The sequence below is a fragment of the Thermobia domestica genome, chromosome 2, assembly GCF_964235325.1.
Source record: "Thermobia domestica chromosome 2, izTheDome1.hap1.1, whole genome shotgun sequence".
NCBI lineage: Eukaryota > Metazoa > Arthropoda > Insecta > Zygentoma > Lepismatidae > Thermobia > Thermobia domestica.
In genome coordinates this window covers 79314946-79375444 of record NC_137455.1, presented here as the reverse complement: position 1 = coordinate 79375444, position 60499 = coordinate 79314946, and the positions used below count along the sequence as shown (strand labels likewise).

Sequence of the window (60499 nt, the reverse complement as noted above, 5' to 3'; positions counted from 1 at the left end):
CATCAGGAACTTCATTAGTTAACTCACCTAAATAGGAACCCAAAGAAAGTGGAGGCTTTTCATTACGTTGCTGTACAAACATAATACTATCAGTGTCGCAGTACAATACACGCTCAGGATCTATAACTGTTAGTAACTCATAAAGTTTTAGACGTGCCCAAGAGGTGATGAAGGCTGCAAGGACAACATTGGAAAATTTCCATGGCTTGTTTTTGTTTTCAATGTTTTTATATGATACAATGAGATGCCGCTCTCCAATAGGCAATACAGTTTGTACCTCATATTGTGGTGCCCATAGATAACTTAAAAATTTTTCTGGAGTATCTACAATTACAGATTGAGATAAATCTGTTCTTTGTCCCCATTTCCCATACAAGGAATTGAGAAATATTTTGGAAATATATCTTAGACCAGGATTTGATTCAATGTTATTTTCCGTTAACTGAATGCATTCATGTTCATAATAGTCTGCAATATATTTTTCTTGATCTTGTTTAGTTTTGCACCAGCTAGGAAATCCTGAAGACTCCTGCTTCATTTTTAAGAAGGAATTGACATAATCTTTAAACAGATTATTTTCTGATCCGGATAATTTGAATTCCCAAATTTCGATAATTTGTAGAATTTTGTATCCGAGATCTAAAGCCACATGAAGTTCAGGAGTACAGTATGTACCAGTAAGGACACGCTCGGCATCATTATGGATGCAATTGTTGTCACTTTGTTCCATACACGTACGGCATAACCCAAACAAAAGGCGATCATTACATGTATATGGTAAAATTGGAAAATATAAGTCTTTGGGAGGCAAGATACTACATTTTACTAATCCATGAATACTTTGCACTTGTGGAAAGTCCGGCCCCTTGTATATTATAGGTTTTCCTATAGGCAATGGCTTACGTGCCATTACCCAGGGGTAAAGACTGGTAACATCATAATATGACACAAACTCTTCGCTGGTACATTCGTACAAGGCATTAAAACATTCTGTACGCCCACCATGAAAACTATCTTTAGGTACCAGATGATCAACAAGATCATGACACTGTGTTTGAATAAACTGTTGTAATTTCTTATCATTTTTTACCATGTGGTCCCATTCACATTCCCACATTTGAATGACATTAAGATTTAATTTTTTAAGAAATGCTATTTTTGTGGTGGTGTTTTCATACCGATCTTGTAGCGATGTACCTTGTTTAGAGGATGAATCTAGGGACACGTGTCGTAGTGTAGGATAGCAGTTTAAACACCCGTGATAGTAACATCCATGAAATTCGTAAACTGTATTTGTTTTACTTTCAAATCCATCAACCTTATACCTTCCAAATCGTTTTTCTAAACCATTTCCAGAATGAAGAATTTTATTACCAGTAGTACGTTCTAAGTATCGTAGCCAGTACATTGCCTTCAGACTTTGACGATCACGATGGTCAAACCCATAAGGTGGAATAATTGGAATAATTTCTTTGGGTAAATATAAGGTACGATATGTTAGTATTGCCAAACTAGCAATAGTTGACGCGACGATAAAACATTGAATACCATTTGTTTTGTCTTCAATTAAGTTTGAAAATTTAATGACAGCCTCTGCTAAAATTTTAACATCATTCCGACAATATTCAATCATTTCCTTTTGGAGATTATACTCCTCATTACTTGCAACACGTTCTTTGTGCCATATGATAAGTTGCTCTCGATCTTCACTGTTTCTTGAATCAGGATCAAAATATTTTAGATCAGGAATTTTGCCTATATAATTTTGGTTTTCTAATGTATTAAACAAGTACGGGAAATCTCCCTTTCGTAAATTTGCAGAAAGACCTAACGTCTTAGGTAATTTAGATAATTTAACTCCCATATACAGATATGTGTCACGGAAGTAAATCTTTTGTCCTAAACGCATTTCAATAATTTTTTGCCCTGACATTATTACTTCAGGTGTAAAATGATGGTTTATGATCAAAGTTTTAGCACAGAATTGCATATCATAATTACTGCCATTATGGGAAAGCACAATGATTTTTTTAAACATTGGTCGAGTTATTAATACATGATTAACAAATTCTTCAATGTTGTTGAAATCAAACGAACGGAACCCATTTTTATCACCGCATACAAAACATGTATCATCAAGGTTCATGTCCTTACACTTGTAACAAGCATGAATACAATTTACAAAATTTACATGATGTTCTTGTTCTCCCTGTTCATTTTTAGGAAGTAACATTGTTTCTACATCAAAGATAATGTACAAAAAGGTATCTACATGTTGCATCATAGCCGTTTGAACAAAACAAATATGGTCATCGCTTACATATGTGTAACATGTTTTACAATAACGTTCACCACATTCATGTTCAGACTTGCGTGAACGCATGTCAATTATAGTACCACAAAGGACACAAATTTTCTTTGTTTCGCATAAACTTTTTCCGCAAACATTTATCGCTTTATGATTAGCAAAACATTCTTCTGAAGAAAACAGTCTATGACAATCAAAGCATTCAACTTTAATATTATTATTATTATTAGAAACATTATGATACTTTTCGCACATTGGACATTTGAAGTTACACTTATGATTTTGTGTATGATGATAACCTTTCAAACAATACTGACAATATTTCCGTTTGTTTAATAGTGTTGTAATGTTGGTAATTAATTCGTAGTGTCCTTCACTGTACAAAATTAAAATTTTCTTTGATGCATGTATTCCAGGATAAATTACATTATAGTTTCGAGTTAATCCGTTCTTTTCGTAAACAACAATTTGATAATGAGGCGCTAGCTTATTTTGAAACTTTTTTACATCATTAATAGTACATCCATCATGGATTTCAATGTCAACTTTAGCACTGACACACAAATCCTTTGCTTGTTTCATCAATCGTTCAGAATGATTTTTCAATTCATATACGTAGTTATAACGATGATCAGCCCTACCCATTCCAAGAATAATACTCTTGGGAAGACAATACACATCCTTTTCTACAGGAATAGTACATTGTTCCAGGTGTGTTACAAGATCAACAAATTTTGATGAACCCCTTGTTCGTCCCCTACCTTTACGTGAATCAACAATATGAATTTTGAAATTTACTTTATCACCTAATAAATAATTTTCATTACTATTTAAAACATTTTCAATTTTACGAAATAGAATGTCAGAGCTTAAATCCGACTTTTGACGCCACGAAATGTATATTGGTTTATTAATGGTAGAAGCAGAACTTTCTATTGTTATACCAACATACATATCATCATCGGCATCATTTAAAACGTGATCCTTTACAAATTTAAATAACAACTGAATATATTTTTCAGGATCATCTATTCCGCTAGTTTGCATACGTTCAATTGTAACTTCCTTTCCTGTAAGTCCAAAATAACTATATTGTTTGATTCTACTATTAACAATACGAAAATATTCATTTGTTTTACCACTCCCATACATGGTAGGCTGTGATACAGTATTAGTATTAGAACTTGGAAAGTTTATAAAATTTTCCATGAAAACGCTAAAATCATTTGTAGTTAAACTATTAGCTTTTCCTTCAGACACAAGTTCCATAAACTTTTCACGTGCTAAATTCTTTATATTATCTTGACGAAAGAAGCCTACATGATATAAATCAATAATATCTTTTGCAGACTTACATTTTTTCAAAACAACATGAGGATCACAACCAAAATGCATAAACAACGCCTGCAATAACTTGGAATAAGCTTCATTGCTTACCCTTGCACCCGTAGCATGACATTGTGTTATCACTTCCCATGTAAATAAAACTTCGTTTAGATTTTCATATCCACGTGCTTGTTGTGCTGACAACATGGTACAGATGACAGACTGTCCTTCCATTGTATGATTAACACACTAAATATGTAATTGCAATTTGAATTATTTTGTCTTATACAGTAAATATTTTATACAATGATGTACACAGAACTTTGATATTTGTTTTCACAGTTTTAAATGTCAAGGTTCGTAAGTAGCCTTTTATGATATGATTTACAATATGTTGACCAAAGATACACTTTTTAAGAATTTTTACACTTACCAGTAAATATAATAATAAAACTTTCCCGAACTTGTTTCAGTTCACAACAAATTTAGTTGTAAGTTTACCGACACTACACTTGAAAGCTTGTCGGGAATTGCACTAACACTTGCCGTTAACTACAATCATAAAACTTCCCGTAACTTTTTTCAGTTTAGTATCGATGCACTACCACTTGTCACTCACTAACTATATTTTTAGTTCACCGAAGATATATTTTTAAGTTTATCGGTTAATCCTTTAGCACTTTCCGATAATTGTAATTTACAAAGCGCCGTAATAAAATTGATTTAGACTAATTACAGCACTCAAAGTACAAACAGGAAGTGTGTTTACTTTTTATTGATTGCTTATTATCAACACTAATAAATGGAAATTCCAAGAACTCCACACGAAGATTTCCGAAGATTGCCGAAGGTTCCCGAAGGTTCCCGAAGTTTTCCGAATATTGCCGAACCTAACCGAAGATGAACATAAGAGTTTATCCACAATTTCTGTACATGTTGGTTAATGTACCACACGAATAGTTCCGAAAATTGCCGAACTTAACCGAAGATGTACACGTTTAGTAAATGTAAATTGCAAAAGACTTGTAACTTTAAGATATATTTCAAAGTTTATTATTATTAGATGTAACTTTATAACAAAATTGGTATTTAAAATAAATGATTTAACAACAAAGAGTATACCAATGATTGGCTTTACTTTAACAGTAGTAATTCTATAGTGCGCGGCGCGGCTTGCTGCGCTGGATTTATACTTTCAAAATTTAATCTCGTACCCAAACGCATTTCGTTTGTAATCTCGTACCCAAAAGCATTTGGTTTGTAATCTCGTACACAGGTGCTTTAACATATTTTAAATTAGTAATACAGATATTACACAATATGATGTAATTTGTAAATGCACTATTAAAGTTTGCAACACTTGAAATAATTATAACTACTTGTTTGTATGCTTTTCCATTGTGTTATCGGTCTAAAAATTCCTTTGTTAGTAATGCTAGGAATTTCTTTTGTTTGCTTTGCTACAGGTGTTTAAACTGGTTTAAACTGGTTTAAACTAGTTTATTGTTTTTTGTTATACAATTATTGAGTTCTGCAGGAACTTTGTTGTTAATTTTTTTTATTTGTTTGCTTCATTAGAAGCTCAGAGGAATTACATTTCGAAAATATTAAAATTATCAAAACATAAACTTGAACATAAGAAAGTTATTTTTAACACATCACAAGACGATTAAACTTAAAATTTATTACATGAAACTTTTTGATTGTTAAATGGACAAGTAAAATTTAAGTCAGTGTTGCAATTGAATACACAAACTAAAAGTAAAAGAACAAGTTCTTTCTTTTCTTTCAAGAACAATTTTCTTTTGCAATTTAGATTGCAACATTGTGTTTTAAGTTATGTTTCTACACTTTACTTTTGGTAACTTGTTCTTTTACTTTTAGTTTGTGTATTCAATTGCAACACTGACTTAAATTTTACTTGTCCATTTAACAATCAAAAAGTTTCATGTAATAAATTTTAAGTTTAATCGTCTTGTGATGTGTTAAAAATAACTTTCTTATGTTCAAGTTTATGTTTTGATAATTTTAATATTTTCGAAATGTAATTCCTCTGAGCTTCTAATGAAGCAAACAAATAAAAAAAATTAACAACAAAGTTCCTGCAGAACTCAATAATTGTATAACAAAAAACAATAAACTAGTTTAAACCAGTTTAAACCAGTTTAAACACCTGTAGCAAAGCAAACAAAAGAAATTCCTAGCATTACTAACAAAGGAATTTTTAGACCGATAACACAATGGAAAAGCATACAAACAAGTAGTTATAATTATTTCAAGTGTTGCAAACTTTAATAGTGCATTTACAAATTACATCATATTGTGTAATATCTGTATTACTAATTTAAAATATGTTAAAGCACCTGTGTACGAGATTACAAACCAAATGCTTTTGGGTACGAGATTACAAACGAAATGCGTTTGGGTACGAGATTAAATTTTGAAAGTATAAATCCAGCGCAGCAAGCCGCGCCGCGCACTATAGAATTACTACTGTTAAAGTAAAGCCAATCATTGGTATACTCTTTGTTGTTAAATCATTTATTTTAAATACCAATTTTGTTATAAAGTTACATCTAATAATAATAAACTTTGAAATATATCTTAAAGTTACAAGTCTTTTGCAATTTACATTTACTAAACGTGTACATCTTCGGTTAAGTTCGGCAATTTTCGGAACTATTCGTGTGGTACATTAACCAACATGTACAGAAATTGTGGATAAACTCTTATGTTCATCTTCGGTTAGGTTCGGCAATATTCGGAAAACTTCGGGAACCTTCGGGAACCTTCGGCAATCTTCGGAAATCTTCGTGTGGAGTTCTTGGAATTTCCATTTATTAGTGTTGATAATAAGCAATCAATAAAAAGTAAACACACTTCCTGTTTGTACTTTGAGTGCTGTAATTAGTCTAAATCAATTTTATTACGGCGCTTTGTAAATTACAATTATCGGAAAGTGCTAAAGGATTAACCGATAAACTTAAAAATATATCTTCGGTGAACTAAAAATATAGTTAGTGAGTGACAAGTGGTAGTGCATCGATACTAAACTGAAAAAAGTTACGGGAAGTTTTATGATTGTAGTTAACGGCAAGTGTTAGTGCAATTCCCGACAAGCTTTCAAGTGTAGTGTCGGTAAACTTACAACTAAATTTGTTGTGAACTGAAACAAGTTCGGGAAAGTTTTATTATTATATTTACTGGTAAGTGTAAAAATTCTTAAAAAGTGTATCTTTGGTCAACATATTGTAAATCATATCATAAAAGGCTACTTACGAACCTTGACATTTAAAACTGTGAAAACAAATATCAAAGTTCTGTGTACATCATTGTATAAAATATTTACTGTATAAGACAAAATAATTCAAATTGCAATTACATATTTAGTGTGTTAATCATACAATGGAAGGACAGTCTGTCATCTGTACCATGTTGTCAGCACAACAAGCACGTGGATATGAAAATCTAAACGAAGTTTTATTTACATGGGAAGTGATAACACAATGTCATGCTACGGGTGCAAGGGTAAGCAATGAAGCTTATTCCAAGTTATTGCAGGCGTTGTTTATGCATTTTGGTTGTGATCCTCATGTTGTTTTGAAAAAATGTAAGTCTGCAAAAGATATTATTGATTTATATCATGTAGGCTTCTTTCGTCAAGATAATATAAAGAATTTAGCACGTGAAAAGTTTATGGAACTTGTGTCTGAAGGAAAAGCTAATAGTTTAACTACAAATGATTTTAGCGTTTTCATGGAAAATTTTATAAACTTTCCAAGTTCTAATACTAATACTGTATCACAGCCTACCATGTATGGGAGTGGTAAAACAAATGAATATTTTCGTATTGTTAATAGTAGAATCAAACAATATAGTTATTTTGGACTTACAGGAAAGGAAGTTACAATTGAACGTATGCAAACTAGCGGAATAGATGATCCTGAAAAATATATTCAGTTGTTATTTAAATTTGTAAAGGATCACGTTTTAAATGATGCCGATGATGATATGTATGTTGGTATAACAATAGAAAGTTCTGCTTCTACCATTAATAAACCAATATACATTTCGTGGCGTCAAAAGTCGGATTTAAGCTCTGACATTCTATTTCGTAAAATTGAAAATGTTTTAAATAGTAATGAAAATTATTTATTAGGTGATAAAGTAAATTTCAAAATTCATATTGTTGATTCACGTAAAGGTAGGGGACGAACAAGGGGTTCATCAAAATTTGTTGATCTTGTAACACACCTGGAACAATGTACTATTCCTGTAGAAAAGGATGTGTATTGTCTTCCCAAGAGTATTATTCTTGGAATGGGTAGGGCTGATCATCGTTATAACTACGTATATGAATTGAAAAATCATTCTGAACGATTGATGAAACAAGCAAAGGATTTGTGTGTCAGTGCTAAAGTTGACATTGAAATCCATGATGGATGTACTATTAATGATGTAAAAAAGTTTCAAAATAAGCTAGCGCCTCATTATCAAATTGTTGTTTACGAAAAGAACGGATTAACTCGAAACTATAATGTAATTTATCCTGGAATACATGCATCAAAGAAAATTTTAATTTTGTACAGTGAAGGACACTACGAATTAATTACCAACATTACAACACTATTAAACAAACGGAAATATTGTCAGTATTGTTTGAAAGGTTATCATCATACACAAAATCATAAGTGTAACTTCAAATGTCCAATGTGCGAAAAGTATCATAATGTTTCTAATAATAATAATAATATTAAAGTTGAATGCTTTGATTGTCATAGACTGTTTTCTTCAGAAGAATGTTTTGCTAATCATAAAGCGATAAATGTTTGCGGAAAAAGTTTATGCGAAACAAAGAAAATTTGTGTCCTTTGTGGTACTATAATTGACATGCGTTCACGCAAGTCTGAACATGAATGTGGTGAACGTTATTGTAAAACATGTTACACATATGTAAGCGATGACCATATTTGTTTTGTTCAAACGGCTATGATGCAACATGTAGATACCTTTTTGTACATTATCTTTGATGTAGAAACAATGTTACTTCCTAAAAATGAACAGGGAGAACAAGAACATCATGTAAATTTTGTAAATTGTATTCATGCTTGTTACAAGTGTAAGGACATGAACCTTGATGATACATGTTTTGTATGCGGTGATAAAAATGGGTTCCGTTCGTTTGATTTCAACAACATTGAAGAATTTGTTAATCATGTATTAATAACTCGACCAATGTTTAAAAAAATCATTGTGCTTTCCCATAATGGCAGTAATTATGATATGCAATTCTGTGCTAAAACTTTGATCATAAACCATCATTTTACACCTGAAGTAATAATGTCAGGGCAAAAAATTATTGAAATGCGTTTAGGACAAAAGATTTACTTCCGTGACACATATCTGTATATGGGAGTTAAATTATCTAAATTACCTAAGACGTTAGGTCTTTCTGCAAATTTACGAAAGGGAGATTTCCCGTACTTGTTTAATACATTAGAAAACCAAAATTATATAGGCAAAATTCCTGATCTAAAATATTTTGATCCTGATTCAAGAAACAGTGAAGATCGAGAGCAACTTATCATATGGCACAAAGAACGTGTTGCAAGTAATGAGGAGTATAATCTCCAAAAGGAAATGATTGAATATTGTCGGAATGATGTTAAAATTTTAGCAGAGGCTGTCATTAAATTTTCAAACTTAATTGAAGACAAAACAAATGGTATTCAATGTTTTATCGTCGCGTCAACTATTGCTAGTTTGGCAATACTAACATATCGTACCTTATATTTACCCAAAGAAATTATTCCAATTATTCCACCTTATGGGTTTGACCATCGTGATCGTCAAAGTCTGAAGGCAATGTACTGGCTACGATACTTAGAACGTACTACTGGTAATAAAATTCTTCATTCTGGAAATGGTTTAGAAAAACGATTTGGAAGGTATAAGGTTGATGGATTTGAAAGTAAAACAAATACAGTTTACGAATTTCATGGATGTTACTATCACGGGTGTTTAAACTGCTATCCTACACTACGACACGTGTCCCTAGATTCATCCTCTAAACAAGGTACATCGCTACAAGATCGGTATGAAAACACCACCACAAAAATAGCATTTCTTAAAAAATTAAATCTTAATGTCATTCAAATGTGGGAATGTGAATGGGACCACATGGTAAAAAATGATAAGAAATTACAACAGTTTATTCAAACACAGTGTCATGATCTTGTTGATCATCTGGTACCTAAAGATAGTTTTCATGGTGGGCGTACAGAATGTTTTAATGCCTTGTACGAATGTACCAGCGAAGAGTTTGTGTCATATTATGATGTTACCAGTCTTTACCCCTGGGTAATGGCACGTAAGCCATTGCCTATAGGAAAACCTATAATATACAAGGGGCCGGACTTTCCACAAGTGCAAAGTATTCATGGATTAGTAAAATGTAGTATCTTGCCTCCCAAAGACTTATATTTTCCAATTTTACCATATACATGTAATGATCGCCTTTTGTTTGGGTTATGCCGTACGTGTATGGAACAAAGTGACAACAATTGCATCCATAATGATGCCGAGCGTGTCCTTACTGGTACATACTGTACTCCTGAACTTCATGTGGCTTTAGATCTCGGATACAAAATTCTACAAATTATCGAAATTTGGGAATTCAAATTATCCGGATCAGAAAATAATCTGTTTAAAGATTATGTCAATTCCTTCTTAAAAATGAAGCAGGAGTCTTCAGGATTTCCTAGCTGGTGCAAAACTAAACAAGATCAAGAAAAATATATTGCAGACTATTATGAACATGAATGCATTCAGTTAACGGAAAATAACATTGAATCAAATCCTGGTCTAAGATATATTTCCAAAATATTTCTCAATTCCTTGTATGGGAAATGGGGACAAAGAACAGATTTATCTCAATCTGTAATTGTAGATACTCCAGAAAAATTTTTAAGTTATCTATGGGCACCACAATATGAGGTACAAACTGTATTGCCTATTGGAGAGCGGCATCTCATTGTATCATATAAAAACATTGAAAACAAAAACAAGCCATGGAAATTTTCCAATGTTGTCCTTGCAGCCTTCATCACCTCTTGGGCACGTCTAAAACTTTATGAGTTACTAACAGTTATAGATCCTGAGCGTGTATTGTACTGCGACACTGATAGTATTATGTTTGTACAGCAACGTAATGAAAAGCCTCCACTTTCTTTGGGTTCCTATTTAGGTGAGTTAACTAATGAAGTTCCTGATGGGTGGGAAATTGATGCCTTTATAGGCTTAGGGCCAAAAAATTATGCCTATAGGATGAAAGAAGTTCAAACAGGGAAAGTAGATTATGTATTTAAAATTAGAGGAATTACTTTAAATCATCGTACACGACAAGAAATTAACTTTGATCATTTTTATCAACTAGTTCAAGATAAAGCTGACAAAAAACAGTTACACAATCCAGGAAGAATTGTTCGTAAGCCTGGGTTTGTCATTGTATCCAAGTCTGAAACTAAAACACATCAGAAAGTTCAAAATAAAAGACGACGATTAAATCATAACAGTATTACTGACTATAGAACATTACCATATGGTTATCAAAGTATTAAGTGCATAAAATGAATGGTATTCTGTATATATGTAAATAGTAGACTGTCTAAAGGTACTATAATGTCATAATATCATCAAATATGTCCATAAGTTTTCCTATCTGTTGGTACTTGTACGTATATATCATGTAAATATCTTATTTAAATATATCTTATTTAAATATATCTATATATGTATATCAATATGCCAATATTGCAAAATAGAATATTGTAGAGTATATAAATACAATAAAGCGTTACAATTTATAATAATATGTTTTATTTCTCCAAACAAATATTCATATAATACGAAGTATCTGTATTCTATATAAGATAAAGGAACAATACCTATGCTTCATATAAGGTTATTTATACGTATTTTATGTTCTTACAATAAATGATTCCAAGTTCGAAACCATATTGTTGCCATAATGTCTACTATACGATGAACAAGCATCTTAGAAGTAAGTAAAGGATTAGAATACTGTTGTAGTGAAAATATATCTATATGTACATGGGTTATACCACAGTAATATCCTTTATGTTTAAAATATTCGTAGAACATCTTTGGCAAGCATCTACGTATGTAAAAATCACAATATATACATTCTAACATGGTATTCAAGGTAATCTATATACATAAGGAATCAGTTCATGTGTTTGCATTCACATACCGTATCACCACAACAACATATACAGCTCTACAATACAATAAATAAGGCTACAATAGAAACACTTTAGGTGTTTGCATCCATCCTAGTATAGCCCCTAAAACTACGCAACCAACAACACATGCTTAAAACACTTACATGCAAACGAAAGATAATATGATACATATATTCCTGTCCGATATCAAACCAATATACCTACATACATACATACATCTACCCACTTACAAACTAATCATATATACATGCAATTTGTCATTTGTTTAAGCTTCGTACACCATTAGACCCTTACAGTATCCAAAACATAATATTCTATGCTAAAATCACATATCCCCTACACATAGATGTACCCTACTTACAAACTAATCACAAATACATGCAATTTGTCATTCGTCTAAGCTTCGTACTCCATTAGACCCTTACAGTATTCAAAAGATGATATTCTATGATAAAATCCCATATCACCTACACATACATGTACCCCGCTTACAAACTATTCATATATACATGCAATTTGTCATTCGTCTAAGCTTCGTACCCCATTACATCAATACAGTATCCAAAAAAATGATATTCTATGCTAAAATCACATATCAGCTACATACATGTACCCCCACTTACAAACTAATCATATATACATGCAATTTGTCATTCGTCTAAGCTTCGTACCCCATTAGACCCATGCAGTATCCAAAAAAATGATATTCTATGCTAAAATCACATATCAGCTACTGAAAATACAATATCATTACATAAAATATGTTTCTTAGAGTTGCGCGCATTTCCTTCCACATTATCTCATACATTTATGTACAATACGCAGTGCTGTATATTACATATATCCGCAAAATGCCTCTAAATATACGAAAAACAGTAAAATCCATTCTTTGTAATCCTTTTCTTTAGCATCTCATTAATATTCATTATCATTTCATTAATATTCATAAATAATTAATTCATTACTCTAGTTTTTAAAAGGATAAAATCATTTATGCGGAAATACCTACAGAAATCTTCCTTCAACACTTCTTCCAAAAGCACAAAAGGAAAAGTTGTCTTGCGTACACATTCATTCACTCTTTTTTTCCTCTTTGCAACTCAGGTAGGAACGCTCACTCTTTTTTTCCCCCTCTACGTATGTGGCAAGGTCTTAACAAAATGCGTAAGAAGTCAAACACCCGTTTAAAGTGATCCTTTGCTCACAAAACAAAAAAACACACTTCACCCCTCCATCTTATGTGTGGTCTTTCCGTATGGGGAAGCAATACATTAACTTTTAAAAAGTGTCACGTACCTATCTCATTCTTAAATTCTCTGTCGTTAGAATAATGATTCCTATTTCTTTCTTTTTTTCACATATTTTTCAGTTTCCATGCAGTAGAAGTCACACTCTCCCATTAAGCAATGTCCAGAACACAGTTCGTTCCCTCCACCTCCAAAAACCCTGGAACACACACATACAAGCAGGTGTCTATGTTACATTCGTTATTCCGTCAAAGGGCTCCCTCCCTCCTACACCATTCTTACCTAACATATAGCTATGCTTTATCCAGAGTTTCCCATGTTTTTCTAAAACTCATTTAACATGTCTTTCTCACCTCCTAGGGTTCAAGTATTGTGCAACATCCATATGTCACATTAAATTGACACTTTGTTACTTCCTTAATTGACACAATGATGAAAATACGTGACAACTTCAAAAGAAGCATCTGCTACGATTACAAAAGCTAATTGTCGGCAATCTATTGTTCTATTGCCACACACGTTGGATAGATCCAGCCATATCCCTACTCCATTTTCCCTCCTCCTGTGCCCTTTCCCCTGTGCTTACCTCACCTTACGACATACCATTCTTTCTTTAGAATTAGTTTCTTGAATACTAAGACCAACTGCGTTCAAGATTAACAAAAAAGACTTGTGTGTGCATGTTTTGAAGTTCCTTTAGGTATTTTCAGCATTTGAAGGAGGAATAACCAAGGAAGAAACAAGTTTCTTAAAGGCTTGGGGAAAAACAGTAAGTAATCAGCATAAATTGTATAAATTAATATAAAATTGTATTAAAATATATGATAAAACATTCAACAGGAAATTTGCATCCATTTTCGTGAGAAATTTGCACTGTTGACCAATTGTTATGAGAATGAAGGAAATTTGTACCAGTTTTCGTGAGAATTTTGCACTGTTGACCAATCGTTGTGAGAATGAATGAAATTTGTACCGGTTTTCGTGAGAAATTTGCACTTTTCTTCAATTCTCGTGAAAATAAGGGAAATTTGTATCAATTTTCGTAAGAAATAAGGCGAAATTATACCAATTCTCGTGAGAAATCTGCACTTTTCTCCAATGTTCGTGAGAAAAGGACACTATTCTACTTAGCACCTTCATATTAACACTTGTTCCGTTCAATGAGGCACTTCCTTTGTGGTAAAACATTCGTCAATGAGGATGATGTTCTGTGTGGAGTCCAAATGTTTTTCGACTCTAACTCCAAGCAGTGGTATACATAGGGCATTCGCAACTTGGTCGAAATATGGGTATCCACTATAGACCATAATGGTTTGTATTTTGCAGAGTAAAGTCTCTTTTCCATTGTTCATTTGCGTTTTCATTTCCTATATGGTGTCTGGCGGAAAACTTATGGGACACCCTGCTAAATCTATCAAAGACAAAAGATGTTCATGTGGTGTAGAAGTAAAGAAGAAATTAACAGACGTACCCCATGCTGTAAACGTCACCAACAGTTAGTGGCCCACTTGCCGGTAATTATCGATCGTCGATATAGCGATGCGTCGAAGGATTACCGCTAGTGTGCCACTGACAGCAGGGCCTAAGCCGTAAGCGTTGGTAGACCACCGATGGGCAACTAGCGACATCTCGCCAATAATATGGTGACCCCGCAGCGACGATGCACGTTTATCCCACTTCCGTTTTGAAAATTATACCACCAGCGGCGGAGACGTGACGGAAGGCCAATGAAACACAAAATCACGCCTCCAAATGTTAAATGTGATTTGTTTACATTAAGGTGTCAAAAAAAGTACAAAGAAAACAGTACTCTGGGGCGGGCGCGAACCACCAACCTGATTACTAGGTGCCTGTTCTTCCGACTTCGCCACGGAGGCGATGAAGAAAACCTCACTTGTAGAGGGATAAATCGTCGAGGTCCTTTTAATTTGGCCAATCAGAGTGCTCCTTTAATCGTGTATATTCGACGATAACGTTTGGGATCAGATAAAATGCGTTCGCCATGTAATTTTATAACAAAACCACGCACGTCTATTTACTTCATTTCATAGTTCTCCCATATTCACTTTCTAATGATCGACGACAGTTGCCCTCTAAATTCATACAATTATACGCATTCATCTCAAGATCACTTCATGATGTAGAAACTGGGTTTATTCTTGACCCCCGGAGCTTACTTTAGGAAAATTCATCAGGCAAGAATAATATATATAATAATAACAGCATGCACATGACTGGCGACAGTTCTTGTTGGTCCCTTCGCGATTCTCCGCGACAAATCGAAGAAGTGCGGACCAAAATGAAGTCCTCGCTGCCACGTGGTGGTAATGGTGGTAACTTCAACAGCCCGACTCTAGATATCTGTTTCGACTCGACGAAACTCTGCCGCCAGTTACACACTAGCGATAATCCTTCGACGTGTCGCTATATCGACGATCGACATTTACCAGCAAGTGGGCCACTAGATGTTGACGACGTTTACGACGTGGAGGCTAGGCTGGATGGCATTCGGGGGGAACAGCTTCTCTTGAAAATTAAACATCAGTGTATCTAAAGCGTAAAATTCTCAATGAATATATGCTGTTTGTTTCGGAATGTGGATTAGAGTGGGCAGTAACAAAATTAGGTATTCATCGTCTGCAAATTACCAAACGAATAATGGAAAGATGTATGTCAACCACAAAAACCGGATTAGAATCATATGAATCTGAAAATGATAGGTGTGACGGACATTATCATGAAAATAAACGCATTGAGGTTGCATTTGGCCGGACATATTCCAACAAGAAATTATGATCGATGGAGAAAAGCGGTTCTTCAATTGGATATCATGAGAGAAGGCGAAACTAGGAAACATCTTCTTATAAAATGATCTGAGAAACACAGGCACACAGCAAGCTAACGTGGAAAAGAATCACCCGAAATAGGTGGTTATGAAAAAAATAAAAAAAGAGTTGCAAGTTCTTCATTCAGCAGCGTATTGACAATATGTATCTAGGTATAGTGCTCGAAAAAAAAAAAACTTTTCTTCTGACCTCTGCGTTAGTTCTCAATGCTAGGCGCCATAATAACACAAATCCAATATAATATATAGGTTTTAAATATATACAGGCTCCTTTAAATTATATAGGGACCAGATTCGTATTTCGTCACCATGGTGACCTCGTGACAGACGTTTTGACGTTCATTATCTTGGTGATCCGCCTACCTCCAAACGAACCTTCTGGATTCACTAGTGATTTCGGTTTGATTTGATTTCACTTTTTGCGTCTTTCAGCAGCGAGGCTTATGAGACATGGTCTTACTGACTAACCTGGAATCTAAACCACATGAGCTCCCGCCGGATATCAAACCCGGTTTCTCACGACGAAGACGTGTACGCTAACCGCTTAGCCACGAGGAGCTCGAATAAATAAGAACAAAGAAGGAACTGATATATTTTTTAAGGTTTTATTTCGAAAAGCTGCTTAGATAGGAATTACATCCAATAACGTAGATGGTTTTCAATAAATGTAAAGATCATAATGCCATTTACAATAATTTGATAGCATAAACCATTCCGGAGAAATGATAAACTTTGGTTAAGTTTGAAACACTGTTAAATATTATGTAATTGGGAAAATTTGTAGTTACAACTATCAAAAGCGAATGAAAACATTCACAGGTCTGCGAAATGAAACGAGTTTCCGGATACCCTGCATATATTTGCTGATTCTTATTGATTTCGACGCGCTGAAACCGAAAATTACCTCCATTGCCCTGCATCACGCCAGGTTTTCAGTCAAATGAATAATTCCCTTTAAAATCCGTATTTTTTTTTTCGTGTTTTTGTGTAAGTTTTTACTGAGGGACGTATTATCCCTCCCCTATTTGGTTTAATCGTCCAAGACCACACCTTTAACAAATGTACCAATGTTTTTGGTCAGATGTACGTACCTTTGGGAAATTATGGACCGAAAACTGGGAAAATGCCCTTTTCTTAAAAAAAAAAAAAAAAGTGGGTTAGCAACCTTGCGTAGTAAAATTATAATTTATACTCAAAAATAACTTTTTAATACTGGTAACATAATTTGCAAATTTGGTCAGGGTCGGATAAAACTGAAGTGGGGAAAAAATTATATTACGTGAAATTAGGGACGTCGCCAGGGCTGCCAATGTGAAACTCTATTAATCTTTTGAAATCCCTATCCGGCGTCTCTAGGATAATAATAATGCTTTTTTTAAAAAAAAAAAGAAAGAAAAGAAAGGAAAACGTGATGGGCAAATTCTGACTATTTTCAGACCCAACGCCCCAAACACTATAAGAAACGACCAAATGTTCCGGGCATCATTTTGGTCGCAGAACTGTGTTTTTCCTTAGATTTTCCACAAATAAATCACTTTAAGCAGTATAACAATCTCTATCCATGTTTTTAACACTCGGAACGAAATAACTTAGATATTTAAAAAAAATAAATAAATTGTAAATAATAATAATAAACTTATTTTCAACGTTTCAACTTCAATTATAAATATGTTTCATAATAGATCAAGAATGCTAATCGGTCTGATGATTATTTCAACAACCGTCTGCTCAGCATGCAGCACTGTTAAATTGGACTGCTGGCCGGTCGCATCAAATTTGCTCCAGTCCAGTGATGCCAGTTGAAGGGAAATTTCCCTTGGCGCAGGGAAATTTTGAGTAAATTTTGGAGAAAAGGGAAAAAGGGAAATTGCTTGTAATCTCTCAATATTGCAGGGAAATTTGAACCTCTCTTCAATCATTTATAGATTGAACATATTTACGTATCTGATTAATCTCATTAAAATTAAGTATAAATTCAACATCTTATTTGTTCCAAACATAATCCGTTGAACATATTTCACATAAATTCTCACAAGTTATCTTGCTTTGCATTCGTTAATATTTATCAACATTACACGTCGATCAACATATTCAGTTAAATTCGAAACATTACAACAATGCTTATTTAAAATCTTTTATCAAAATTAATCTTCCGATTGTTGAATTAAATGCAATGCAATAAGATGAAATATTTCTCAATTAAATTATCACTCCAACTATTGTAAGTTTGGTTTTCCCAATCAGAAGATGTTTTTCCCAACCAGAAATTTGATTGTGAAGAGGATTAATCGATGTAAGAGAAGAAAATCTGTGTGTCGTGAATGTAAATATGTATATATGGGCGAATACTGGGTCATTAGTGTATATGGGTTTGTGTAACTTTACAAATTTTCTGGTGACTGTGCGCACAGAATTATTAATTCTTAAGAATTCCGCATTTCTAAACTTTGTATTGTGCTTACGAACATTCCTCGTGTACAGCCAAAGACAGTAGCAACTAGAGTTTTCTTTGTAACGGTTCGTATTCGTTTCAGTAAATATGGGAGTGCTGTTCTTAAGTAAGTACATACCAAATATATACTTAATATTTTCTTTGTACCTTAGGTTACATTAATATTAAAATCTATCATGGTGTCTAGGATAAAAATTAAATTTACATAATATTTATTTTACATTTTTTATGATTTCTTTAGGTTGTCCGTCCTGACAGAGGTATTTATAAGGTTTTTCCTCAGTCACACCAGGCAAATGCACAGATTGCACCTTTAACATAGGTCCTGGCCTACAACTTTTCCATATCCTTTCCCCTCCTCTATCGCGACGCCTTAGATACCTAAACAACAAATCAAGTTCAAATTCTGCGTAAGCTCAAAGGAAGGTTGTCAGGTATCTGCTTCTATGTGGTTATAAGATTGGGGTGAGGGGGTGGAAGCGAAAACGATTAAAAATACGTTTACTAAGTACTTGAACGGTTTGGATGAAGGGAAATTTTGTCCGGAAAAGGGAAATTCTGAAGCTTGTGAAGGGAAAACGGCTCTGAAGGAATTGGCATCACTGCTCCAGTCACTTGATAGACAAATGCGTTCGCGGGTCTGTTATCGTTCCTGTGATGGGCTGCTTTCTTCGGTAGCAAAAGAATTAATCCCGGAACTTTATTGCCGCGCTATGTATTTTTTTCAATTCAAATCTTTGTAGGTTACCCTACCCTTTCTCTCGCCAAACTTCGGGTGAAATCTTCGTGTGTGAAGAATCTCGTTAATCTAATCTCCAAACAGGAGTAAAAGTGAGGGGAAACGTGGGGGCAGGTTGTTCTCTCATTTGCAAAAAAAAATTAATAAATTACATACAATGGCAAAAATTAGCAAGGGGGACGGCGTAATGTCATGCGTCCCCGCCTTTTCATATCTACTTTTACCCCTGTCCCGAAACAAAGGGAACGCTACGCCGCGATTTCGATCCATTCGCGTGTGAACGCATGCTTCGGTTTACCAGTTTAAAGCTTAAAAATGCATCCGATTTGTAAGGGATACCAAATAAACAATGATAAGCCAGTCAATGTATTTTGCATTTACGTACGTTTTACCGATATTTATTTATTTAATATAAATAACTGTGAAGCGGGTGTATTCATTTACTATCTCTTAATAATACTTGTAAGGTGTTTCTTAATGATTTCCCTTTACATTTAATTCTTCTGACAGATCGTAGCCAAATATAATAAACCAAGAAAAGCATTTTGGCGCCAATTACTCCCGATCGTTTATTTCATGAGTCAGTGGCTCCTTGCGTGACTCATCGCAGTGGAGTGGTGGTCTCTCTAAACGAAGGTGGGTGGAGGGTGAACCAACTTGCGTTTGTTACATAGATACCGATTATGTAGTCCACACACTCAAAGAATCCTGATGACACTTTTAATCAAATATTAGTTTTGGTGTAACGACCATAGTGATATAAGAAAAAATATTATTGATAAGATGCTGATGATAGAGAAAAAATCATATAAAGTAAATTGATGAAAATGTATAAATAAAGAAGAAACGTGTAAATCTTAATATCAAAGATACCGTCAGTTGACTTGCACACTTCAAAAACATCCTATTGTGGTATTTCTTGATTCAGTGTGCATATTTAGATATCTATGATTTAGGCATTGTTAATGGTGTAAAGAGCTTTAATAAAGTGCTGTCGTATGTCAGCGCAAAAAATTGCTGGAAGGCGGGGGAGATTAAATATGAGTGATGCAGGTAAGCATTGGATAGAGCATGTTGGTGTTTGTAAAAGATATATTCAAACAAACAATACAAAGGACAAAGTATCTCAGGTTTCTTGGAAATAGAACGCGAGAAGTGTGTGTTTAAACTAGGTTTTGTTAGTGTATTTCTTAGAAATACGGCATTGAAAAAAATGTTGCATATGTAAAACACTGAAATGACACAGACATTTGAAAACAATTGTAATACGCAGAAGAGAGAATCTGTTACCATTGTTTCATTCACTCAAGGACATACGCAATACTACGTAGAACTCGGTCGTCAGTTTCACGAAGTAGATTACATAACCATACTAAGAATTCAACACATTGTTTTTCTTTCGCGAGACAGTATTTTCGAACATATTTACAAGATATATAATGATTATATCGCACAGATTGACGAGCTGTCAGCAGAAAATTGCTTGGAAGGGTGAACTTTACAAGGTAAGAGTGCACTTTATGCCGAACATTCATTGGAACCGATTCACCTGAACCGATTCCTCGGAACAGTTCAGAGATCAGTTCCCAAAAATAATCCCATGAATCGAAGTAATCAAAAAGTAAATTCCAGACAAGTTTTGCCGACCACTTAATAAGTAATCGTAACCTAACTTCACACCAGCACATCATGACAATGATAATAGATTACGATTGCTAACCAAATGATCTAGCACACTCACCAAGAATTTACTACGTACAAGGGCTAAACGCTAAACTATTCCCTGACGCTAAAATATTCCAAGAAATCAATGCAGGTGGAACGCTATCAATTTTGAGATCTAAATGGGGGGCTCAAAACCTCCAAACCTCCCGCTCAAGTATTATAATAGCATCAAAAACAACAATAATCAAACCACTACTATAAATCTAACGTAATAAGGAAAAAATTACTGTAAAAAAAAATAAATTAACACACTACTCATTATTAATCAATCCAGCATGCCAAAAAAATTAGATACATTTCACCAACCACCCAGCAGCAGCTGGAACAACCAGTAGCAGACTATCCACTTCTGACTACGGCGCATTCGACCCACATTAAATTTACGTCTATCGAACAAACTCTCGTCCACTCCAACTGCTATTCCAGGACCTCCGATAAGGTCACTAGAATTTCTAACGATTGTTCCAAGACACACATCTTTAGAGAAACACAACCAATTCGAAAGAGTGTGCCTACTACGTTTCGAGGAAATTCCAGAACATTCGCTGATAATGGAATCATGGGCCTAATTAGTAATATTACAAAAATAAATAAATAAATAAAAATAAAAATTCTCAATGTTAATCAATCCACACAATATTCCGAAACGATATGAATTAACTTGAATATCGCAAACATATTTCAACCAAAAAAAAAAAAAAAATCTGAAACTCATTTCAGAATATCAGAAACAAAAACGAATCCAAACTGACTTAACATCACACTTCACCAACGAAACACACGTTCAACCGTAGATTCGAACATCAGTTACGAATACATAACAACCAATCATCGACTTTAACACAACCAACCAACCACAGCACAGGAGGCAACATCAGTGGCATCAATCACAAAAAAACTGACTCCATACCTGTTACAAATAACAGTGATTCCGTTCCTCCAATGCCACTTTCAGTGACAAAATCACTTGTTCGGCATAAACTGCACTCTAGCCCTCTAACCCTACTCTATCCTATTCTGTTGTACCTATTTCCCATCGTGTAGCGACCTGTCATCGTCGGGAACGGGGTGGAGCTGAGAGGGCGGCTTCATTTATTGTGCATGTATCATTCTGTCTTCTGCATTTTCGTGCATGCCCTCTCAGCCACGAATTCTGCTACCGGACTCGTTGGTGATTGGTGAGAGACTTGACGGTTACGAACAGATGTGCACCATTCCATTCTAGCCTTTGAGTCCAGTGTTTTGCGTATATTTTGTATGGAATTTTTTATTTAAAAAAATATTACAATAAAATCCGCCACATATTACTTGTTTTAAATTTGCAAGAGTTATACTTAGTTGATTTATGTTCGGCTAATCTTTCGCAGATGGCGCACCGGATTAGACCTACATGAATCTACTTCTAACATTGTATCACTATCTATTTAGGCTAATCTGCAGAGCGCGGCCTCGATTAGACCCACATGAACATGTTTTCAACGTTGTATTACTATTTATTTGTTGTTATTTTAATATACCTCATGTAGAGTTACTCTTTATTTGCATTGTTCACAATTAAATGTTAATATCAAATATTTCTTATTTTCATTCTTTCTTTGCTCTGCACTAGATGCATGTTTACCTACATTGTATTACTGCTCAAAATTAGTTAACATTCCAAATGGTAAGTGTTGCAAATTATGACTATTCAGAAATAACGAAAACTATGAATCCTTACCTTCTCGTTTTCAACCAGCACTATAAACAACACCCTTTTATAATATTATAAAAGTAAACTTTAGAGGGGGTTTGGGAGCGAATCCTTTTATAAAATACATGTCCCTAGGGGATCATTCCACGTCACTTCAGAGGCTGACCCACCTGTCCCAGAATGGAATGAAAATACATGTGCTTATGTAGTTTGTGATGCTGAATCCAAAACTGCAAACCGGTTGAAAATCGGTCAATTGGTTCTAGACTTACGGACCTTTGAACTTGAAGCTTGTAACTTGAGAAATTCGAGGGGGTGCTGATCAAGATTGAACCTTACAAAAAAAAAAAAAAAAAAAAAAAAAAAAAAAAAAAAAAAACTAGGAAACTGAAACTCCCAACTATTCCACATATTCCCTTAGTTGGTCAATGCATTTGCGAAATCTGTCCTGCATCTTTTTAACTCTTTGTAAATAGAGAAGTCTCTTGTCTGCTGCTGTAACCATTCATGTGTAGTATCAGTTGCCGCTTGAACACTCTAAAAACAGTGATCTTTGAGATGTTTTTTTGAGATTTGGGAACATATGATAATTGGATGGAGCTAGGTCAGTCGAATAAGGGGGATGAGGAAACACGAAACCCTAGGGTGGCCAATATGTCCTCTATTTTCATATGGCATGTGTGAGGAGGCATTGTCGTGCAAAATCAGAACACGTTTGGAGATCTTACTACGACGTTTGTCCTTGATGTTTTTGCACAAGTTCCTCAAGATACCACACTAATGGTTGCACCCACTGGATGATAGTCCACAAGCAGAACTCCGTCCTTATCCCAAAAGATTGTTGCCATTAGTTTCTGTGGAGACCTATGCACACGGCACTTAGAAGAACTCTGCTTCCATTCCTTAGACTATTTTCTAGTCTCGGGATCATAACAATAGATCCACGTCTCATAAAAAAAAAAAAAAAGCAAAATGTTACAAAACTGTCCGCGAAGTTCTCTCTCTTTCCTGCTTTTGTTCCTTCGTCATAAGTTTGGGGATCCACTTTGCTGCAACCTACCTCATATCTAGATCATTATGAATAATGATACCAACTCTTTCACGTGAGATGCCCAAACATGTAGCAATCCTTTTGGCTGATATATGAAAAGATGGAAAAAGCAATTAAAATAGAACTATCTAATACACAAATGACAAGAACAGAAAAACAAATTAGAACTAACCTTCAAACGCCCATTGACGCAACTGTTACGGCTTTAAACCTTAATAGCTAATTCCCTGGTTAAACTAGGATGGTAATTTTGGTATCAATGTATTCCTGAAAGATGAAGCTTTTCCTTCGACATGCATTCCGCCGTGGGACCCCCTCATTTTATAACTAAAACACTTATGAATCACACGTATATTGAACCAACAATTCGAAAGGTAAAGACATACCGAAGATACCCGAGACAGGACGTTTGGGCGCGAGGTACATAGTAAAAATCACAATTTACGACATATAAAGTAAGCTAGGCACTGAAAACTAAGCGCGAATCAAGATATATATATACATTTCCTACACTTCTATCTTTATCTCGCCTCATTTACCTTTCTATTTTCTATCTCTATCTTATTGATTCATGTAAATTAAATAGCTTAATGCGTTTGTGGCATTTGTTGCCTAACCTCGACATGGTATGATTTTTCTCTTGCTCACGATTCTTGTACTTCAACATGTTGATCTAATTTTTGTATTATATAAGGAAGCTAGGAAATGAAGGAATCAGACGAACTGTTAATAATTTTGTTAATGTTAATTAAAACATATTGATTTAATTTTTGTATTTTTAAAAATAATTACATACTTATGAATATTAAAATTTGTTTTCTTTCCTATTACGTTTGCCAAACTCTTCTCTTCCTTAAGTCCAATAAAGAACTACCAATAAAAGATTTCCGCGCACTCGAGTTGACGAAAAGATGTTAACACAGGGTGTCTAAGACATTGAGTTTAGGAACTGCAGTATGCCGTATTTCTGGTATCACTTTTTTGTCTTAACATTCCAATATAAAATCAAAACTTAACACACTTTTTTTTTTTTCGTCTCATGGTAAGCATTTAATCTGCAATAAAGAAAGTGACGAAAGGAAAAAAAAAAATTCAAAGTGAAAAATAATAGTTAAGTGGCTATATTGATCATTTAGCCACTAAAAATGTGTTTAACATTCACACTGATTGCATAACTACCGTAGTAGACCTGCTCTAAGTTCTTTAATATAATAGGCGTACTATGTATGTAATGTAGTCAATCATATCTAGTCTGCTGTACTTACCTTTGGCTTGAAAAGTTATCAAATAAAAAGCACACTTAACTTGGGTGGAAACTTAAATTTACAAAATTTAATTGTTAAGTTTTTAGAATTTTGAAATTTTAGTATTTCTAGTATGTAAAACAATATCCAGTATAATTCAAGGACTTCCACTACAGTGGACACCTTGCGATATCTTGATTCGAACTTAGTATTCAGTGCCTGATATACCGGTAACGACTTTTTAATTTAATTCGCGCCCAAACGTCTGGCGCCCAAATGGCTTCACGCTCAAACGTCCAGTGCCCAAACAGCGGGGCCCAAACGTCACATACAGAAAGATACCTCGCGATCGAGGTCGAAGTTTTAAGTCGTGGTCGCTACCTTCATGTGTAGATCTAGATGGATGAAGGGCGTACGTAGCGAAGAAGTCGCATCCTCGCTGTAAGTTTTCAGTTTGAGGAGAAACATTACTCTGACGAGTGTGAAATTATTTCGGCAGTGCTTAAAAATCACTGAAATCACATTTTAAAATTGAAAGGACCAAATAGTTTATAATTAGGGATGGACGCGAGACGAGACAAGAGAAATATCCAAGTCTCGTCTCTTGTTTCGCAAAAATATTTGAGTTTCATCTCTTGTCCACCTGTATCAGTAAATCAAAGACTTGTACCTTTTTTAAAATTTTTGTGAAGAAATATCCTCTTTTTCGAGAAATTTTCCAGTAAAAAAAAAAAAAAAAAGTACGTGTTCAGGTTTTGAGGTGGAGGGGCTATTAACATCCACCAAATGAAGTTTCGTCATTGCATTTTCATTATTCGACGATACCCGGTTGTCTTTACAAGATTTATTTACTTTATAGCAGTAACGAATTTAGAAGAAATTCTTTTTTTATTAATCTCGGATGGGGGGGGGGGGGTTGACATTTTTAAGGATAGATATGATTTACACTGGCTTTTTTCTTTAGAAATTCCGGAATTTAGGAACTTCAGCCCGAAAGCCCCCTGCTTGTAACCACCACTGTCTTATATAATAATAAGCTACAGTATAATTCTCAAATAAATATGAATAAGTTATTTGGCATCCCCATTTGAGTTGTTGTTTTCTTCCATTCTCTATTTAAAACGTGCCTATTATGATGTTTGTGCCTCTTATCCCATATTGCTGGAACATTCCTCATCAGTTCTACTAATATGTTTCATAATCAAATTTAAAGTGGAGTAAAACCTCAAGCATAGGCGCACACAATCCTCTGCATACGAAATTCTGAAAAAATGATTCTATTCAGTGCAGCGCTTCAGGGAGAACCAATGAAAACATGAGCCAGAGCGATGCTTCCGCTGAACATGGCTGTAAAAACACACTCGGTTGTTTCTCAACGCGACCACTAGTTCAGCATCGCAATCGACCTCTAGGTCGCGATGTAGCGTACATCTTCGGCATGCGCTTATCCATTTGGATCCATGGGTTTGTGCCATTATCGAGGTAGCGACCGCGAGTTAAACCTCGACCTCGATCGCGAGATATCTTCGGTATGTCTTTAGCCGAAACTTTTTTTTTTTTTTTTTGTATCATATTGTAATGTCCCACGTGATGTCTATAAACAATTCCACACACCAGTGTTTACAAACACCACCACGTGGTTTAGCAAGAGGATTCCACACACCAAAGGGATCTACTATCTGCAGACGACGGGCTTCTGGCCCCTCCCACGGAACAGGCGATATCAACTGAGCAGCACCGCCACCCAAAAATCTCTATAAATTGGCTGGACATCAGCAATTGGTACCAGTTTTCTGGTGCCCCTCCTACTGTTTGCCACGGAACATTAGGAGTAACCTAACCCCAGGGCCTCTAGTCTGCTTCGAGACTACGCCTATCCTATCTCCTGGCTTGGCCTGCTTCGGGACTCTGTCTGGGAATCCTAACCTCAGCCGCTTAGCCTGCTTAGGGGCTCTGTTGGCCACAACTATCCCTCTGCTTGCCACGGGGCATAGGGTCCTTAACTCCACTCTGCTTAGCCTGCTTCGGGGCTCTGTAGAGATCCTGTCTGCGACCTTACGGTCAAAGGCTGCCTATAACTAACGTTGCATACTTAGAGAGATTATTTGTATAGTATTTTGTGAAAATACTTTTTATAGTGGAAATTTATAATAAAAGCCGGTAGTGGGAATCGATTCCGGACGCTCTTTTTATTAACGCTCTACCTTTAAGCTATATGGGACACAGTTTTACATGGTCGAGGCTTTGAATGGCTGTTTCGATCTGAATACTCCCCTACCGGACAGTATGTTTATTAACTGGAAGTGAACTCTTTTCTCATAGGTATGTGATTTTCTTATTTGTTGTGAAATTAGTGACTCGGACTTGACTTTATTTTAGTGCATGCCTCATACTAGATCAGGAAAAAACACTTTTTCGGAAGTCGGTGCAAACATGAATCAGAATTCTCGCCGTTCTTTCAATATACCATACCTCACTATATATTCGGGACACGTTACAGAGGACCCTGATAGATTTTTTATGCTGTTTGATCATCTTGCGTTATTGCATTCTTGGAATGCAAAGAAAAAGAAAGAACTATTACCTATGTATTTACAGGATATGGCCTTAGATTTAGTGTTGCAGTTAAAAGCTCAAAGCCAATTGGATTCACTTAATTGTGAACAATTAAAAGCTTAATTAATTGACTTGAGTAGACCAAAATTACCGGCATATCTGGCTGAGTTTGAAATTTTTCAGGTTCAACAGGGCGAAAATGAATCAGTTGATGCATATTTCTTAAGGAAATTCAGAGGTATACGACATGTTCTGCCTTAGGCCACCGAGGAACAGAAAATAATTTATTTATAATTAGGATTTAAAAAAAAAAACTTTTTACAAAAGATCGCGTTAGAAACATTCACAACAGTTCAAAATTTACAGACACACACAACCTGGAAAAGGCGCATGACCTAATGAAAAAAACGTGATTATGTAGAGTTACAACAAGCAATTTATTCGCTTTGCGATCAAAATTCACCAGTCAGCAGTTTAAATTCATCGGCAGGTGCTAGCGCTTCCTTCCCCACACATCATTAAAACGAACTTATCCGTTATGTAATCCAACACCTAATTGGAATCAATACCAACAACCTGCCCCAGTATTTCCTGTACCTTCAGCACCACAGTTACAGGGTACCTCAGAAAATCAATTACCTCCAAATCCTCCCTCCCAAGTTGGTAATTCAAATCCCCCTCCCGAACCTCCTGCGCCTAGCACATCTGGTACTTCTAGCGCCAATAATTTATTGAACTTTAGTAAACTAGCTAATCAAATGGCCGAACTATCTCTTCTAGTAGCCCAAAATGCTATTAAGAATTCACAATTTAGACGCTGCGGCCGTAATAATTACAAGTCAAGAAATACAAATAATGGCAATCAAAACCAGCATAAATATGGAGAGAAAAACAATTCTAAAAAAAATAGTAAATAATCCTAGACCAGAGACAGTCAGTTTGCTTTACGTGCTATAAAAAAGGTCATTCTTTCAGCACATGTTATAAGAATAAGAACCAGGGAAACTCGTAGAGGGGTCCCAGGACAAATCCTCTCAAGAACATGTTCTGAGGGCTGAAAGTCAGAAAGTAAAGGAGCAACAAAAAGTTACAAGTACCAGCTCTAATAAACAGTTAATGACATCACTTTATACTGTGGCTCCAGTAACCGAGAGAAGAGAAAACATTAAATTTTTAAATCAAGAACATAAATTGTTAATTAATATAACAATTAACAAAGAAAAGTAAGCTTGTTGAGCCTATGGCCCAAATCTTGGATTCCTCCAAACACAAAATTGATTCCTTTTAACACTAATCTCTGAGGAATTGAGAAATCCATCGTAAATTTGTGTTATAAACCTTTAATTAAATTTAGAATTCGCTCAACAACTTTCACTACTTTCGAATTTTAGAGCACGGAGACTTTTTGCCTTTATTTGAAGACATTCTAAATCGGTTACAGGCCAAAATTGATTTGCAAAATAATACACTATCAGTATATAAGAAGCCACGGCTGCCGCCATATTCAATTGAAGTTGACGCTCAAGAAAAATTATCAACAAGCGCAATTCATTCAATAAAACAGCATAAATCGGCTGACGTATTCACCACTCGAAAGATTACCATACCAGCCAGGTCACATTTCTTTTTACCCATTAATGTCAAGAATCGGAAAATGGATAGTGAGTATTTATTATCTCTCCATTAGAGAATTTATTGAATAAGTACGGGCTACAGACTTTGCCTACTAAAGTACCTAAGAATAATTTAACACTATCCGATCCTATCAAATCCAACTAATAGGTCAGTAACACTAGTAAAAAATACACCGATCGGATATGTTGAAGAGAACGTGCAAGAAGTAGATATATAGGGTAATTACCAAACAGACGAATAAAAAGATGCATTCTATAGAACTGAACATGAAATTCAGGATAGGCTGGATAGGAGCAAATCACTTTTTGATATTAAGTTATTCGACATAAGCCCGAATTTAACGGATGAACAGAAAAGGCTGTACATAATCTACTTTTTAAATACAGGGATGTCTTTTCATATACACCAACAGACTGGTTATTTTCTTGGTTATGTACATAAAATAAGGATAGACAAAGGAGCTTCTTTCCATCAGAGGTCACCTCCCATTCCTTTGGCAGTAAGGCCACAAATTGATTTCCAAATTAAACAGCTTTTAGAAGCTAATATTATTAAAGAGACTAGTGACAGTTCCTTTTCGTCGCCACTTCTCAGTTCGGAAACCAAGTACTTCAGAATTTCGTTTACTCTTGAATCTACAGGCGTGCAATAAGTTTACAAAATATTTGAGCATTCCATTCCAGTCTACAGAAGACCTTTTACATGCACATAGAGACAAATTTTGCATCTCGACTATCGATATAAAGTCTAGCTATTTTCAGCTATTATTGCATCCTAAAAGTCAAAAATACATGACTTGCACTTCATCGTATTAGGCGTATAAATTTCAACGCTGCTTCATGTGTCATTCTACCCCAGCAACTGCGCTAACTAGCACTACGCATGCTTTTAGAGGGTTTACCACATCGTATAACAGCATTTGCAGATGACCTCGTGATGGGAAGCAAAAATTGGAAACTGCAATTATGGACTTGGAATTGCTCTTCAAAAGACTAAGAATAAGAAAACACGATTTTAGAGCAAGTCCGAATAAGACCCACCTATTATACTCGGAGTTGGATGTCTTAGGATTTACAGTTAGTGGCAAAGAAATCAAAATTTCACCCAAAATTGCCAGTAAAATACGAAATTTTAAGAAACCAACCTTTAAAAGGACCTTGAAGAGTTTTCTAGGACTCTGCTCGTATTTGAGGGCGCATACCAAAAATTTTACGGAAAAGGTGGAACCATTTCAAATTCTTTTGGACAAGAATTCAAAATTTAAGTGGACAACTCAGCATGACGAGCTATTTGAAAAACTTAAAATGGATATTATTCAGGCCCCATCTTTGTTTCATTTCGATCCATCATTGGAAATCCGAGCGTATTCCGATGCATCCTCAACCTCAGCAAGTGGAATTTTGGCATGTTATAACACTAAAACTAATCAGGAACATGTTGTTTCCTACTGTAGTCGTCGTTTTACCAAAAGCAAGCGACGGGCCTCAAAATAGAAAGAATTATGTACATTGATATATGTCCTTCGAAAATTTCGATATTTCTTACTGAATAGAAAATTTAAGTTACTTACAGACGCTAAATGCTTGGCTTCACTCAACACCCTGCTTGACAAAGTCGGGAAATTTACTCGCTACAAGATAATCTTAGCAGATTATAATTTTGAAATTCACCACATTAAAAGTTAACAGCATCCTGCAAATATTTTTAGTTGCTTAGAAGACAAGCAAGACATACAGCGGGACTAAAATCAAGAAGTTCATAAATTTTTGGACACGGAGGACGCTAAAGTCTTTGTTTCTCACTCATTGGAGCACACCTTTCAAATTGACCAGTCCATTACGTTACTCAATATAGCGGATGAACAAATGAAGAACCCTTCATTTTCAGACATCATCACTCTACAGTCCGTGCTGCGAAATATTTTTCTCTTAAAAACGGACTGTTATATATAGCTCAGAAACATCCTCAATTAGGATTGCTATATTTACTTTGTATACCAAAATCGTTGCTAAGCAAATGGTTTGATGTCATCCATAACAACCCATTGGCACCCCATTTTGGATATACTAAGACGTACCAGTCGGCACTCAGAAAATATTATTTTCCTGCCATGAAACTTACATAGCAAACAGAATAAGGACATGCAATCAGCCAAAAACTCAAGAAGTTACCAACCAAGTCGGCGGGCCAATTGCTCCATCATCCTCCTATACCTATCGCTACTTCGTGGCAGTACGATTCAATTGGAAAAATACTGGTCGGACAAGGAAATTTCAAACGTACACTAGTGGCTACTGAAATGTCCACTCGTTTTGCATAACCAAAATCGTAGACAACATTACAGCTGAAGAAATTGAACAATTTCTTATATATGAAATCATTCTTAAATACGGAGTTTTTCCTACCTGTGTTTAGATAGACACCCTGTACATAATGCTGAGAGACTACAGAATAGTGATGTCAACCGGCTCGGCTCGGTTCAGCTGAGCCATCGGCTCGAGCCGGCTAGGTTGCGATGAGCCATCGGTTCGGTTTAGGTGAGCCATCGGCTCGGCTCGATTAGGCCCAAATGAGCCGAGGGCTCGAGCCGGCTCGGTTGGGTGAGCTGTTGGCTCGGATCGGTGGTGACCCCCGTGAGCCGTTGACAACTACTACAGAACCTAGAAAAGTTCTACAACTTCGAATTTAAATTTCCATCAAATGATCATAAAACTCAGGTGTAGTAGAAACATTACACAGAATCATACAGAACGCTCTTAAATTTTTTGTACAGGAAAATCAAAATCATTGACCAAAATTAATTCCATACATAACTTTTGTGATCTAATACATTCGTACAGGCTGGAACCAAGTATTCAAGTTTTTTCCTTATGTATGGATACGAACCTAAGACCATTTCGGATGTTGCGCTTCCATCCACTCCGACGTTATGCGTCGACAAAAAGCACTTGAATAAAATACGTGGAATTGTGCAGGACAATCTAACTGCAAGTTATAACAAACAGAGGAAATATTATGATTTTAAACATAAACAGACTAACTTTGTAGAGGACAGAAGGTACTTATATTCTTCTCAATCGTCAGATTGAAATACCACAAAGTTTTTCGTCTAAGTTCATTGGACCTGTTGAAATTATCGAAGGAATCAATCTTAACCTTTATAAGGTCAGATTTCCTGATTCATGCCGTCAACCCATACAGGATATTCCTGTAGACAGAATTAAACCGTACTACGAAGATAAAGACGATACTCAGCCAGAGGATAAATAGCTATTTTTTTCTACACGAGCGAAGAAAAAATGTATACAACAGCGACGGCAGAACGCAACATACGATAAGATCTGGAATATCTCGTCTTTTACATATTTCTCTTCTTTCAATTAGCAGCACGAAAAGAAAGAACAAGATACGAAATAAACTCATCTAAATTATTTAAATCAATTGGCAAAGAACATTGTATAGCATAAAAGTATTTTAATTATTCTCACTTCTTAAATGAAAAAAAAAGTAGAAGTATTCACCTAGGAAGAGGAAACATGGAGACAAGCATTCAGGCAGATAAAGACACTTTTCATTGCGATACAAACATTTCATCTTTGTTTTACAAAAAGCTGATTCATTTACTCTGCACTGAATGAAAGAATGCTGAATTTGCGTTTCCGCATTTAAGAGGCAACTAATCTTTACAAGGACAGCTAACCTATAATTTTACATTTCCTTGATATTTTTTTTTTTCAACTGTGAACTACATATTGTGGCCTACATCATGCAACATAAATATTGTACAGGATGTTCAAAAAATTATGATCACTGTTACATTAAATACAAGATGACCAGGAATTCAGGACCATCATTATCGTCATCATTGGCATTTAAATGGATTATTTTATTGAAATATATAGCTTTAGTGCAAATATTTTAGAAACTTTACACCTTATACAGGGTGACCAAGAAATCACGCCGTTCGCATCAAACTTTCCAATATAAATTATCTTTATATCCCTGTGATAATCGCAACTTTTTTAGTATTCGTAACTCTTATTATTTTATACAAATTATATCTCCGTCTTCGCTCGGTACCAAGAACATCCAAAAGACCTCGTTTCGATATATCTCCTCCAATTCCAATGGCCACATTTAATACCATTCATACAACTAAAGAGCAACCGAATCCACAGACTGCAACACCCCTCACCATAAGTGAACTAATATATGTATATTAACGCAAAAACTAAAAACAGCCCTACCTCGAGGGAAATGAAGTGACACATAAAATGCACCGATCCTGCCTGTGATTAGAGAATAACTGTTCAGTGCTTTCTTCCATTGCCTTAGTAGTGCTCTGATAAGTGATGTTTTATCAGTGTTACCAATATTATTAGTGCATCAGAAAAGGTGTTTTTTCAGTGTTTCCAGTGTTTTTAGTGATTTTTAGTGTGTGATCCTTCAGTGTTGCCAACCCTTTCAAGAAGAAAAATAACCATTCGGCTTATTTTTTAAACAAGCCAAGGGGTGTAATGTTCCACGTGATGTTGTGTATAAACAGTTTCACACACCAGTGTTTACAAACACTACCACGTGGTTTAGCAAGAGGATTCCACACACCAGAGGGATCCACTATCACCTGCAGACGACGGGCTTCTGGCACCTCCCATGGAGCAGACGATGTCAACTGAGCAGCAGCGCCATTGTCACCCAAGGACCTCTATAAATTGGCTGGACATCAGCAATTGGTACCAGTTTTCTGGTGTCCCTCCTACTGTTTGCCACGGAACATTGGGAGTAACCTCGGGGCTATGCCTATCCTATCTCCTGGCTTGGCCTGCTTCGGGGCTTTGTTGGCCACTTAACCATCCCTCTGCTTGCCACGGGGTATAGGGTTCCTAACTCCACTCTCCTTATCCTACTTCGGGGCTCTGTAGAGATCCTGTCTGTGACCTTACGGTCAGAGACTACTTATAACTAACCTGGCAAAATATTGTTTATAGTGGAAATTTATAATAAAAGCCGGCAGTGGGGGTCGATTCCGGACGCTCTACCTGTAACCTATATGGCATAAAGTTTTACAATATTCTTAACTATAACACTAATTATTACTAATCAACATTTAAAAAAAAATCCTAGGTACTTTAAATACTTAATCGGGACTTAAAACTAGTCTCGAACCATGACAGAAATTTGAGCTTGTAACAAGTATCTGGTGTTAAAGTAATCTAAACTAAACCAACTTTATGACGACATACCTTAATGACACAACGATCTAATGTTAAAGTAATCTAAACTAAACTAGCTTTATGACGACATGCTTTAATGGCACTGGTATAGGGATGAAAGTAGAGCTTAAGTTCTACAATATTCGGTGCCATAAAGACGCACTTACTTTACCAAACTCATATTGGTAATCTTAGTCTTTTCGCAGAAATTAATTGCTTGACTCAGAAGTAAGTTTTATATTTGAGTTTGATTGAACATTAAGGAATGGAGAATATTTAATGTAGTGTAGTGAATTTTGTATGCAAGGAACATTTTTCTGTCTCACTACCTGAGTGTTGATGATGTATATTGCTTCCCTGTTATCGCTCGTCTCCATTTATATTGATGAATGAGACTAGATTGAGAATATTAATTCTCATAGGATAGGTTGACTTCAGAGTTTACGTTGCGGACTCGACAGTTTTTCTCTGAAAGGTTAAGGTGTTGATCTGTTAGTTACGGGTAACTATGCTAGAGATGGAATTGAACGAAACTAGAAAATCCTCAGTTTATATATCACGGAATAGAAGTACTGAAACATGGAAAGGAACTAGACATGTGATGTTTCAAATCCAAAATCTTAACATGTGCAGAAAAATATCAGTTTGAGAGAAATGCGTTCATCAGCATAAGTAACTAGAAGTTATTGCAGTTTTTTTGCAATTTGTTGCATACAATTTTACATGATATGAAAGTTCTACAATGCAGACAAACAACATAATTCACATAGATAGGCATAACGCTTCTTTTCCGGCTTGCTTGTACAATCCGCGGCAAAAAACCTGCAACATGAGCATATAAGTTTATTGTGAAATGACGAAGTCTTTTGCTCCAAAATAAGTGTGCACCGGAGGAGGCCGAGGTTTATCCTGGCATGATTCGTCCCACTTAGACGTTATGTTAATTCCTTGTGCTGTTAGGCGTAGATTCACGATAACTTACAACCTCATGTTGCAGGTTTTTTGCCGCGGATTGTACAATTTACTAAGCGAATATACTGTGAAAAACAAAAGTAAGAAGTCCGCGTGTGTGAAACAAACAAAGATTTTGATAAAATTTAAATATTAATTCTCATTTTTAAGTCCGTGCTATTGTTCTGATCCTAAGGATGATTATTTTGATTGGTCTAGTGACTCTGTGGCCCCGTGTAGCATAATCGCTAACGCTCTGACCTTTGGTGCTAGCGGTCCCGGGTTTGATTCCCAGTGGGAACACTCGGTCGAAAAAGTGTAAAGAGGTGTTTGGGGCCAGCCATTCTGAGTGAAGTTTCCTCATTCACATCAGGGCCGGGGTGGTACAGTCCGCAGCAAAAAACCTGCAACATGAGCATGTAAGTTTGTTGTGAAACTACGCCTAACAGCCCAGTGAATCAACGTAACGTCTAAGTGGCTGAATCACGCCAGGAGAAACCTCGGCGTCCTCCCCTGCACAGTTATTTTGGAGCAAAAAACTTCGTCGTTTCACAATAAACTTACATGCTCATGTTGCAGGCATTTTGCTGCGGACTCTACCTAACATACAGGTCCTAGCCCGCTTCCTTCCTTCCCTTTCCCCGAATAGTGTGATCGCCAAGGGACGTCATCCTTCATACGTAACGGGCTAACATGGCCATAGATGCTGAAAGCCCAGAAATCTAATTCCTAAATCCCCCTGGTCTCCAGCCAGGAGTTTATGATTGTTTAAAATCGTATCAAAGAGAGCATTCCCGCCGTTTTCATTATTATTATTATTATTATTATTATTATTATTATTATTATTATTATTATTATTACTAGTAGTAGTAGTATTAATAATAATAATAATAATAATAATTTATTTATTTATTTGTTTACTTGTTATTGTTTCATATCTAAAATCTGTTTCAACACAAACTTCATTTGCTTCAAACAGGGTTGGCTGGTTTGAACCAAGGTGTTTTAAACCATGATTTAAAGCTTTGTTTAAACCAAAAAGCAAAAAATGTTCGTAAAATCTTGATGAACACACGTTTGTTGGTTATTATGTTTCACTACCGTATATTATTCGTATTATATTCAGACCTAAATTCCCCATTCAGTACTCAAAGAGATTATACTACAAAAGCAACTTTTTTTTTTTTTAAAAAATAAGTTTATGACTGTTTCTTTTGTATTTTTTAATAGTATATTATTATTGTTATGCAATTGCAATCAATGAAAAATTCTAAATATTGTTTCGTTTTAATAATATTTACTATTGATAAAATACATCGAAATGCCGTACCTTTTTTTGGGGAAGGGGGGGATCATGCAAGCTCCACGAGAGGCATTTATTGAAATCAGAAGTATCTTTTGTATCTATTTATGTATAAATGGTTCAGAGCCAAAGTGGACTCAAATAATTCGCATTTTTATTCATTTTTCTTACTGATACGTAAATTAAGTCATTATACTTCTTTAACTTGGACTAAATTAGTTATTCTGTACTCTGCAGTATTTTGAAACTGTCCATATGTAATTCTGTATAATGGTTTTACTTGTGTGAATGCTTATCTTTTTGTCCTTCAGAAATGACTTGACAATAATCAGGGTTTGCCCAAGTGGGCCCAGCCCGAAAAAACCCGCCGGGTTTTTTCGGGCTGGACCCACCTGAAAAAACCCACTTTAAAACCCACGTGGGTTTTTGACTTTTTTGTTAGTATATTATTAGTACAACTAAGGTGATCACATTTAAAGTGATTTTTATCAGATCTTGGACTTTCCTTGGGCGAATTAGATGCTTTGTTGTTAAAGTATACAACATTCAACGTTAGACCTATATAAAGTTCTGAATGCACTGAACGGATAAAAAGCTTACGTTAGCTTGAAATAATTATAGAACAAATTAATGTATGGATTGTGTTTATAGCCTACTTGAAGTGAAATATGAAATTTTATATTTTAGAAAATACTTTCCGTGAATAGTGTGCTCGCCGACTCGGTGACGGCGGGGGATGTTACCCCCATACATTTGACGAGTTTAAGGCCATAGGTGCCCGTACCAGCAGTAAATATGTAAATACATTTCTATTATTTCATACATTTGATGGTAACACAAGTATTCTTACGTAAAACTTTGTTTTCCAACAAGAGTAGTGTAGTTCCGTCATTAGTTGGTACTCTTCAAATAAGCATTCTGTAGAAGCTTAATGCTCGAAACTACAGGGTCGTATCCAGACGTAGTAGGACTGATTATTATTATTATTATTTTTAAATATTGAACATTTTGGTACATTGACTTAATACTCTTCAAAATAGGTCCCTTGGGTATTCACACACTTCTGGTAGCGAGCCTTCCAGGTCGCGAAGGCCTTCTGGAAGTCTTCCTCCAGGATGCCGTTCAGCGCCCTCGTCGTCGCCGCTTGGACCGCTTCCACCGAGTCGAAACGATGCCCCTTGAGCTGCTTCTTGATACGGGGGAACAGGAATAAGTCCGGCGGTGCCATATCAGGGCTGTAGGGGAAGTGAGGCAACGTGGAAACGCCGAATTTGGTCAGGAGATCCCTCACAATCCACGCGCCGTTGTCATGGTGGAGCTTCCATTTCCCCACCAGGTCTGGTCGCACGCGTGTGATCCGATTTCGCAGCCGTGTGAGCACTTTCACGTAAACTCTTGCATTTACACTCTGTCCAAGAGGTACAAACTCCTTATGGACAATGCCACGACGGTCAATAAATGGAATCAACACTGATTTCACTTTCGATTTCCACATTCTGGCCTTCTTTTTACGGGGTGATTGTGCGGCTCTCGTATCCTCCTTGTAGGCCTACATAAGCATGTCCCTGGTTTCGGTCGCTGATTTTCCCAGTTTGACGCAAAACTTGATGGCATACCGCTGCTCCAAATTTCGCTCCATCGCAACTGACGACGAGGCGTCACAACAGGAGGTCACTAACACAGTGGTCCACACTCAACTAACGCACGCAGGCGACTGCCGCCGATCGACACCTGTTCCCAAGGCTCCCCTCCATAACATCCGCCCTTACAGCCCCCCTACATTGCTCCGCGCGCGCCGGAAAAAAATCAGCCCTACTACTTCTGGATACGACCCTGTATGTAACTCTACTATTTCAAGTGCTGAATTCAAACTTCCGTACTAGTGAAAGTGTCGATGTACAGTAAAGAAAGCTACATTTTCGGCCAAAACACGTCGTGAAAGAAGTGCTCGGGAAATTCCCGCAATTGAATGCACAAAGCATCGGAAGTGAATACAACAATAAAACTATTTATTTTAAGCTGAAAGATATTTAATTTCATTTAAGGCAGTTTGAAACAGCTACTTTATAAAATTTGAATTATCTCTTTGTTAATTGTTTTAAATTCATTTTCAGGAAAGAACCGCTTGCTAATGCTAGTGAAATTCCCGTAATTGAACGCACAAAGTACCGACGAGGCGTCACAACAGGAGGTCACTAACACAGTGGTCCACACTCAACTAACGCACGCAGGCGACTGCCGCCGATCGACACCTCTTCCCAAGGCTCCCCTCCATAACATCCGCCCTTACAGCCCCCCTACATTGCTCCGCGCGCGCCGGAAAAAAATCAGCCCTACTACTTCTGGATACGACCCTGTATGTAACTCTACTATTTCAAGTGCTGAATTCAAACTTCCGTACTAGTGGAAGTGTCGATGTACAGTAAAGAAAGCTACATTTTCGGTCAAAACACGTCGTGAAAGAAGTGCTCGGGAAATTCCCGCAATTGAATGCACAAAGCATCGGAAGTAAATACTTCAACAATAAAACTATTTATTTTAAGCTAAAAGATATTTAATTTCATTTAAGGCAGTTTGAAACAGCTACTTTATAAAATTTGAATTATCTCTTTGTTAATTGTTTTAAATTCATTTTCAGGAAAGAACCGCTTGCTAATGCTAGTGAAATTCCCATAATTGAACGCACAAAGTACCGAAAGTGAACTTCAAAAACAAAACCATTTATTTTACGCTGTAAAATATTTGCCATGAATATCTTTGTTTTAAATTAATATATTTGGTATTCATATTTGGCGAGCGTTACTAAGGCTCCTGGGTTGACTTGATCTATACACTTGTTCGTTTGTCTGTAACACACACACATTACAGGGTACAACTTTCGGTCTTAAATTTTCAGGGTACAAGCACGAGACACACTAAATTTCCTGTATAGATTTTGGCTGCATACCAACGTAAAATTTCAAAATAGCGGCAATTTTTTTTTTTTTTTCAAAATAGCGGGTATCCACACAAGACGCAATTTTGGGTCTTTTGAATAGAAATTTTCAGAGTAGAAGCACGAGACACACTAAATTAGCTATATATATTTTTTGGCGGCCATCCAACGTAAAATTTAAAAATGGCGGCCATTTTTCAACTAGAGTTTATTCACGCTACAGGGTGCAATTTTCGGACTTTTAAGTTTAAATATTGAGGATAAAAGCAAGATTTTCTAAATTTGCAGTGTAGATTTTCTCGGCCATTCAAGGTAAAATTCCAAAATGGCGGACATTTTTATCTAAACAGTAGTGAACAGAATATTGTTCCAAGTTGCGACAATGACAATCTTGAAATATAAATCAAATTTGAACACTTTTACCCCAAAGACATTGAAATATTTCGAAAAAACCCAATTAAACCCGAAAATACCCGAAAAAACCCACATGGGCCGAGGTGGGTTGGGCTTTTTCAAAAATACCCGGAGTTTTTTCTAACCCTGACAATAATATTGACAAGTATGTAAAGATCAGTACAACGTATTTTTATCAGAAGCCCTTCGTGAGTGAGTCGGCAGACGTATCGCATTCGTGGCCAATTAGTCCCGGTTTCGAGGTTCAAATGGAGGACAGTTTCTCTCGGATGTAAGCCGGGAAGCGGTTTGGATTGCGCTTTCAGCATAACCCGGATGTTGCATAACACCAAGGCGGAACAAACATATTTCTGTCCATATGTGTTTAATAATAAGAGCAAATTATTAAAAAAAAAAAAAAAAACGAGTGTAAACAAAAAAAAACAAACGGGTTTTTTGTTTTTTCAATAAAAAACAAGGTTTTTGCCAACCCTGGTTTCAAACTCCCTAAACAGACGATTTCTGAACCAAAGAAACCAGTCTTAGTCTTTTGTGTCTATTTGATTTTACACGTTAGTTACGTTTGCAACAGGATTGTACAAACATTGCAAGAGATTGTTGTGTACTGTTCAAGAGATTGGTTTCGACCATGTAATCAGTTATTTCTAAAATAGATGTCACAAACTTAATCCTAGTTTGGTTTATATTATTATTATTATTATTATTATTATTATTATTATTATTATTATTATTATTTTGTACATTCTTAAGAAATAACAAGGTTTTGAAAGACAAGGATGTTAATAAGCAGTATAATGAAGTAGGATCCAATAAATTTCTTGTGTTTTTATTTGAGACGTTATATTCTTATCTGAGTTTAAACTGCGAAAACATCTAGAAACGAACGCACTAACCAAAGCAACGGAGAAGACGTGTATCTAAAATTGGTTCACTAAATACTCAATATATTATGATGAATTATTCTTGTTCCATATTTTCGTCGTTCTCTTTTAAATAACTGCTACTAAATTTCTCTTTTCCTTGTTAGTTTTTTGGTGCGTATTATCAGATATGGTTTCATTTCCAATATAAAATTTCTTCCGTATAATTTTGTGAGATATTAATTTTCGTTCTTTTTAAATTAGTAATTTATATGGATAAACAATTCTATTTTATGTATTTATATATTTTTTGCAGATTATGGATCTATACTCATGGCGAATCGTGGAAGTCAATTTCAAACGAAAGTCTACCAACAATCAGCTACGCTTATCGCTCGAATGTGGACAGATGTGAGTAGCGCTGAAGCATGTACCTTGCAACAATCATATAAATATTGTTTACGTTATATAAGTATTAAAAAATATTGACATGCGAGCAATCCTGTGAAATATAAACGAAAAAAAAATCATTTCATTTTATGTTTCTTTGTACTCTTTTCCATCTTGAAATTTATTCGTTGAATCTTTTTCCAGTATTGAGACTATTCCTAATGTGCTAATACATGGAAGGTATTGTCAGTTCAAAATAATATTGTCAGTTCAAAATGGAATAAAACTTTTTCTTCCATTTCATATTTACTTTACTTCAAGCATAAAATGTTTTGAGAGTTGAATCGATTAAAAATCAGTATTAGAATAGAAAAAGAAGGCCGCGGTGGCTCAATGGTAGAGCGTTCACCTCTGGTGCTTGAGGTCCCTGGTTCGATTCCAGCTCGCGATTCGATTCCAGAAACACCGTGTGCGTGGATTTTCTCGGGTTCTCTCGTTTCTTCCCACTCTTCATTCCACCATTTCGTTCATTTCTAATCACTACCGTCTCCAAACCTAGCCGGCATTACCGTGAGACGTAAAACTGAAATATATAACTTCGAATAGAAAAAAAAAAGCAGAGACAGTATACTTTTTTCAACCTTTCAACAATATGCAAAATTAAACTGCTGAAAAATGGATGTTTTATGCTTTCCGTCATCAGTAGTACGATTTTTGAACAACAGCATTAAAAAAGTAAAAGATATCCTCAGAAAGATCAATAGTTTCTTTATAGTCTGTAGTTCATTATCTGAATCTTCATTAACCAGTGGCAACATCTGGCCCTCCTTAGGCGGCTTGAAGTAGCTACCAATTCTCTAAAGAATCCTGCGCTTCAACGAATGCAAAGCTACACATTTCGCAATATAAATATGCACTCAATTCTAATTTAATTATAATAGGAAACCTGTGAATTCATTGTGTTTAAAATTCTATTTAATGTTGTCAGTTATTTTCTTTTCAGCTCACCGAGTTAATTGTTACAGTGGTAGTAATTACAAAATTGATAATAACCTTTCGTTTACTGTCAGTTGACAGGAACAACACTATGGGGTATGGAACTCCAATATGAACGACCTTGCTAATGCCTTGGAAATAATTACAATATAGATGTGTAGATGGTGGGAATGTGCTACCATTTATGGTGTCATTAAATTAGAACTACGTGACAACACACACATTATCTTTATTCGATTGTATAGTAGATATTGTATTTTAATAGAGTAGGATTGTAAATATACTGAGGCTAAAACAATACCGTAGCGAGAAATTTCAAAACTTCTACGTTTATAATTACGATTTTGAAGACTCGGTGCACTTTAATAGATATGTGAAGAAATAACATGTTTTTATTTTTCAGGAAAATGATACCTCGTCAACGAACTATGGTAGCGTACAATGGAATGATTGGCAGATGACAGAAGAGCAACTTCCAGTGTTGATTGGAACACTATGTGGGGGTATTTTATTAGTTATTGCTCTTGTGGTTGCTGTGCTATGGCGGTGCTGTTTAATTCCTCATCATGACAAAGCTTATTGTAAGTTCTTGAGTATGTTTATTTCGTGTAAGAAGTATATAACTTAGTTTTTTTCTCCATTACGTTGGCAATGTACGACATACGTACTACGGATAGATAAATTACACATTGATGTTTTTCTGGTACTTGTATGTAAAACCACGGGATAATTGAAGATTTTTGTGGATGAATTTCAGTGTAGGTAATAAACGTGGCTTTTTAAATCTTTCACGGTTCTAACTAACAACTGTGGAAAAGCCATAAAGATCCTTAGTGATTTTTCTACGTTACCTGAAATGTTACACTCCAGAGATTCACTAATCACAGGAAAAAAGAATACTTGTAGGACTCATGTGTGGGTGATTGGAAAATCCTCAAAGAAAGACTTGAAGTATGTCAGAAGGGGTTTAGAGTAAATGTATACCATTGGCAGCCAACATTAAGGACACATTAAGAGCCATTCTCTGTAACTAATTTTCCATTAGCCCCTTGTTATAAAATCAACATGATACCCATTTCGCATATACGCAGCCACCTAACAGAAACCTTTTCGAGTTACGGATATCGAATATTGCTCTCAATAATAAAAAGTAAATAAATAGATAGAAGTATATAGTGGTTGAAAGAAGTGAATTTCAAATCGAGAGCAAAAAGTTAATTGCCCAAAAGTAAAACTATAACCACGGACACTAAAATAGTATATTATAAGTGCTTTTGCTGAAATACTGTATTAGGTAGGGAGAGGATGGATTAGGGAGAAAATAAAAATTAAAGAATAGAAAATGCTGTGAAACGCCCAGATGCGTTTCATGTTGGAATGTCACGTCACGGAATGTTTTATGTAATTCTGTTATCAGAGTGAAAGTAGATGGAAATTTGTGGAGAAAAGTAAAACAAATGAGAAGAGTAAGTCTATAAGAATATGGAAAAATGATATTCCTTCGCTTTCCTGCAGATCTGATAGTCTGATATGTCACGATTTTTTACTACACTCTAAGCGTGGGTCTGTTCGTGTTTGCGGAAATTTGATGAGATAGTGAAACCTTCAAACATTACGGTGGCAGTAGGTATAAAGGATATATATATATATATATATATATATATATATATATATATATATATATATATATATATATATATATATATATATATATTTTAAAGTATTTATTTGAATTTGTATTTAGTTTCCTTTCTATAGTATGTTAATTTTAGAGATTAATAACAGGTTTGAAGTCGAGTTACCCTAATTTTCATGTAGTTTTTTTTTTTTTTTTTTTTTTTTTTTTTTTTTTGTAAAATTAAGAAATTAACCTCAGAAAGATTTTTATTTATTCAGTCGTAATTTTAATTCTTGTTACTATAATGTAATTTCTAAAGTTTATTTCTTTAATTATGAAAATCACTTACGTTTACGTATTTGTGAGAAAATCACTTACGTTTACGAGATTTAAAAGGCTACATTTTTTGTGAGCAGTAGAATAGCACCATATCGTTGTAATCATTATAATAGCGATTGCGACACAACTATTCTCACCTTTGAAGCTTCGACCTATTGAGCTACATATGATTTTCCTTACTACTTTTAATGTTGGGTAAAAGAAAGCAACGAGATTTTCGCAGCTTTCTACATTAAAACTAGGTAGTCTAAATTACATAAATAGGTTGAGTATCTGTCATTGAATCATTTTCAGAATTTGCACCGGCAATCAACACAATTCGAGTTTGCATGTAAAGACTGAACACAGTTTGTAGGTCTCGATGTTCAGTTTTATATGTTTTACCTATTTCATATATTTTTTTTTCGTGTATATTTCTACTACAATTTCATAGTAACCTTTTAATTAATTGTTTCAGTACTACTGTAGAAGTCAACGGGAAGACTATCGGTTTATATATATATATCAGGCTTTCCAATGCTCCTATTTTTCCTATATATTTGCGTCTCTTCCAATAAACTCCTATATTTCCTTAATTTTAACCAAATCTCATCTATTTTTGTGGCATTGCTACTTCCACTTGTGAAAATAAAATAAAATAAAGTGTGGGTGGTTGGAGGGCCTTTTGTCTCCACAGTAGAATGGTTGAATGGAGACTCTTCTGTGTTTCATACTTTCCTGCTTCTTGTCTAAGAATAATTACACCAAACAATATACAGTTAGCGCAAAAAGTATTCATACACCTACAAAATGGAACAAAAACTACTTTCGTCATATTGATTAAAAAATTCTATGGAGTAGTGATTTTAAAGATTTACAAATAATTTATTTAGGCGTATCAATACTTTTTGCACTAACTGTAGGCAAATAATTGTAGAATATGTTACATGTAGTCAAATCATACCTTGAAAGCGCCAGCTGCGGAATGTTTACATTTTAGATTTTATTTTACATTTCATTTAGATCTTGGAGACGTATAGTTACAAACGCTGATTTTCTGATGCAGATTCTTTGTACACTTTCCTTATGGTCATTGCTAGTACTGGTGAACTACGTACGAAAACACTAAGAAAGTCGTATAAAATTTAGAAACGAGATAATTACCCATGTTCATATAACAATTGGTGTAATTTTCATGTGATTTTTGTTTTATTTCTGTTATTGGATAATTGAAACGTCCCTTTTTTACAGCTTCACGAAACCTCTTGTATTTTTTCGTCGCCCTTTCCTATATTTTATTCCATTAGCATTGGAAAGTTTGATATATATATATATATATATATATATATATATATATATATATATATATATATATATATACAAGAACTATATAGAATAATGTACGTACGTACAGTTTAGTACGATAGGATAATTCAAGATCTCTGTACAAATGTATAATTTTTTAGACGATAACAATCTGTTTTATTTTATTTATTTTATTTATTTATTTATTTATTTATTTATTTATTTATTTATTTATTTATTTATTTTGGGGTGACTAAAAGATCTAAGTTGAAGTAAAGCGTGTTGCATTTTCTAATTTGTATTTAATCAATGTATACAACTTCCTTAGGGAAAAGAGTGCGTTGTTGCAAGGTGACATTGATTAAATCGTAGAATGCGATCAGTGACAAAGCTGTATTTCTAGATGCCTTCACGTATTCTGGTTTTCTCTTATCACTCCAGCAACTGCTGCTCAGTTATTTATCATGGTGTCATGGAGTCTAAAGAATATGAGGCATTAAACTTAAGATTTCTGTTTGTTTCACGCTATTTCTCTTCCGAGCCTTTATAACCAAAAATAAATACGAACTGAATGTAACACGAAATACTTCAACATTTTAAAACTTGTATGTGGCCAATGTTCATCTAATAAATTATGAGAAATTCCTACCCTCGTGTCCAGTTTGATCATGAGGCTTTGTAATAAAGTACTACATCTCATCTCCGGCAGTTATACCCGTTTTTCACGTTGGACTGTAGGATTTTGGATAATTCAGTTGGAAGTTAGAACACTTACTCTCCTGGCGTTTTTTGTGGTAGGGGTCACTTTCGGTTCCTTTCCATATATCATCTTGTGTATTTATCGTAGTTTTGTATATCTTAAACAGCCTTATCGACTTTAAACTGAAGATTCAGTTTCAGTTTGTTTTCCGCAAATGTGATTCTATTCTGTTTGTATTATAGTATTCCAAATACTTGAATTAAGTCAACCAAAATGATAGCTTTAATTCGTGAAACAAAAGAGAAAAGAGAGGGTGTTCCTTTGGAATATTAAGAAGTGATAACATGACCAATTTTCTACAAGTTAAAGATTGTTCATACTGAGTAACTATGATATTAGGAACATCACTATAATTGGTTTGTCTCAGATTGAGTCATTATCTTAATTTCTGTGCCGTAAATCTAATACGTAGTTTGTATACAATTGCAGGTGTTCAAAGAGAGCGGTCTATGACATGTCAGCATGGTGGGATGCTGCCAAGGTAAATATATCTACAATGTTTACAAGTAGATATTTAACAAATTTGAACTATTTGCATTTGCATTTTGCATTTGCATATGTATTTGCATTTTGTGCATATAAAATAATTTCAGAACACTTCAGATGCACAAGTCTCGATGTATTTTTAGAATAGTAAATTGACTTCCATGTGGCTAAGTGAATAACTATGTACCTATGGTGCGGGAATCTTGGAATCGTTTCCCATCTCATACACCATCGATACAGAAAAGGTGCATTAAATGGAAACATACAATTAAAATAGTAAATAGATTGCTATTGATTTTGTGTCAATTTTATTTTATGATGTGAATAGTTCAATTGAAGGGTAAGGGGAAAAAACAAGGAATGTCCATGTTTGTGCTTTATCGTGTAGTTTGTTCTATCTGTTGGTGACTGTTGGCACTATTTGACTGTATATGTATGCATGCGTAGATGTAAAAATATTCATGTAAAAAAAGGCAAAAGATTTGACTAACCCTATTCTTTTTTACGCGGTTTTCAATATTAAAACGCCGTTTTCTCGAAAATACAGTTTTGTGACATTCCTTCTTTTTTCCCCTTACCCTTCAATTACATTGTGCTGTTACATTAGTGATTACTTATTGGTATCTACAATCAGGATTGTATAACGTAGAACTGAATTGTTTTCCGCTTAAATTAAAGTTATTATATTTCCCTGAAATGAATTTATCTTACTTAGTATTATTACTTTTTCAGTTGTGATTCGGCTGTGTTCCTGTCGTCAAAAGCGGGTCAGTTATCATATACTAGTCAGGTGGTGAGAGATTGTTATAATCCTCATGTAATGCCGGAAACAGTTCCTCATTGGTTTTACAACAGTCTTATTCTGAATCAGCCGACATTAGACAGGTTGGAATTTGTATCTGTAACCAGATCGGCAAGTGCACCAATTCAGGAGAAGATAGTAAGTTTTTCTGTTTGTACTATGTATTTTAAAGAAGATTCGTTATTCTCGGAGAATTCGTGTATATTAGGATTGCATTCGTTTTTCATATGTAATAATAATAATAATAATAATAATAATAATAATAATAATAATAATAATAATAATAATAATAATAATAAATAACTTCCGTTTAATTTAATTATTTATTTGTTTCAAAATTTATGAATCGGCTATTATTTTGCGATATGACCTCTAATTTTATAGTTAAACAAATGAGCGATTTTCTTTATTGTAAAGCAGCTTGCAAAGTTGGTAAAAATTTTATGAGCATTGGGTATCATATAATACTGTTGTCTGTGTACAAATCAAATTTTATCGGAGTATTTCATTGGTTGTATTTTATTTCATTGTCTACTGTAGTCACTCCAAAGATACTTACCTACACCTATCGGCAATATGGTACCAAACGTCATTCATTTCCTGGAATGTGTACCTTGACCTCAGGGGCATGCATCGGAATTCCTTGCACTTTTCTCGATTTTATCTCACTTTCTCTCAGCTTTATTTCAATCAATAAATCTGCAAGTTACTTAAATTCAGCTATGGCAGAATAAACCATATGCAGCGTTTTTAGATTTTCAAGAATTTCAATAAAGAGGGGGGGGGGGTAGCATGTCACAAGGAAACAGCCAGATAGACAAAAACTTATTTCACTTTTGAATTTAGAACTCTCGACTTAGCTTAGAACACTATTCAGATTCCTTGTGACAAAAACCTTGTTAACCAGTGTAATTGTTCGAATAATTATCCTATTCGAATTATTTTTTGTTATCCAAATAATTGTTCGAGTAATTATTCAAATAACAAATTTTGTTCGAATATTCGAAGAATCCATTATTCGAATACTGAGTTAATCGACTTTTTAACAGCACTACTAAATAAAATACGTTTTGTTACTGATTGTGGTGTGTTTGGTGTGTGTGATTGATGCGCAATAGTTAGAGGACCACTGTTAAATTATAACAGAACTGTATTTCCATAGGAGGTTCATCCACGGACACGCGAGTTGAATAATGATCGCATTCTCATTCAATAGCAATTTAATTTATCACATATATAATAGTTGAATAAAGATATAAGTCAATTAAAGAAATATATGCATATTAGTAGTAGATTAATAAAGTTAACTAACTATAGTCCTATAACTTGAATCTATTGTTTCACTTATATCGATTGCTTGATTGTTGTTTTATAATTGAAACCCGAAATAGACGTGATAAAAACACATTGTCTTGCACTACTGCACTTGAGTGCCAAATAAGCATTTACGCTGATTGTTCTTGATAAGCAATTGTTGTATTGCAATGTTGTTTATGTGAATATTGAATGTTAATTTTATGCACCACACGAAAACACTCGCGCACTGTTCATCTCTGCTCACTTCTGTTCCTCGCGACGAACCCTCTTCGCTCGGCGAGGACACTTCTTCCCCCTTCTCCCTTTCTTAACGGTTGTCTTTTGGGTGAAAGTTGGAAACTGGTACTATTTACAAAAATGCATTACAATGCCATCTTTGGGCCAAGAAAACACACTATTTTGGAAGGGAAATAAGAAATACTAACAGTTACCTTAATATTGACAATCTTGACAGCTGTCAGCGAAAATTCGACGTTTAGCATATTTCTTTAGACAATTTGTACTAATTTGGGAGAACAAAAGTTTAGTACCTTTTGAGTTCAATGAATATCACATACACGCAATTAAATAAAATCGAAGAAATGTCTTAATATTTTAATTTTTGTTGTAGGTTTATAGAACCACAGATAGAAGACATCGACCCTTTAGTCAGCCTATTACATTTGAATCCTGTGATGCATGGGTGAGACGACCAGGCGCTGGTCTTCAGACGAATCCACTTTCACATATCTCGGAACTAAGCTCAGTGCACTGTGCATCCAGCAGCCGTAAGTATTGGTCTCTGATTTTTTTTTCTTTTAAATTAAACTGCTGCAAATTCACCATAAATTACTGATGTATTTGAGAAAGAAACTATGAATTTGGCAGAAAACGGGAAGTTGAGTCATTATGTATATGTAATGTTTTTTTCTATTAATGTTTTCTGTATTTGCATTCCAAAGAACTTAATTATTAGCAAATAAAAGCAAATATTATATATATATATATATATATATATTAGCAAATTAAATCTAGTTATGTAATTTGTATCTATTGTAACCTGTTATATAGGAGGCAATATTGTTTCTGTATATACTGTATTTATTATAACCAAATATATGATTAAACTCAAGAGATTGTAGTAGTAGTAGCATTTATTGTAAGTGGCTGTAATTTATTTATGATTTCAGTGATAGACGAGTTGGGCTCAAGTAGTGATCCAGAAATATGCAAAGAGGAAGTTCTCAAAACTCAGAGCTTACCCGCTTGGATAAGATCGAAGAACCGACCGTTATCCACAGATGATGACTTGGCAAAATTGCATGCGAAGGTATGTTTAACAATTACAAACATGTACCAAACTCTGGTAGGGATATTCCTTGTCACAGAAAATGAAATGTGATATCAGACTGACATTTTGTTTGTGTTCAATATAGTAAACTTGCACTTGAATATACTTCTCCCAGCGGTATTCTAACTTCTCAAACCTATTGTTTAAAAAAAAAAAAAAAAAAAAAAATAATTAAAAAGAGTTTTTTTTATAATAACTACCATGTCTGATTCCCATTAGGTTGCTTCAGAAACTGTGTTCGGAAAGTTATTTCGGTTGACAACTTACACCTGTAAAAGAATAGCGTGTTTGTACTCACTTTATTATTATTATTATTATTATTATTATTATTATTATTATTATTATTATTATTATTATTATTTTAGCTGAGAAAATCTTCATTGAATCCATCGGACTGTTGAGTCCATCGGACATTTGGAGCCGATAATATTTTACTGTGAATTTGATAACGATTCAACGATTGAAATAATTACCAATCATAACCTTTTTAACTTACAATCGTATAAACATGTGATATTAATGTAATACAGACGCGTCTAAAAGTGACATCTTTTCGGCTCACATTTTTCGATGCTAATCATGTATTTCTCAGTCAAAAATAATGAGTAGTGAATGGACGAATGCACAGTGAGACTGCAAACATGGTTTTTATACATTAGCTCACAGGCACTAGCAAATAATTCCTGTTAATACATCAAGATTTTCTTTGGTTACCCACACACATGTTTTCAGTGTGATTTGTGTATCCTTTCTTTGTGAATTAAGAAAAAAGAAAGTAGTAATAGAAAGTGCTGTCGCTTTTTATGGAGGTCTGTATTTAACAGACCCTCACACTGTGAGTTGAATGCGAATAGAGATAAGGCGAAGGTCAGTTGTTGGTGTGGGTATATTCAACATACTACCTAGTTGTGGCAGTTCAGTTACACCGTGAACTCACGTTAAGGACAGAGTGAACATGGGACCTCCATAGAGCGTCATAAGGGCGTGTATGCTGTACGAGTTCAAACTGGGATCAAACGTCGCTGCAGCGGGGTGGAAGATACGCCAGGCCTTTGCTTGAGGGTGTCGTGACTACGCGGACAGTGCAGTGGTGGTTTAACAAGTTTAAGGACGGCAACGAAACACTCGAGGGCGCACCACGTGCCGGAAGACCAATACATATACAAAATGAAGATATTAAGGCGCAATTGACGCGAACAGTGGCCTGACATGTGAGGAACTAGGACTACAATTCAGTGTGAGTGGAGAAACCATTGTGCAGCACCTCCATCAACTTGGGAAGCACTACAGGTTGGGTCCCATGTGGTTTGACTCCGGGCCAGAGGTAACGCGAGCAGACACCTGTGTTTCTTTGCTGTCTTGTCTGACACGGGAGGGTCCCACAAGTTTTCGCTGAAATCTGATTGCTACATAGCATCTGATAGAGTATCATGAGAAATGAACATTAGCAAAATTTAAGGTGCTATGGACCAGAAGGATAGGAGCTCGGGGGCTTCAAAATTTGAATATCCAAAAAATTATCATGGAATTATGTACGTTTAAAGTAAATATCTTGAAAACCGTTAAAGCAATCAAAACAAAAGTTGCCCAATATAATGAGAACAAAATGCCCTAGCGAAAACCATAAACAGTGTTGCCATAGGTGCAGCATGTTGCCAACTCAGCATAAAATATTTTGTTTGAAATAGCACCATATACAAATGTACACCGATTTAAAATGCACTATTATCACTAAACATAACAGTGAAGTGTAATGGTACAGTGTTGCACGCCATTGGAGCTATGTGTGCTGAAAATGTACAATGGAGAAGTTTGACATGTGGCAACAGATGGTAATAAAGGAATCTGGGTATCATACTATGAATTTAGTTTAAATGCATAACACAGATAGTATAACATAGCAAAATGTCAGCAGTGTCACAAAATATTGATGCATTTGAAAAATGAAATTGAGTGATGCCATTTTTACGTCCTGTGTCAGCTCCGAATCTATACCTAGGTATAGGAGTGTAAAGTGGGATCCGAATCCCTATGAAAGAGAAAGATTACAATGAAATGTAAGGTGAAAAGTACAACAAAAACAAGTCCGAGGCGGGATTGGAACCCGCGATGCCTAATATGTCGGTTGTCTAGCCCTCTAGACCACGCGGCTATCCTGGCCGACTAAAAACGAAATGAGGTAATAATAAAATAATTATATTTCCAATGTGAATATGGTAATATTACAGTGTACAAACATAATCATGTGGTATGTAGGAGAGGAAGTAAAAGAATATGTCACTTAACACGAAAGACAGAAACCAAGAAACTACTCTTCCAAATACTGATAAATAATCGAGAACCAGTTTACAGAAATAGAAAACACGTGTTTCTTTCCTCGAGTGTATCATTTTGTTATCGCGAGTTGTCTGCTTATTCATCGGAGCTACCGAAGTATAATGCAAAATCCTTACTTGTTTCTAGTGCATTCCTTTATTACCCTTTGTTGCCACATATCAGACTTCTCTATTGTACATTTTCAGCACATGTAGCTCCAATAGTGTGCAACACTGTACCACTACACATCACTGTTATGTTTAGTGACAATAGTGCATTTTAAATCTGTGTACATTTGTATATGGTGCTATTTCAAACAAAATATTTTTATGCTGAGTTGGCAACACTGCTTCTCCAATGGCAACACTGTTTATGGTTTTCGGTAGGGCATTTTGTTCTCATTATATTGTGCAACTCTTGTTTTGATTGCTTTAACGGTTTTTAAGATATGTACTTTAAACGTACATAATTCCATGATATGAAGCCCCCTAGCTCCTATCCTTCTGGTCCATAGCACCTTAAATTTTGCTAATGTTCATTTCTCATGATGCTCTATCAGATGTGCTATGTGGCAATCAGATTTTAGCGACAACTTGTGGGACCCTCCCGTGTGAGGAAGGAGCCATTTCTGGACGGGATGTTATGTGATGAGAAGTGAATTCTGTACGAAGCTCCACGGCGCGGCACCGTCATTATTGGGTAGCATCCCATGAACCGGTTCCAAAACAGCCGAAACCAGCACCTCACCAGAAGAAGGTCTTGCTGTGTGTTCGGTGGACTGCTCGCGGCATCGTGAACTGCTATCAGCTGATCATAGCATCAATCCAACTGTGTACTATCAGCAGTTGAGCCGTGTTCAAGAAAATCTCAAAACTCTGGAGCCAGCACTTCTAATCGCAAAGGTATCTTCCTGTTACAGGACAACTTTAAGCCCCATGTGCTAGGATGCTCCGGAACACCATTCTGCGTCTTGGATGGGAAACACTATTGCATCTGTCATACTCCCTGGACTTGCACTTCAATGACAGGGTGTCTTCAATCAAGAAAGTCCCGAAAAAGTCAAGAAATCAGAAAACGGTCTTGAAATTCAAGAAAAGTCACAAAATTTAGCTTTTGGGTCACGATTTTTTTATCTGTACAAATAGAAGTAGAGACTGGAAAATTTTATTCTATATAACGTCAAAATTCACCACCAAAAATGTCTGTGGTCGGCTTTCGACGCTACCAAATCGCAAGCAAAGCACGCTTCTATCGCATACATGAAAATTCGGCCTAACTCGCACCCAAATTCGCTCTTGTTCAATGGTACGAAATTTTATGGTTTGATAAAGAAAAGGTCACGAAAAAGTAACGGAATTTCATTTTGGAAGTTTAGTAGACACACTGGATTATCACCTATTCCATTCCTTGGACAATCACTTTGAGGACGCCAGTTCAAATCCCTAGTAGAGATGCAAAATGCACTTGATACCTTCTTCGCTTAACGGCCCATCAAATTCTACCGCGATGGAATCAATGGCCTTCCAGAGCGTTGTCTTAGATGACATATCGATGTTCGAAGGTGGTGGGTGAAAAAGCGACAGAACTTTCGTGGTTACCTTTATGTATAAAACCAGTTTTTTCCAACACCTAATGTTTACTTTAAGTGAATTCTATACTATCTGTCAAAATAGTTTGGTCTCCAGCTGAAATGTTTATCTGGGATTCTTGGTTGGTCTAAATCAAGTAAAGCATTTTTCTGCTAAATTAGCAACCACCCTTTGAGGCATGCTCTAAACTATGGAGTGTAAATAACATTTCTCTTGCTGGGAAATCTCAGACAGGTGTGCATTGAAAGTTGATTACATCTGCCGAGACCTCACCTGCAGGTCCAGTTAACCCAAACTTATTCTATGGAATTGAGATCGGGGTGTTCTGGAATCCACAATAGCAGCAGCAACATTGTATGTGGTATTGTGATCTTAGAAGTAACGAGGGTTCATTCTGTAGAAACCCCACATGTGAACATTTCATTGTCTAGAATTTTATGGTATGATTGCGAATCCACTCTACCATGGACATCTCCTATCCGCTAGAAAACATAGTAGTCACCACACTCATATACGTTCATCGAACCAAAATAATGTGAACCTAATCGCTCAACAGATTTGATATCCACTCCAGTGTTTTGCGATAATCTAAACCCACTTGACCTAAACTTTATTGGCCTCATGATGTAAGGCTTATGTGGACCTATTTACTCTGAATAATCGAGTTGATGAGCCTTTCAACCCAGCGTTTTAATGAAAACTGAAACTGATAGCCCTGTTACTGCCTAAAGAACAAGTCTGATGTTGCCCATCGGCTGGGTTCTGCGATATCTCAGTCTACCGGGACGTTCGGCATTTCTATAACGTCCATCCAGTCTCCACTTACACAAGAAAACTGGCTACTGTTGATTTCCGTTTGTTTACCTTGTCGGCTATTGCCCTGCTGGGCAACCAACCAAAATACATCCTACAGGTACATTTTATCAAGGCCGAAAACTTTGCACTACTCGCAGTTTTCTTTCATAGGTGGTTCTGTTAGAGAAGCACGTTTCAGGTCACATGGCAGCCATTTTTTCTGCCCATTTTCGTTTCTGATATGGTATAACGTTTAGTGAAAGTACTTTCAGTGTACGTTTGTTAGTGCTAAATACTGTTTTCTGGCTAGTAATTCGTTTTTTACGCCAGGTTTGGAATTCCTTTTTTTTTTTTTTTTTTTTTTTTCAATTTCATACATGTTCATATATAGAGTAGACCATTTATCTTGAAGTATCTTTGTAACTTGTAAACTAATAGGGGGAAAAAACTGAAATTACGCACCGTGCAAATATCGACCGAGGTGCATTGTTTGACATATTCTGCAATACCATGGAATTACCAGTATTGCCAGTTCAACAGTTTATTTTCAAATGACATTACGTCAGGTTTTACAAGTTTCAAATTTACACATAAATCTAGAACGTACAATACCACACTTATTGTTCAGTTTTGTAAACCAAGGACCCTTCAATCAAGGGCGCCGATCCTGGGAGGGCTGCCCTCGCATGCTCATGTGGACCTCCCATGTACTTCTATGAATGTACAATATTTGGCATAATTTTGAATTCGTCTGAAAATCCTCATATATTCCTTCTGAGACCCTTGTCTGCAACCAAATCTGAATGCCCCCCGTTCCTCCCAAAGTTACACAGAAATCGGCGCCTTTGCCTACAATATCACAAAAGTCCAAATTTTGGAGGCCTCTCCAGCAGTAATAACGCAAGTGAGATGAACATGGCAATACACATCCAAAATACCTTTAGTGTCGAGTACTGTGATCATCATACGAGGTATTTCGAATGAGTAGGAACAAAGTTACAAAGAATTAAAAATTAAAGATTTTTTGAAAGAGCTTATTCGATAAGTATTACAACTAATCACGTAAATGGTTTCAATAGACGTAAAGATCATGATGACGATATCTCAAACCATTCCGGAGACATGAAAACGTAGGTAAAGTTCGTTACACTGTTTAAAATTTATAAAATGATTATTGCCTTGAATTATCTCTGCAATAGTTTTTGGTAGTTGTAACTATAGTTATTGTTTTGGTTCTCCCAATTACATTCTTTCAAACAGTACTGCAAACTTTACCTATGTTCATCATATCTCAGTAACAGTTTGCGATATAAAATTGCTTCAGCGACACTGTGATCTTTACGTCCTTTGAAAACAATCGATGTGATTAGATGTGATACTTATCTAAGCATTTTTAGAAATAAAACCTTTTGAAAAAAGTCTAATATTACTATAAACTTTTTACCTATTTATTCAAAATACCTCATATCATGAACATAATATTCGACGATAAAGTACTGTGATTGTGCATTGCCCCGTTCATATCACTTGCGTATTTACTGTTGTAGAGGCCTCCAAAGTTTGATTGTTTCTCGATGTTTGTGATACTGTAGCGTCCGTAGTTTACAACACTGAACAAGAAGTGTGGAACTGTAGGTTTTGTTTAATATGTCGATTTGAAATAACTTGACGTATCGCCATTATAAAAATTATGTTGGGTTGGCAACACTACTCTGGTGATACTGAAAAGTAAATCAAACAGTGTCCTCCGGGTGATATTTACATGAGACAAAATTTTAGCGTTTCTTAATTGATATTAGAAAAGAAGTGTATGTGGCAGGTCGTCGGACAAAATGGTTATATGTGGTTTCGTAGTGTTATTTTTAAATCACGATAAATGTATTCTCCATTTTGAGTTCCAAAGGTTCAGTGCTTTGTAGATAATCTGCTATATAGTAATAATATTTTTCCTTTCTTTTCTTTTCTTAACATGGAATTTGATTAGAATTTAACAAACACTTTTGTACCAAAAACAAATACGAAACTTCAATCCCTGTAATATCTCTCGTCACCAGTGGATGAATTGAAATTAAATTTTCGCTTCATTAATGACAGAGAATATATTTTTTGATGATTTTAAGACTTTCGTATATTTTTATAGGTCAATTTTAGCAAGAAAAGGAAAAACCGAATGAGGAACGACGCAGCAGCTGTAATTGCGCTAAGTAAATCTGGCAGCAAATTTTTCCAACCTCCGCACAAAGACACTGATTCTTTAGTGGAAAATGAAGCTGTCATTGTGTACGACGAAAGAACTGCTCTGTGATCATTTAAATGCACCTTCGCATTATGGATACGTGTTTTCCTCGAAAATGACGCAGGAACTAAAGTAAATTCTTCCTGAACTGGTGGCCATATAAGTGTTGGACTTACGTAGAATACCAAAGAAGAAGCAGAAATTTTACTTGTAGGAGCCTACGTTCATTGAAAATGTTATTGTATGAATTAATTTTGTGCGCAGCGTATTTAATAATGAACTGTTTGTAGGTGATTATATATATAAAATTGTCTTTTAGGATCTCTTTGTCGAATGTGATTCGGAAAAAATGAAAGCATTGTGCCATGGTACTATAAGTGAAACTGAAGATTAATTCATTAGAAGGTAGTGACTGAGGAGAGAGATTTTTAACACAAAACCCGATTGTTGTGTCCAAGTTGAACAATGGACACGCTTAATCTTGTAAGCAAATATTCTTCGAGTTTCTATACTGTGTAGAATATTGAGAATGTAAGCATTTTCGTAATCGTTCTGGAATTCGTAATCGATTAGTTTTAGAAATCACAAAAAGAATGCGAGACGTAAATATCTGAATTGCTCTCACAGGCTTTACTGACTGCAGATGAAACACATACGCATTGAAAAAAGAAATACTTATGTATAAGGAAGGGCATAAGTAATCTCCATACCACATAGTACCTTTCTCATTAAAAAAATAAAAAATAAGATACATGCTGTCTTAGAGTAATATTTGGCAACCTACTAAATTAGAATTATATTTAAGAACTTTGCATATTGATAATTGGTCATAAAATATCTTCTATGAATGTGAAAGATAGGACTGGACTGTAAATTCAGGAAGTGAGTTTTCTTTGTACTTGTAAAGGAAAGAAATCATGTAATTTAAATTGAAAAATATCGAACAAGAGGTTAAGTTATCGCACAACATTTCTGAAGTGTTATTAGTAACATTTCAATTTTGAATAAGCTGTGATATAGAAATAAGACAATAGTAAACGTAGTTGGTCACATAGAACATTACATGCGAAAAGATTTATCCAACGAAAGATAGGAAATTCAACTTGAAATGGAAAGTTAACCTTTGTAAATATGTTAAACAGTTATTTTTTCTAAGTTTTTTAGGGGTAAGAATTTAAAAGGAATTAGTAGTAGTTAGAATTCGAAACTACCAAATAATAATTGAAAATAGATGTTCAGGAATCGAATCTCGTAAGTCGCTGTTTCGAAACTGAAGGCTTTCTTTTACAGTTTTTACAAAAAGCATGGTAAGTTAACCAATACAACGAAACAGATACTGGAATGGTGCCTTCTGCTGCTTTCTGCCCAGTCTTTAGCTCTTGTGTGGTGCAGCCTAAACGGAGCACGAAATGAAAATACACCTGCGTTAGATGATATTACAGAATTAGCTTGCAACTGAATATGTACGAAACCTTCGCGGAAATTAGCCAAGAAATGAATGTACTACCAATATCAAATGAAAATATGTAACGCCGCGTGATTATGCTTTATAGAATATAACATAATATGATGAATCTGATGAATGGTGAAATAATTCGTGGTATAGTAAATGGAAAGAAGTGGAGTATCCCAGAATATATCAGTGTATTTGTACAATTTAAAACCAACAGAATACGACTAATTCCAATTTACGAACTTCATTCTATGTGGATACTATATAGTACTACTATGTTCTAAAACTGAGGTGTGTTACAACGAAAAGAGGGGGATACTATCAACAATTACAATATACGTGTAATGGTTGGTAGTATCAATTTTACAGGGAAGGAAAGAAAAGTATGATTCATAGTGGCAGAAGCACTTTGAAATTAAATTTGTTTTTATGAATATAAGGAAGACTTGGATTGTAATATAATGATACTGGACGGAAGTAGCGGTGACAATATACGAAATATGTAGCTAATCATGCCGTCCATATTTGTCCCAAGCAAAAGTTTATGTACTACCGGTATATACCGTGGAAAAGGACAAAATATTATTATATTAAAGGTATAACCTTCCACCCATGAAAAGTAGCTTGATGCGAGTTCGGGGACGCTATTTGGCCAGTAATATTCATAATACAGCTTCAAGAGATCATCTTTGTACTGGTAGTTCTGTAAGTCTTACCCTGTTAAAGAAACGGGAAGACAATGTACAGTAAAACATTGTTTCTGGAGAGAATTATGATTGACAGAAAGAGCTAGAAAAAAAAGGGCAATATTAATGTAGGGACCAGATCAATTGTTACTTCACACGCTGATAGGAAAAAAAAATAATAATAATAAAAAATCAGACGATATGTAAGTACCTGAACTAGAGTAATTGAAATATGGAGCCAGTAGATAAGATGAGTGGACACGTACAACTAAAAGAATTAGTCTGGAAATAGATAAAATTTTCTAATTCCTTGTTGTTCGTGCTTTGTCAGACCAATATTATTTCTTTTCAACAAAAATGTGTCGCACACAAAATCATTGTTTCCTGGAAGTAGGCTCCTCAGCGAATTATTCAATTTCAAAGATTCGTAAATGTAGATCTCAAGTCTTCAGAAGAGCTATGTATTGACATTGACTCTCCTTGACGTTTAAGCCTTACACTTCTCTTTAAGACAAATAATGTGATCTTTCTTTTCATAATCGAGTGATGTATATAATCTCCACATACGATTTCGGCCTCAAAACGAATGTTTGTGGTTACTTTTGTTGTAATATTTTATATTGAACGTGTGTAATAATCTTAGTTATAGCGTTTGAAAATTATTTTCTGTGCCTTGTTAACAAGGTGAGTTTGTATTGTTGGTGAATCTGATTTTTTATAGTGATTTTTCTTGTTACATAAATACTCTTCAAGTTTTTCTATGTTTTTATTACAATTATACTGTCAGTTTCTATATGATAGAAAGAATGAAAAATATCATGTTATATAACCAGGTTTGTACGTCGTAATAATAGCTATTAAAAGAAAAATAATTAAGCTAAGCGTCATATTCATCAATGTGTACTTACTTGTCACTTTCCAGCAGCTGTTAATTCAGTGACGATAAAATAAAGAACTGTAAATTTACGTGTTTATTTTTTGTGTGATATCACTCTCGTTACCTAAGCTCATTTTCCATATAAACGTAGATAACAGATTTTTCTCTCTTAGTAACTTTGTATACTATGAGATATCGTTTTGCGGAAAACCAGAAGTTAAGCACAACTGGGCACATACGCGTGCATTAAATTAAATTAAGCGGACAACTAGCAGACCTTCTGCACGAAAAGCAGTGAAATTCCCATGCATGAAGTGCTTGTCTCGTTAGAGAGAATTGCAAAAACGTGATGTGCGAACTGTTTCTCTCAGTAATCGGAAATTGGAATCCAGTGTAATAGTGACAAAGATCAGCATTTGGCAATTGATAGTTCAGCATTGGCTCAAGAAGTTTCATCTTGAAAATGA

The 60499-nt window shown here is 35.2% G+C and overlaps 1 protein-coding gene across 1 annotated transcript; it reads left to right on the top strand.

Annotated features, from left to right (window-relative positions):
* The first annotated feature begins 20077 nt into the window (after window positions 1-20077).
* On the top strand, window positions 20078-60121 carry LOC145673210 (uncharacterized). The gene is made up of 8 exons (XM_081742696.1): window positions 20078-20234; window positions 41075-41169; window positions 42548-42725; window positions 46575-46626; window positions 47364-47571; window positions 49361-49517; window positions 49920-50059; window positions 56921-60121. The coding sequence occupies exons 1-8, from the start codon at window positions 20180-20182 to the stop codon at window positions 57083-57085; spliced, it is 1050 nt and encodes a 349-aa protein (XP_081598822.1). The 5' UTR covers window positions 20078-20179; the 3' UTR covers window positions 57086-60121.
* The last annotated feature ends 378 nt before the right edge of the window (window positions 60122-60499 follow it).

What these genes read in the sequence shown, in the direction of transcription:
- LOC145673210 (XM_081742696.1), top strand. Translation starts at nt 20,180, where the DNA reads ATGTCAGCGCAAAAAATTGCTGGAAGGCGGGGGAGATTAAATATGAGT. An exon ending in TCATCATGACAAAGCTTATT is followed by an intron (nt 42,726 to 46,574) that starts GTAAGTTCTTGA and finishes ATACAATTGCAG; the next exon opens with GTGTTCAAAGAGAGCGGTCT. An exon ending in TGGCAAAATTGCATGCGAAG is followed by an intron (nt 50,060 to 56,920) that starts GTATGTTTAACA and finishes ATATTTTTATAG; the next exon opens with GTCAATTTTAGCAAGAAAAG.